At 37.5% G+C, this 72,089-nt stretch overlaps 1 long non-coding RNA gene across 1 annotated transcript; it reads right to left on the bottom strand.

Annotated features, from left to right (window-relative positions):
- Positions 1–33,970: 33,970 nt before the first annotated feature.
- LOC149141643 (uncharacterized) lies at positions 33,971–35,135 on the bottom strand. Its single transcript, XR_016264225.1, has 3 exons — positions 34,677–35,135; positions 34,462–34,577; positions 33,971–34,189 (listed from the first exon to the last, which is right to left on the bottom strand). It is a non-coding gene; the product is annotated as an uncharacterized LOC149141643 (long non-coding RNA).
- Positions 35,136–72,089: the final 36,954 nt, after the last annotated feature.

Here is a 72,089-nt window from a genome sequence, read left to right as displayed (position 1 = left end):
TCAGCCCGACCCCCTTTCACTTCAACCCAGGTTGTTTGCAAGAAGAGGCAGTGGTGGAATTAATACCTTTATCATGGTGTCACCATATCATGTGGTCCCCAACAGATGTTTTGGAAAAAAATCTCTGATTTGTTAAAAAAGAGTTGCAACAATGGCTAAGAATAAATTACCAACCTCCAGGGAAGAGGCGTCAGGGGCTAGTGTAGCAATTAGAAGCACATAAATGCAACACAAAAGAACCTATAGTTGAAAGGGAACACCAACTGAGAAGACAATTTTTTTCCATAAATCAGTAGGTGGAGAGAATTGGTGGTTGAAATATCGTACCTTATGGTTGTAGGTAGGTGATTAGAACATTGCATTCTTCCATAAGCAAGAAAACTCCAGGGAGGCTTGAAACAAAGTAAAATCCATAACTCTAGAAGGTAGGCCAATAATAAACTCATTCGAAGAAATTTAAGCAAAAGCCTATCTTCATTTTAATATGTTATACTAGGAGGATAGGTAGTATGATTCAGTCAAAGCAACGGATTTGGTAAAGAATATGTCATGTGTGATGATTAAGGAGGACAATCAACAATTGATGCGGGAAGTAGAGGAGATGGAAATACAAGAAGCAATATGGGATCTTGAGCCAGAAAAGGCGCCCAAGCTGGATGGCTTTACCATCAACATTTTTAGGATGTTTTGGTTGTAATAAAAAAGGATCTCATTAGAATGTTAAACAACACTCAAATAAAAGCTAAGGTTATAGGTGCTACAAATTCCTATTTCTTGGTGCTCATTCCAAAAGAATCCAATCCTGTGAACTTCTCCATATTTCAGCGAATTTCACTTTATAACTCATCGTACAAAGTGCTCAAAGAAATCATAGCAAGCAGATTGAAGAAGAATTTGTTGAGATTAATTTTCGAAAATCAAGGAGGGCTTATGTAAAAGTGTATGATCATGCACAACATAGTTCTGGTCCAAGAAACAATACACTCAACCAAAGAAGCTAACAAAGCTAGGATGGTTATCAAACGAGACATGGAAAATTCATTTGACCAGGTAAGACATGCATTTTTGTATTTTGTGGTTGGAAAATTAGGATTTTCTAGTGAATTCATAAGCTGAATAAAAACATGCATAGGGTCTCTGTGGATTGCTCCACTGATCAATGGCATACTAGCCTCCTTCTTTGCTACATCATGAGGTCTAAGGTAGGGATTCCCTTTATCACTTCTCTTGTACAGTATCATGGCTAAAAGTCTCAGTAGAAACCTAGAGAAGGCTAAGACTGAAGGAAAGTTGGCAGGTTTAAATATTTCAAGGCATGCAAAGGAAGTAAATCACTCACAATTCGCTAATGATACACTTCTCTTGGGAGGGGCATCTACAATTATGGCAAGAATTTTCAAAAAATATTTAACTCTTATCTTTAATTGTCTAGGAGAATGGTAAATAAGCAGAAGAGTCAAATATATGGTTGGAATTACGAGCCCTCTGTATTAGATTTCCAGTAACATGTGAATGGCAATCATTTAAGTATTTAGGCCTTCCCATCTCAATAGGATCATCCAATATAGAGGATTCAAAATTAACGCTGCAAAAAATTAAAAAATAAATATAAAGTTGGGGCACCCAATGCATAAACGTTGCAGGGAAAGTGGTACTTTTTAAATCTGTATTGTCATCCTTTCCTAGTATATCTTGGATCAAGGCTTCTCATGCCTAAAAGTGTTATTCATCATATCAATAGTCTTCTAGAAAGGTTCATATGGCAAGGAGGTAAAAACAATGAAAATTACTATCATTTGGTAAATTGGACCACAGTCAGATTACCTAGGAAGTTCGGGGGCTTTGCCATAAAATATCTTGAGTTTATGAACTTGGCACTATGAGCTAAACTAGTATGGTGCCTGTTCTTAAAATCTAATGAATGGTGAAAATTGGCCTTATTAAGGAAGTATTTTCATAAAAATAGGTTAATTAGGCCAGAGTGAGAAGTGTGTTTTGAACATGGCTCTAAAATTAGGAAATTGTGCAAATATGTGGCTAATGTAGTCATTGATAACTTAGGATGCGAGATGGGCAATGATGCTAGGACTGAAATATGGGAGGATAAAATCCCATCTGCAACTTTTCTCAATGAACATGATTAAGTTATACAGTTAGCAATTTCGATGGATAGGCATTGAATCTAGCCTTGTTAATATGGGCGGTTGGACTAATAATTTTCTGGTGGTATGTTCTTCGACAAGTAGATAAGCTGGAGAAAGAGGAAAACTTAGCATGGAAAGTCACAATTTTTCATAATTTGAGCTTCAAAGCAAAAGAGATTTCTATGGTTTTGTTACTAAAAAATGAAGAGAATCTAATTGGAAGTGGGGCATCCGACAAGGTTTATCGTGTTGACCTGCCCAACAATGAAACTGTAGTAGTGAAGTACCTATGGACGACTACCAAGATGGATATGGATGATATTGATAACGACATGCATAAAAAGGAGAAGAATAACAATGGTGATAAGGGTCAGTGATTGGCCAAGGCACAAGTTGAAACTTTGGGAATCATTCGCCACAAAACCAAAGTGAAGTTTTATTATTATCTATCCAACAGGCATTCAAATGTGTTCGTCTATGAATACATGCCTAATGGGAACCTATCTAAAGCTTTACGGAGCAATAATGGTTTGGATTAGCTGATGCGACACAGGATTGCATTAGGGGTAGCTCAAGGATTACCATATCTTCATCACGATTTCTCCCCTGCAATCATTCATAGAGATGTCAATTCTACCAATATCTCACTAGATTAATTTTATGAGGCCAATATTGTTGATTTTAGTGTTGCAAAAGTTGTTCAAGTTCGCAACAGAGGAGGGGATAGTGCAACAGATTTTGTAGGTACTCACGGTTACTTTACTCCTAGTAATTTTTTCAACTCTTTTGTCTGGCTTATGTGAGTCCATTTTCTTCCTTGGTGTTTCCTACAAAATGCTTTCTGCTCTTAAGTAATGTGCTTTTGTAACAGGTTTTGCAGTTCTTGATGTTTAACATTATTGAGGTATTCCTTTTATTGATATGTTTTGCAAATGGAAGAAACCTAAATTATAATCTATTTATGTATTTTTATGGAAAAATATTCATACTCCAAAAAGGTCACCAAGAAGAGTGATGTTTACAGTTTTGGTGTGGTTTTACTAGAGATAATAACTAGAAAATGACCTAATGAACTGGAATTTGGAGAGAACAAGGATATTGTTTATTGGATTTCACAGAAAATCTATGAAAAGAAAGATGCATTTGTGTTTCTTGACTTGAGGATTTCCAGCTCATTTAAAGAATAAATGATTTGGGCTCTGAAAATTGAAGTTTTTTGCACAAACAAACTGCCAAATTCGCGGCCTTCTATGAGAGAATTTGTGCAGATGTTGCAGGACGCAGATCCTTGCGACTCCAATACAACCATGCAAGTACAAGACTCAAAGCCTACGAATAAGGACTCAAAGCATGAAGTAAAGGACTCAACGCCTGCAAATGTGGTCTCAAAGCATGAAAATGTTACAGTTGATATAGAAGAAGACTAAATATATTGTAAATTTGTGTAAACATGAGTTGTAATATCCTTTGCAAGTAGTTGCTAATTTTAGGTTCTGAGTGATAATCCAAGGATATTTATTACTTGAAATATCTTTGTTATAGTGAGGCACAATGACACACCATAATAGTGATTTATCAAGTTGGTGTAGTTCATATGGTAAGGAGGTGTTGCAATTATCTAGTCCACCTAGTTCCAGTCCCACTGATATTGAGATGGTTATCTTTTGGGAGTCATTTCTCAATGAAAAATAATAGGCTCCATGGATGTAGTTAGTATCATGGGTTTTCCAAAGTTATAATTAGTTAGTATCATGGGTTTTCCAAAGTTATAATTTAGTTTTTTAAATATTGACAATGTGAAATGTAACATGATGTAAGTGTTTTGATGTTTATGGACATTTACCAGTGCTTTAATTTATATGGTTGTGCTAGTGTTTTTTGTTTTTTACTTCAATAAAATTATCTAGGTTTAGATGATTTTTTTAATGGTTGGTAGTTTACGAATCGGTGGTCTTGGTAAACCATGGTATTCACCTATGATATCTCATGAAAAATAAAACAAATACTAATATTAAAGTAGTGAAATATATTTGCGTGGTCATTAATTGATTTTTTAAAATATTGGTTAGTTACCAACTCATGGTATTTGTATTTGCGAAATCATAATAATATAATAGTGAAAAATATAGATTTTAAGTGAAAAGGAACCCATATGTGTGTGTGGGGTGGGTGCCTATCATTTTTAAAGGAGATATGATGGAAACATGAAATATTGGTCTCAATCATCGAAAATTTAATTAATAACATTTTGGAAAATGAGTACAACCGACATGTACATTTTTAAGAGTTGAATTATCACCATCCTAGTGATCTGAACTTAAACATGAACGAACAAGATCATAGATATAACCATAAACATAGGGATGAAATAGAAATAATACTTCATTTCATTAATATTAAATATTGAAATATTCTTACAAACAAAATGGAAATAAACTAGATCGGGTGACCGTAGCATATCTCTGAGAAGACATGTGGAAACTACATGCCTCTGAATTGTGTTACAATGAGGCTCGAAGACCTATTTATTATTGATAAGCAATGGAAAACCCTAAACATCCAGAAACCTAACCCTAGGAGATGAAGCGTCAAAACTATGGGCCATGTTTGTGTAAATTGGTACATCGACTTCTCGGGGTCGTAACTTGGCATACAATCTCCATTTGATGCACACAATACCTCGTTAGAAAGATTTATATGAGGACTACAACTTTCAAAAGAAAACATCAATCTATGATTTTTGTTTGCCCAGTTTTCCCAAAAAATTTCACTTGGAGCCTTAAAACAGCTCTCGAAGTTCAGGACCTAAAAAGCTACCAAAAATAGTTGTAAGCAGTAAAACGACTCTGGTTAGACTAAGTTGGGTTAGAAAGAATGGCGGAAAAGCCAAAGAAGAAGATTGCATTAATTAAGTAAATGATTATTTATTAATAAATAAATATATGAGATATATGTACTTGGGAATGAGACACCTAGAAGCGAGATTATTGCCAAAATTAAATAAAGATAAAATCTCATTAATAAATGAGATTTAATATTTCTTTCATGATAAGTAATCTACAATACAATTCAAGATAAACTTAATGGATGGGAGAGAAAAATCCATTAAGTTGCTTAGCTGGAGAAAGATGGTAAGCTTAGAAAAGCCTAAAAGCACCACAAGAGAAATAGGCGGGCTTTTATGGAAAAGCCTAGGAAAGTGGTTAAGATGATCCACCAAAAGCGGGATGCCGCTAAAGGAAACCTTATCATGAAAGGTATTAAATATCTATTGAAGGGATCAACAAGGGGTTGTTGATCTCTTGGCAAGACGGAATCTCTGCACAAGGGAGAGCTGACGAAGATGAGTTCTATGGTTGGGAGGAGAACAATGTTCCATTCTCAAGTGTAGTCTAACTGCAATTTTTTGGTTAGATTATGATTTACCTTGCTTTAAATATTTAAGGGGGTGTTGACTATTTGGTTTATTAGTTTTAACTTTGAGAATAACATGCAAGAATTATTATATAATGGGGCCTGGTGCCTGTTTCTTAGTGAAATGGAAGCCAGGAATATTATAATGTTGTATTCATATAGAACAGGAAATAGTGAGTAATTTTTTTCTGCCAATTTCATTGACAGTGTGCTTTTAAAGTGAAAATTGCTATGAAATACCAAGTAGTACAACGTTGATTTTCTATAGACTTTTTCTGTAACATGTGTTATTACATCGACACTATAAAGTAGGAATTATGTACTACATTAACTAAGGAATAATGAGCATGTACATTTATATCACAAATATATTGTTAAACTAAACATCAGAGATGAGTAGTATAGGCAATTAAGCTATATATGGAAAAATGCCATAGGAAGAATATATTAGCTTTAGACCACTATTACTACTCTACATAAATCAAATAAGTACAAATGTATTTCTCAAAAATTCATAGGAATGGTAAAAAAATTCAACCATTAGAGAAAATAATTTGGATATAGTTCCTTTCAAAGGAAAGACTGAGAAAATATGATACGGGAAACACATTCAAATTAATGAATTATAGCCTAAGCACACTAGTTTGTAGTTGAAGTTTTGTATAATATATGTAAAGAATTTTTTATATAACAAAAATATATATATCTTAGGATGCAAGAACTATTACATGACCTCTAGATGTTGACAAGAGAAGTGAGGTATCCCTCCATTCTTGTAGTTGCTCAGTTAAGACACTTGAGAATGCTAATTAATGTATTATTCTCAATTCCTACGACCATAAACACATAGCCATATACATCAGTAGTCAAAAAATAGTGACATACTTAGGATTCCAAGTAAATACTCAAGACATAGTCAGATCTGAATGAAACAATAGAGAAAATATGGCAAACCATTAAGTCCACATATCAGTCCATAGAATAGGAAAAACAAATAAATTTTGGGCATGAGAGATAACAGAAGTACTAGAAACCTAGAGAAATTGAACAAGTAAATCGTATATACGATATTAGTAGAAACAAAGCATAGTAATAGCTGGAAGTGGACAAAATCCAAATAGACACCATGCACTGGTAGTTGAAATAGCGCAGGTAACTAGTAGAATGCATGTAGTACTATAACGTAAATGTAAATTGTGCACTGGAGATCGAAATAGAACATAAAATGAAAAAAATCCATATAAATTACTGTAAACCTCGTCTAAGATGACAGGTGCATATATTACAGAGAAATTAAAGAAAAACAGGTTCAAAAAGTAAGCTTGTCTAGCCTAAAGCCAACACTGGGGTTGCCCTATTAAAAGGGATAAATTAACCAGCTTAATTATTACAAAGTCACCATGAAATATATTGAGGCATATAGTGTCATTTAATAGAAAATAAGCAGTGGACACCACAATGTGGCGAACCAAAAAGAACAAAAAAGACAACATATAATAATAAGGAAATTTATAATGCAAATGCTACAGGTAGCCTCGAACCATAATGGTTGGAACAACTTGAGTGGAATTCAACAAAAATCAACTAGAAAAAGAAGCAAAACCCATGGCGATCATCAACGTCCAAGACCCACTGAAGAAAAGAGTCAACCGACCTAGAAAAGGGCCAGAGCAACAATGCATTAAAGGGAGCAATGAAACCTAGGAACAACAAACCTCAAACTTATGACTATGAAGTTTCTTGGTACCTTTAAGTGAATGACACCAACAACAAGAAGAGAGAAAAGGTAAGAGTCAAACGCAGTAAATGGAAATGATAATAATCACAGGGCGAGAGGCAAATGAAACTGTGCGATAGAGAAATTCTTTATACTTGTAACTCGTTGGAGGAAACCCAAAGTGGTGCCTGAGACCAGCATTCTGCATTCATAGGGTCAAGGAGAAAAGGGTCAGTGCAAGACTCTCAACCCACTCTCACTATAACAAATTTCTTGCATGAAATTAAAAAGAGAAACTGTGTGAGGTTACCTGCGAGTGCCAAGTGCTCACGTTTTGTCTCTATTGACAAACCCAGGTAGAGCACTCTGCCACAAATGCCATAGAACAAAAACCTAGATATTAAAGGTATCATGAGACCTACATCTCTGCAACCAAGTAAAGCGAATAATACACCAAAGGAACCCTGCCTTTAGGTTAAGTATAAAAAAAATAGACAAACCATTGCAAAAATAATACAATACCTGCAAATGCACAACCTATATAAGAGAACACTCTCGTAGGAGAAATATTTCCAAATAAATGTTGCAATACATGGGGTGCCTATTTTCGAAGGGACATTATGAAAATGGTGCAGGGCATTTGAAGCTAAATCCATCTCCTGAGAAGCTATACAAAGAAAGGGAACTAGTGGATGGGTGAAAATGATTTTGAAGGGAGCGTACATGCCAAATGGGAGGTGCAGAACTCCTTAAGGTGATCCTGGCATGAAAAGAGGGGTAGATCGTCATCCTTAGGATTCAACCAAATCTCGGCCAAACCCTTCTCTTGGAGTGCAACTGCAACAAAAACTCATTATGTAAAATGAGATTTAGGTTATGAGATTAGGGTTATGTGGTATAGTTCCACCGTCAATCCGTATTCGATTGGTCATAGCTGTCGATCACCACCTCAGTAGGGTTGGGCGCACACCACAGACATACGCCACCCATCACATGAACTTCACCATGTAGCAGAGGAGTAGTAGGGCACACAACACCAAGTGAATGGGAAGGATATGATACCCCAACCCAACCATACAAATGTGAAGAGTTCATCCAACTGTAATCAAGGTATCATACCACGTTCGTTAAACATTAAATGACTTTAGTGGCCAATGTTAAGAAACCACTTAGAGGAAAATTAATAGAAATGATAAACTGATATAATCTAATGGTTAGGGGCCATCTGTACACATGGGCCTGCAATTGTTCCAAGAATAAACTTCAGATTCAGAAAAGGTAAAATGTTGATACCCAATTTAATGGATCCACTTGATAACCTCACAGAAACCAACGAAGGCTCATATGCCACTGTTCACATGGTTATATCATAGGTCTGATGGATTATAATATTGAAATGATCTAAATATGACCTATATATTAGTTAATTCCATAAGTTAATCATTAATCTTATGAAGTTAATGGATGGCACGTAATAGGAAATATCCAATCATGTTTTAACTCCCAGAAAACACAACATCGAATGCATATTTCTAGATAGAAAAGGACGGCCAAATTTTTAGTGGGGTATATCCTTGAACATACTAAGACTCCATATAACTCTATGGTAACTTGAAGGTATTGTGATGAAGAGAAATTGATAATGATTCTCAACATCATATTTATTGGAGAAATTATTCAAATTAACAAAAGTACTAAATACTATGTAATACACATGAACAAAATAAGAAGTACAATCTTCTCATGACACCCTCTAATTTAGCAATGTTAGAAAAAAAAATAGTGTGAAATAGAGGTACGTTACAAATGGTATCAGAGCTTAGGCTCAACCCTTGGGCCTAATGCGCTTCAATACTAAACTGAGAATGGTAAAGAATCCATACAATTGTTGTAACATTTTTTTTCTCTGAAAATTAATTTTCTAGGTTTAACTTTCGGACCTAATGGACATAGCTATACCATTAATAATTTCAAGCAAAATTACTTAAGTTACTAGATGTGCTTCGGTTTTAGAACAACAATATGGAGGAAATAATTATAATAAGTACATATTGAATAACCACTGAAGGGTAAAGGAAACATAAAACTAATTCAATTTTTTTCTTTCTAATCACTACAAACACACATACAGGAAGGAGTATATAGTAGGTAGGAAAATTTGACCTTCCTAAACAATTCTGAGATAACGCTTGAAACAACAAGAATACCCTTTTGGGTGGAAAAACCAATAAGTGGACAATAGAAAAAAATTAAAAGTAGCAAATGGGTGTTGCTAAAGAAATTGGGAAAGTCCAGTACAAAATTTTAAGGATTATGCCAATTAGAAAGGGCAGACTGGATAGTTTCATTTGGTTATCACTCTTTGATCTTCCATGAACTGTACCAATTCCTAGTAAAGTACCATGAAATATAGGAAAACTAGAAAATTTTCATGTCTTGATCACCAAGATGAGGTAGTAAAATTAACATTATCCATAATAAAGGGAAACATCATACACTACTCAAAATGTGTCTTCCTTTGAGGGATAGAAGTGGGTTCTTACAATTTCTAAAGCTTGATTACAATAGTAGAGCGATATCTAGATGAAAGTCTTATCCGGAAAATAAGTTTTGGGGAACACTGAAAATTTAAATTTTATGTGAGGAAGTTATTAGCTGAACAAGAAGTGATATTGTGATACATAAAGGGGAGTTATAAAATACATAAATTCAAAAATAAGGAAATAATGGACCCAACCACATGTATAAATAGGTCCAGTTCTATATAAACTTGAATAGTTCTTATAGATTTTATCACATTAGTGTTATTGAAATATCTATGTTGATATTATAAACTATATGAAATGAGGTTACAAGTCATTCGTTCATTTTGTGGATGCATCAACTCATTTCTAAACTACAGGTATACATCCTTATTCCTACCACTTTGACTGATAAATAGTGTGTGGCTACTTTGACATTTTCATTATGGTACACATGGAAACATGGATTTAGGTATATAAGAGTAAGAGGCATTCCGTTGTTATAATCCAAGGGAATTAGTAGTCACAGTTGATATAAACATTAACCCATATTATATTCTAGGATAATTGTGTTCACAGAAGAAATAGGATCAAATTTGATCACATTGAAAGGTTGATGGAATATAAAGAGATAAGGACTGAGACTTTTTTGGGTGTTCCTATGGGAGTCCCAAACTTTCGTCACTAAATGTAGGTTGGAAAGGTCTTAGTTGTAGTGTTTATTCATTTGATTTAAGTCTCACTACACCTAGGAAAGGAATCCTTGAGATGTAGATCTATGGAAAAAAATATTAGAGGAGAAATGAAGGTTATATAAAGGCAATATCTATGAGTGTGCCAAATGCCCCTATGTATTTTCCACAAGCTTTCAATTCTCATACATACCCAACACATAAATTGAATCAGGGACTTATTAGTCAAAGGAATTGGGACTACATGGTGCCGCCAGGAAGCAATATTCAACATCTACCTTTTAAATTGCAACCTCAAGGGAATACATGGGAACTTCAACTCTAAGATTTTCAATACTTCGTTGTGAGTGATTTTGAGGCATATTGGGATGAGGGTACACATCTTAGTCAATAAGAGATAATTGAAATTCCTTATGCTCTAATTAATAGCATGACAGGAAGAATGGAGGGGCATTTTCATACTTACATTAAACATGTTTATCATCCTATAATGATTTATTTCTGTAAGGACCTTACTGGAATTCAACAAAGCCAGAGAGTCAGACTCTTCTAAAGTAATTGGTTGTTTTGCCAAAAGCTTTTACCGCAAGCTTAATCTTTTTTGTATCCAATTATATTTATCTTGTTTTCCCCAAGAAGAGGGGCATGAAACTAAAACAAATTGGAGGACACATTGATGTTTAACGAGGAATTATGATGTATGGAAATAGATAGGAGGATCAAATAGACAACACAATATTTACTCGAAGATGTAGATATACTGAGCGCCATAAGTACTATGCAGTACAAGAACCCTTTTTAATACATAAAAATATGTGACCACTCATTTATTATGTAAATTAGTATTAAAAACCATATCCCACTATGTCAAGATCAATTATATTAGTGTAGACCCCCTTTAAGATTGACCTGGAAGAAAGGGACATTACAGCTATCCCCTTTTAATCACAACTTCCTTCATCTCAAGCAGATTGAAATTTGAAGAGCTTGAATTTTGTCAAAACTTACACTTACGTAAAGTACCTAAGGCTTGGAAAAGATGTCTGCAATTTGGTCCTTGGTGCAGCATTACGCCAGATGAATGATCTAATCCTTGATGAATTGTAATGTAATGTTGATGAACCTCGATATGATTGGCCCTCTAATGGTACACTGGGTGGTGGGCAAGCATAATAGCATCTTGATTTATACATTGTACTGAAATTGGTTTCTCCTGATAAATTCCAAGTTCATCCAATAAATTTTGGTCCACACTTCCTTTTGTTTAGTTGTGACAATAATTCTGTATTTGGTCTCCATGGAAGAGATAAACCATAGACTATTCTTACTCAAGCAAGCAATAGGCCCTTGGCCAAGAAAATGTGCATAACTTGAAGCATGCTTCTGTTCATCCCGAGTGGTATCCCAACCTAAGTTTTGGTGTATCTAACTAAGATAGTCTTACCCCATAAGAGTGTCGGGTACCAAATTTCTAGGTAACCAATCTTTCAAATTTGTATGTATTTAAAACAAGGATGATATTCAATCTTCTCTAAGTATAATATATGATACTTCCTAAAAGCCTTACAAAGTGGCATCTATATTAAGACATTTACAAGTAGTAGTATTTAACTCTAGATTGGAAAGGGGGAAAGGTTTGCATTCTTCCATACTTAAACTTTTCACAAGATAAAGAGCTTACTTGGACTAAAATGACAATTCCATCATCAAGTTTTAAATTAGGAATGCTAAGAAAATAGTGCAAAATGCCTAATACATTCACTTCAAATGTACTCATAAGTTTTTTTTATTCATATCAAGGAAATTGATTAAGGTCACTTACAAAAAAAAGGGGTATATGGCATTGTAAAGATGATATATTAGATGTGAATAACATTTTTGGAATGCAAAGGAATAGTGTGACAGATGCAGGTGAACTACAGGAAGCAAGTGTTAGCATTAGTGGAAGCATATTGGGAAAATGAGGCAATTCCTTTCTACCACTAAAAACAATCAAGAATAGACATATATAAGTCACTTTAAGGCTATGTTAATCATCACATAAAAACTATGAAATTAGCTGCAATAGTATAGGAAAAAAAGATACAATGTTATTTAAGAAATACGTTACAAACAACCTTGATAATTGTTATGTTTATGTGGGTCAGGTGAAAAAAAAAAATTATATATATGGAAGTCAATAAGTATACAATATTCAGGATAATGAGTATGGATATTGGGTCTATTGTGGTAACACATTGATGGTGTAGAGTTTATTGGATACATGTGCAAAGTATGTTGAGTTTAGGGGAAATTAAGAAGCATATATTCAATCTGCATGTAAATGTGCTAAACTATGAGAAGGGTATAGATGCAAGAGTATATCTACTACAGAATTGGGTCAACACGCAAAATGAAGTAAAGTGTTGACTGAAAGTGTAAACAACATCAATTATTTTCTTTTCGGTCTTAAGAAAAGACGAAATCTCTCCGGTAACACAAAGAGAACTAACTACATGGGAACCATAGCTTATCATTGAATAATTCTAAGTCATATTACAAATTTTAATGCTTCATGTACTGATACTCAGGAAAATAGGTACATGATAAATTTCACCTAATTGAATGGAAAATGGTACAGGTAGAGCTGAAGGAGACCTTCCAACATAATCACTTATGTCTTAGCTAGAAAACACTATGGCTTCAAAATTGAACTACAACTCAGGATTAAGCGTGAAGAAAGCCTTTACCTCTGCAAAGGATACGTGGGAGCAAGGAAAATGAGCAAAAGAAAAGTTATCGAGCAAGGTTTCCAGGAAAGGAAACTAGACAGTGAACACCGAGGACGGTGTTAATAAAGGGGAGGAGAATGTAATATCCCTCTGTTGCAGTAAAACCACTTTGGTTAGACTGAGTTGGGTTAGAAAGAATGGCGGAAAATCCAAAGAAGAATATTGCATTAATTATGTAAATGATTATTTATTAATAAATAAATATATGAGATATATGTACTTGGGAATGAGACACCTAGAAGCGATATTCTTGCCAAAATAAAATAAAGATAAAATCTCATTAATAAATGATATTTGATATTACTTTCATTATAAGTAATCTAGAATAAAGTTCTAGATAAACTTAATGCATGGGAAAGAAAGATCCATTAAGCTTCTTAGCTGGATAAAGATGCTAAGCTTAGAAAATCCTAAAAGCACCGCAGGAGAAAAAGGCATGCTTTTATGGAAGGCCTAGGCAAGTGGATAAGATGATCCACTGAAAGCGGGATGCCACTAAGGGAAACCTTATCAAGAAAGGTATTAAATATCTATTGAAGGGATCAACAAGGGAGTGTTGATCTCTTGGAAAGAGCGAATCTCTACACGGGGGAGAGCCGAAGGAGATCAGTTCTATGGTTGGAAGGAGAAAATTTCTCCATTCTCAAGTGTATTATGAATTCATTTTTCTGGTTAGGTTATGATTTAACTTGCTTTAAATATTTAAGGTTAGTGTTGATTATTTGGTTTTTTATTTAACTTTGAGAATAACATGCAAGAATAATTATATAATGGGGCTTGGTGTTTGTTTCTTGGTGAAATGGAAGCCATGAATATTATAATGTTGTATTCGTATAGAACAAGAAATAGTGAATAATTTATTTATGTAAATTTCATTGATAGTGTGCTTATAAAGTTAAAATTTCTATGAAACACCAGGTAGAGTAGCACTGATTTTCTATAGACGTTTTTTGTAACATGTGTTATTACATTAACACTATAAATTAGGAATTATGTACTACATTATCTAAGTAATAGTGAGTATGTACATTTATATAACGAATATATTTTTAAAATAAACACAAGAGATGAGTAGTATATTCGATTAAGTTATATATGGAAAAGAGTCATAAGAAGAATATATTAGCTTTAGACCACTATTACTGCTCTACATAAATGAAATAAGTACATATGTATTTCTCAGAAAATCATAAGAACAATAGAACAATTCAACCATGAGATAAAATAATTTGGATACAACTCCTTTCAAAGGAAAGATAGAGAAAATATGATACAAAAAACACATTCAAATGAATGAATTCTGACCTAAGCACACTAGTATGTAGCTTAAGTTTTTTATAATATATGTAAAGGATTCTCTCTCTCTCTCTCTCTCTCTCTCTCTCTCTCTCTCTCTCTCTCTATATATATATATATATATATATATATATATATATATATATATATATATCTTAGGAAGAAAGATCTATTACAAGACCTCGAGATGCTGATGAGAGGAGTGAGGTATCCCTCCATTCTCATAGCTGCTCGGTTAAGAAACCTGAGAATGCTAATTAAGGTATTATGCTCAATTCCTACGGCCAGAAACACATAGCCTTATACATTAGCAGTCAAAAAATTGTGATAGGCTTAGGCTTCAAAGTACAGAGTCAGATCCAAATGAAATAATAGAGCAATTATGGTAAACCATTAAGTCCACATATCAATCCAGAGAACAAGAAAAATAAATAAATTATGGGCATGAAAGATAACAGAAGTATTGGTAGCCTAGATAAATTGAACAAGAAAATCATATATATGATATTAATAGAAACAGAGCATAATAATAACCGGAAGTGGAGAAAACCCAAACAGACACCATGCACTGGTAGTTGAAACAACGTAGGTAACTAGTAGAATACATGTAGTACTATAACACAAATGTAAACTATGCACTAGAGGTCGAAATAGAACATAAAATGAATAAAATTAATATAAATCACTGTAAACCTCATCTAAGATGACACGTGCATATATTACAGAGAACTTAAAGAAAAACAGGTTCAAAAAGTAAATTTGTTGAGCCTAAACCAAGCATTGGGCTTGCCCTTTTAAAAGGGATAAATTAACTGGCTTCATTAATTACAGAGTCACCATGAAATATATTGAGGCATATAGTGCCATTTAATACAAAAGAAGTAGTGAACACCATCGTGTGGTGAACCAGCAAGGACCAACAAAACAACATATAATACTAAGGAAATTTATAATTCAAATGCTACAAGCTGCTTGAAGCCATAATGTCTTCCATGACTTGAGTGGAATTCAACAACAGTTAACTAGAAAAAGAAGTGAAACCATGGCGACCATCAACATGTAGAACCCACTGAAGCAAAGAGTCAACCGACCTAGACATGTGCCAGAGAAGCAATGTGTTAAATGGAGGAATGAAACCTGAGAACAACAAATCTTGAACTTATGACTGTGAAGTTTCTTAGTACCTGTAAGTGAATGACACCAACAACAAGAAGAGAGAAAAGGTAAGAGTCAAACCCAATAAATGGAAACGATAATAACCAAAGGGTGAGAGAAAAATGAAACTGTGCGATAGAAAAATGCATTATGCCTGTAACTCATTGGAGGAAACCCAAAGTGGTGGTTGAGATTAGATTTTGGCATGCATAGGGTCAAGGAGAAAATGGGCAGTGCAAGCCTCTCAACCTAGTCTCACTATAATGAATTTCTTGCAGGAAATAAAAAGAGAAACCATGTGAGGTTACTTGCGAGCATCGAATGCTCACATTTTGTCTCCATTGACAAACCTGGGTAGAGCCCTCTACCGGAAATGCCACAGAACAGAACCCCAGAGATTAAGGGTATCATGAGACCTGCATGTCTGCAACCAAGTAAAGCGAACAATAAGCCAAAGGAACCCTGCCTGTAGGTTAAATATAACTAACAAGAAAGACAAAACATTACAAAAATAATACAATACCTACAAATGTGTGACTTGTATAAACAAACTCCCCCATCAGAGAAATATTTCCAGATAAATGTTGAAATACATGGGGTGCCCGTTGTAACAACCCTGGTGAAAATTCCATATAATAAAAGACAATAACCATGGTTTATGGGACACTTATTCAAACCTAAATGTTGGGCAAGACATCCTAGGGGGTGTTAATTTGATTGTTTATGGCTAAGTAAATTGGCAAAGGCAATGGCTAAGGCTTTGAAAAGGCATGAAGCATTAATTGGCAATTATTTATGAAAATAATGGAAATTAGGAGAAAAAGGAGTTGAAAGGTCAGAGGTTGCATGTGAGGAGGAAAATGAAGGAAACTAATGGAAAATAAAGAAAATAGAGGCCTCATTCATAAAAAGGCTTCTGAGGATCAGTTGGTAACCTTTTGTCAGTTTTGTTTTCGAGCTCTCTCATTATTCTCTCTCTCTCTCACTCTCACTCTTGGGCACTCAGAGTTTTCTTGGAGCATTTTGGCATTGAACCAAGAAGGGAAAAGAAGGCAAAGGGAAGTAAAGATCAAGCATGGAAAGGCAAGATCAAGAAGCTACAATAGGCTTCATTGTAGGTATTAACTTGCATGTGTATTTTCCTTGCTAGATTTGAAATGCATGGTATTCCATGTGGTTCTTTTGCTATTGTGGTATGGGTTTTGCTAGGTGTAACAATGTTTTTAGCCTAGCCTTGCCATTTCTAGATAGCCATGGTGTGGTGGGGTCTCACGTTTTGGTTGAGCTAGATTGCCGAATGGATTCAAAGCTGAGTGATGTGGATCTCCAAAATGATATAACACATAGCCTATTAACCGCTAAGCCAGACTGTGGGTTGTGATAAAGACATATTTTGTGTTTCCTCAGATGGCCTAGGAATCCTTGCCGGTGAATGGCAGGATATACGATCAAGCCAAGAGGTATTTTGCTTTCTGTTAGGTCTAGTAATCTCGGGTTTGGGATATACAATCAATCCTTAAGAGTGGGTCTCGGTTTAGGGCCTAGTGATCCTGGTTTAGATTGTGGTAAAGCATGAGAGACTAGGAGATATGAAAATTCCTCACGGTTTAGGTGGATAAATCCGGTGGCATCCATTCTTGTTTAGGCTAGTGATCAGGTGGACATGATGGTAAATCCTATTATGATATGGTTATTGTGTTGGCCTAGTGATCTGGGATGGATTATGATAAAGCCTGGTTTCTATTGATGAGGGTGAGGTGGTTTAGCCTTGGTATGCCCTTGTTGGTTCTTTTGGTTTGCGTCCCACATTCATGCTTGGAATATGGCACGGGGGGGAATGGCCAGAGAGAGATTTGGCTCAACCATTCTATGGTCAGGTGGAACGTGGTAGTCCCATCTCTAGTTGGCTTATTGCATTCATTAATAAGAAATTAATTCCCTTGATTTTCATGTGTAATGTAATAATGTATATATGGATTTTATGGTTGATATGTTCACGATATTTATATTCCTATTATGTTGGTTATATGTATGTTTAATCATAGAAGCTATGTATGGCTCTCAATATGTTTTACTTGTAAATGAATGGATAATCTATCTATGGCCTAATAGATTATAATTTAGCAAATGACATGATGGGACAATGGTTCATAGCAATTCTCAGATAAGTATGAGATCCCTACACTTAATTATGTTATTTACACTTGTAGGTTACATGTCGATGATATGTTTGAAAAAATGTCAAGCATGGCTAGTAGGGGTCTAATGAAGGTCTTATTCAACTTATTTCTTTTGCATCATTGTTTCCATGTTCCTTTACTATCCCTGAAATATCATTCCATTATGGGAAGTGACTTGGACTCTAGGCCTGAAAAAGTGGCTTAAATCCCGGGGTCGTTGGCATAAAAATGGCAATTTTAGACTTTGGTCACTACTAGGCAAGCCTGTGGGAGCGATTTTTATTTTCTGAATGCTCTCTTTCCCATAGCATGGGAGCGACTGAGGCCTAAGATGTCCAAAACATCAGTGAGACCCAGGGACATGCTGTTTGAGTGGCTGCCTTGTCTCCTAATGATTATGAAGCTAATGTTGGGTGACTATGTGTGACATTTCCGTTGATTCCACTTCCTTAAGGTCACATAGGAGGTCAAATCCAATCATGGTATCCTCTCGTCTCATGTTTACCCCGGTTGGCTAGTTACTTAGGTAGATGTGGGAGGAGGGTGTTATAGAGTGGTATCAGAGCATTTTTCACCCCTCAAAATGGATGGGCAATGTGTGTTGGCCATGCATGCATGTCAGTTGCATGTGTGTCTCTTACAATTGCATTCCATGTGCTTTTTGCATTGTTGGATGATTGATTATGGTTGTAATATGGTTTCCATGTTGAATTGGATGTTGATTTTGTGGAATGAATTTGTCATGAGTGCCTGACCGGTTACATATTGTTATATGTCTCTTACATGTTGATTTTATGTCACCTACTCACATCATTGTATGTTAGGCTACATTCTTGTAGAGTTGATTACATGTATCAGTCTTTTAGGTTGATTACAATTACTGAGCTCTTATGTTCGACTACATGCATTTATGCGTATGTGTAGTTGGTTATGCATTGCTTATAAATTTTGATGGTTGCATGTGGAAGTGTGTATAATGGAGTAATGGTTGTTGTCATGCATGAGGTCATAGCATGCATTATTGATATGGCCTTGCATTAATTAATGTACCCTAACTAAAGTGATGTTTAAGTGTTGATACATTTATTTGTGTATGTCTATATGTTCTTATTTTTATGTTATACATGTATCAAGTTGATTTGGTGATCTTGTAGACAAAGTATCCTCCACGAATTATGCTAAGGTACATTGATGTATTGTTATTTGGTTTATCCGACATATTATCCATTGCAGGAAAAGATCCAATGGCTAGCAAGGTGGTAGACTACATAGAATCTCCCTATGCATAAGATGAGTAGCATGGTGCAGGGCACACTTCTGATTTGGTAGATATATTGAGGAGCTTGAAGGAATAGATAAGGAGTTGTAAGGAAGACAATGAATTGATCATACAAGCACAAGAGAAGCAGGCGGAGGTTAATGCTATACTTCTTTAGAGTTTGTCAGACTTTCAACGACAAGGGTTGCTTCGGATCAGCCATGGACATGAGGATAGAACTAATGGAGAATATGGAAGTAGGTCTCTTGGTAGACACAGGTCAGATAAATCTGATACTGTGAGAGATGGCAGATTGTTAGATAATCTGGATAGGTGAGGAGATGGATACATGTACTATTCTAGTTTTGGTTCTGATAGACATCATGATCATCATCATTATCATCCTTATTGGAGGAATGATAGGGGATACTTACCAGAGGAGTTTAAAAAAGCAAAGCAACCTAATTTTGATGGAAATGTGAAGAATCCGAAAGAAGCAAAGGCTTGGATACTTGGGATGAACAAATTATTTGAGTTACATGATTACATAGATAACATGAAGGCCAACGTAGCGATCTTCAACTTGAAATGTAAAGTAGACATTTGGTGGGAAGATGTTAAACGATTCAGAGACATCAAGACATATGACTTGAGTTGGCGGGAGTTCAAGAGGCTTTTCAGGAATAATTACTTGTCAGAAAGGTACTCAGATACACTATGCATAGGAGGCACAGACTGTTGGGGATGTACGGAAGAGCATTCCTCGTATCTATGCACCAATGGACAATAGACAGGAAGAACACCAAGCATCTATCATTGAGATGGACGGTAAGATTTGTGATCAAGTTATTTCTATTTTAATTGACCTAGGATATAATTATAGCTATGTTAGTCTAGACCTGGTGGATAAGTGTGGTTTGAGTAAGGAATTTCATGCAGAATCTTGGTTAGTGCAGTTGGCTACAGGTACAAATAAGAAGTTTCATCATTGGGTAAGAGCTTGCGCATTTTATTTAAATGGTATACCTGCCGCAACACATTTAAATGTATTACCACTGGGATCATACAGTATGTTGTTGGGCATGGATTGGTTGTATTTTCATAGAACCAAGGTAGACTATTATGAAAAAATTATTGAGTGTGTTGATGACAATGGAGAACCAAGAGTCCTACAAGGTAAGAAGAAAGCCACATCAGTTAGGATGATGATAGCTATGCAAGAAAAGCGTAGTTGCAGGAAAGGGTGTATGTTATTTGTAGTACATATTTCTAGTGATAAGGGTAAGGAGATTGAGGATGCAGATGTGTTGAGAAAGTACCTAGTTTTGCAGCAGTTTTAGGATGTATTTCCTGAGGACATTACAGAGTTTCCACCTCACAGGGAGGTAGAATTTTCGATTGAGTTAGTGCCAGGGGAAGCTCCAACATCAAAATCACCATACAATATGAACACACCTGAGTTGGTTGAGTTGAAGTTACAGTTGAAGGAAATGTTGGACAAGGGATACATTAGGCCAACTGTATCACCTTGGGGCTCACCGGTTTTGTTTGCGAAGAAGAAAGATAGAACCCTCAGATTATGCATTGACTACATGCAGTTGAACAAAGTAACTATCAAGAATAGGTGCCCTTTGCTGAGGATTGTTGACTTGTTCAATCAGTTGAAGGGAGAAGCAATTTTCTCGAAGATCAACTTGAGATCCAGATACCATCAGGTATGCATCAAAGAGGACGATATTTACAATATTGCATTCAAGACCAAGTATGGGAATTATGAGTTTAGTTTTGTTCCATTTGTCTTAACTAATGCTCCAGCTACATTTACATTCTTAATGAATAGTGTCTTGCATCCATATTTGGATAAGTTCGTTATTGTGTTCATTGATGATATATTGGTATATTCTAAGAATAAGGAAGAGCATGTCGAGCATTTAGCACCAATGTTGAGGTTGTTGAGAGAGAATCAATTGTATGCTAATCAGTAAGTGTAGTTTCTTTCAGACTGAGGTACACTACTTGGGGCATGTTGTCTCCAAGGAGGGAATTGCAGGAGATCCAGAAAAGATAAGAGCCATCATGGAGTGGATAGCTCCTAAGAGTGTGTATGAGGTGAGATATTTCATGGGTCCGGTAGGACATTATCCTATCACAAAAAATACAAGAGCCATAATGGAGAGGGTAGCTCCTAAGAGTGTGGATGAGGTGAGATCTTTCATGGGTTTGGAAGCATCATCAGGAACTTCTCACAGATTGCTTATCCTATCAAATCATTGCAAAGGAGAGGTAAGAAGTTTGAATGGACAGAGGAGTGTGAGGCTAGCTTTGAGAAACTTAATTAGTTGTTGACATATGCATTAGTGCTACAGATTTAAGATCTGGAAAAAGAGTTCGTGGTATGCAAAAATGCTTGCAAGAGAGGGTTTGGTGGAGTCCTTATGAAGGATGGATAGGTGGCATGCTATGAATCCTGTAAACTAAACGAGCATGAGCATAACTACGTGACACATCATCTTGAGTTAGCAGTGATCATACATGCATTGCAGATGCGGAAGCTTTATCTTCTTGGTAGGAGGTTCGTACTTATGAGTGATCATATTGGGTTAAGGTATTTGTTTGACCAGTGGAATCTGAATGTCAGGTATGCTAGGTGGTTAGCCACAATTAGTGAGTTTTATTTCGAGATCAGGTACATCAAAGGTAAAGAGAAAAAGGGGGCAGATTCTCTCGGGAGAGGGGTACATGTAAATCACTAGGAAACTATGAGCTCCTATGGGACAGATCTAGAGGATAGGCTCTTGTAGGAATGTTAGCAGGATGTCGGGCATATGGAGGTGGTGCACAAGTTGCAACAATGTGTTGGTATAGGTATAGGTGATAATATAGGTACAGGTGCAAGTGCACAAGGTATGGATCATTGTCGTACAGAAGATGGATTGGTCAAGTTCCGAGACAGGATATATGTGTCGGATAATAGTAAGCTCAAGAACGTGATATTGAGAGAGTTTGATGAGAAACCATATTCAAGTCACCCAAGCTACCAAAAGACATTGAACGCAGTGAAGATATTTTATTATTGACCAAATTTTAGGAGGGATGTAGTAGAGTTTTTGGTTAAATGTTTTCATTTCCAGCGAGTGAAAGAACAATGTAAGCATACACAAGTGGATTGATACAACCGATTGCGATTCCAAAATGGAAATGGGAGGTCATTTCCATGGACTTCATTACAGGGTTACTGAAAACAGTGAGACAGCATGCATCCACCATGGTTGTTCTGGATAGATTGATGAATGTTGCACACTTCATTCTAGTGAATTCTACATTCTTAGCTAACGATGTGGCACAAGTATTCATCAAAGATGTGGTTAGACTGCATGGTGTTCTAAAGAAGATTGTTTCAAACAGTGATGCGAAGTTCACTTCTAAGTTCTAGAAGGAATTATTTGTAGGTTTGGACACAGAGTTGGCCTTTAGTACAACTTATCATCCGCAGACATATGGATAGACAGAGAGGGGCAACATTATATTGGAGGACATGTTGAGGATGTATGTGATGCATTAGCAGCGAAAGTGGGAAGAGTATCTTCCTTTGGTAGAGATCGCATACAACAATGGTTATCAGGATTCATTAAGGATGAGTCCTTTTGAGGCATTGTATGGGAGGAGTTGTAAGACTCTGATCAATTGGAGTGATCCAGTTAGTAGAGTATTGATTGGACCAGATATGTTGGAAGACATGGAATAGGAAATGCAGGTAATTAAGAAGAATCTAAAGGTAACACAAGATAGGTAGAAGATTTATGCAGATAAGAACATGTTGTTCAAGGAGTTCCAGGTCGGGGAACAAGTGTACTTTTTCATCAAATCGAAGAAGAGCTCCTTATATATTGGATCATGTGTCGAGTTGGCACCACGGTTTTGTGTAGGCTTCAATATCATCTAGAGGATTAGGCCAGTAGCCTATCGACTTGCACTACCTTCGATAGTGAAAGTCAAAGATGTTTTACATGTATATCTTCTTAAGAAGTATGTTAAGGAAACTAATAATATGATTGTCTGGTTTGTATTGCAGGTGGAACTAGGTGGAGAATTCCATCCGGAGCCTCAGTGTATATTGTAGAAAAGGGTGCTCATTCTACGGAACTGGGAAATCAAGCAATTTAAAGTGAAATGGAAGCATTTTGGGTCCGATGAAGCTACATGCTATATGGTGATTCAGATGCCAGCTATGTATCCTTCCTTGTTTTCCAGTTGAGGCAAAGCACCTTTTATATGGTGTTTTGGAATATGATTTGATATGGTGTTTTGGTATATACTTTGATATGGTGTTTTGGTAAATGATTTGATATGGTGTTTTGGTATATGATTTGATATGATGTTCTGGTATATGTTTTGGTACATGTTTTTGGTATATATTTTTGTGATATTGTTATATTTACATATGTATATGGATGTAAATACCACCATGAGCTATGTTATAAAGCTCCACTAAGCGGTATGGGTGTCATGTCATTATGATTATGTTGTCATATTACTATGTTATCATGTGTTTATTTTATCATGATGTTATGATGTCATGTGGGTTGGCACTCAGCAAGATTATCATTGTAAATACTGTAATGAGATATGTTATAAAGCTCCAGTATGCAGTATGTTGTCATGATGTTTTTCTTTTGAGCAGGTCCTTCATTGTAAATACTGCATCGAGCTATGTTATAAAGCTCCATGAGCAGTATGTCTTCTTTCAGTGGGTTGCTGAGGTATATGCGTGATTGAACACTGAGGATGGTGTCCCCCAAGTGGGAGGGTTCTGTAACATCCCTAGTGACAATTCCATCTAATAAAAGTTAAAAACAATAATCGTGGTTGATGGGACACTTATTCCAAGATGAATGTTGGGAAATACATCTTAGGGGGCGTTCATTTGATTGTTTATGGCTAAGGAAATTGGCAAAGGCAATGACTAAGGCTTTGGAAAGGCATGAGGCATTAATTGGCAATTATTTATGAAAATAATGGAAATTAGGAGCAAAAGGAGGTGAAATGTCATAGGTTCCATGTGAGGAGGAAAATGAAGGACAATAAAAAAAAATAGAGGCCTCATTCATAAAAAGGATTATGGGGATCAGTTGGTAACTTTTTTTCAGTTCAGTTTTGGAGCTCTCTCATTATTCTCTCTCTCTCTCTCTCACTCTTGGACACTTAGAGTTTTCTTGGAGCATTTTGGAATTGGATCAAGAAGGGAAAAGAAGGCAAGAGGAAGCAAAGATTGAAGTAGGGAAAGGTAGGATCAAGCATTAAAAATAGGCTTCATTTAAGCTATATCGACTTGCATGTGTATTTTCATTGTTAGACTTGGCATGCATGGTATTTCATGTGTTTCTTTTGCTGTTGTGGCATGGGTTTTACCAAGTGTAACAATTTTTTGGGCCTAGCCTTGTTATTTATGGATAGCCATGGTGTGATGGGGTCTCATGTCTTGGTTGAGTTGTATTGTTAGATGGATTTGAAGCTGAGTGAGGTGGATCTCCAAAATGATAGAACACATGGCCTAGTAACCCCTAAGCTAGATTGTGGTTTGCAGTAAAGCTGAATTTTGTGTTGCCTCAGATGGTCTGTGCATGCTAGGATATACAACAAAGCTAAGAGGTGGTTTGTTCTCCATTGGGCCTAGTAATCTCGGGTTTGGGATATGCAATAAATATTGGAGAGTGGGTCTAGGTTTAGGGCCTAGTGATCTAGGCTTGGATTGCGGTAAAGCCTGAGAGACTAGGAGATAGGAAAATTACTCACAGCGTAGGTGAAGAAATCTGGTGGAATCCATGCTTTTTTGGCCTAGTGATCGGGTGGATATCATGGTAAATCTTGTTATGGTATGTTTATTGTGTTTGCCTAGCAATCCAAGATGGATTACAGTAAATCCTGGTTTCTATTGATGAGGGTTAAGTGGTTTAGCCTCGGTATGCCCCACTTGGTTATTTTGGTTTGAGGCCCACATTCATGCTTGGAATATGGCACGGGGGTGAATGGATGAAGATATATTTGGCTCAATCATTCTATGGTTGGGTGGAACATGGTAGTCCCATCTCCGGTTGGTTTATTACATTCATTAATAAGAAATTCATTCCCTTGATTTTCATGTGTAAATGTACTGATGTATATGTGGCTTTTATGGCTTATATGTTCATGATATTTTTGTTCCTATTATGTTGGTTATATGTATGTTTTATGGTAGCAACTATGTATGGCTCTCAGCATGCTTTTACTTATAAATGAATGGATAATGTATCTATGGCCTAATAGATGATAATGCAGCAAATGACATGAGGGGACAATGGTTGATAGCGATTCTCAGATAAGTATGAGATCCCTACACTTAATTCTATTGTTTACACCTGTAGGTTACATGTTGATGATATGTTTGACAAAATGTTGGGCATGGCTAGTAGGGATCTGATGAAGGTCTTGTTCAAATTATTTCTTTTGCATCATTGTTTCCCTGTTCTTTTACTATTCCTAAGTTATCATTCCATTATGGGCAGTGACCTAGACTCTGGGCCTGAACAGGTGGCTTAAATCCCGGGGTCGCTAGCACAAAACTGGTAATTTTAGTCTCTGGTCACTGGGAAAGCCTATGGGAGAGAATTTTGGTTTCTTGACTCTCTTGCCCATAGCATGGGAGTCCTAAGATGTCCAAAACATCAGTGGGAACAAGGACAAGTTGTCTGAGTGGTTAACTTGTCTCCTAAGGATTCTGAAGTTGATGTTGGATGAATGTGTGTGATGTTTCCATTGATTCCACTTCCTTAAGGTCACATAGGAGGTTGAATCCAATCATGTAGCCTCTCGTCTCATGTTTACCCCAGTTGGCTAGTTACTTGGGTAGATGTGGGAAGAAGGTGTTACACCCGTCGTCAGTGGGACATTATGAAAATGGTGCAGGGGTTTTGAAGCTAAAGACATCTCCTGAGAAGATTAGAAAAATATGGAACCAGTGGAAGGGTGAAAAGGATTATGAAGGGAGCGTACATGCCAAATGGGAGGCACATAGCTTATTAAGGTGATCCTGGTGAGAAGAGAGGGATAATTCGACATCCTTAGGGTTCAACCAAAGCTCTGCGAAACCCTTCACTCAGAGTGCGGAGGTAGCAGAAACACATTGTGCAAAATGATATTTAGATTATGAGATTAGGGTTATGTGGTAGATTTCCACCGTCGATCCTTATTCGTGCGGTCGTAGTTGTCGATCACCACTTTAGTAGGTTTGGGCATGCACCAAATACGTAATCCACCCATCACGTGAACCTCACCATGTGGCAAAGGAGTAGTAAGGCGTACAACACCAAGAAAATAGGAAGGATAATATACCCCAACCCAACCATACAAATTTGAAGAGCTCATCCAATTGCAACCAAGGTATCATGCCACGTTTGTTAAACATTAAATGACTTTAGTGGTCCATGTTAAGAAAATACTTAGAGGCGAATTAATAGAAACGATAAACCGACATAATCTAATGGTTAGGGTCCATGTGTACGTATGGGCCTGCACTCGTTCCAAGAATAAAATTCAGATTCAGAAAAGGTAAAATATTAATACCCAAGTTAATGGATCCAATTGATAACCTCATGGAAACCAATGAAGGCTCATATGCCATAGTTCACATGGTTATATCATAGGTCTGATGTATTATAAGATTGAAATGATCTAAATATAAAATTATATATTAGTTCATTTGATAAGTTAATCGTTCATCTTATGATGTTAATGGATAGAACGTAATAGGAAATATCCAACCGTGTTTTAACTCCCAAAAAACACAACATCGAATGCATATTTCTAGATAGCAATGGATGACCAAATTATTAGTGGGGTATATCCTCGAACATAGTAAGACTCCATAGAACTTTATGGTAACTTGAAGGTATTGTGGTGAAGATAAATTGCTAATGATTCCCAAAATAATATTTATAGGAGGAATTATGAAAATTAACAAAAATACTAAATCCTATATAATACGCATGGACAAAATAAGAAGTACAATCTTCTCATGACACCCTCTAATTTAGTAATGTTGGAAAAAAAATAGTGTGAACTAGAGGTATGTTACAAATGGTATCAGAGCTTAGGCTCAACCCTTGGGCCTAATGGACGTTAGCACTAAACTAAGAATGGACTCAGCTGAGAGTGGTAAAGCATCTATACAACTTTTGTAACATTTTCTTTCTAACAATCAATTGTGTAGGTTGAACTTTTGGACCTAGTGGACATAGCTATACCATTAAGAATTTCTTTCAAAATTACTTAAGTTACTAGATGTGCATTGGTTCCGGAACAACAATATGGATGAAATAATTATAATAAGTACATACTGAATAACCACTAAAGGGTAAAGGAAACATAAAACTAATTCAATTTTTTTTCTAATCACTACAGACACACATATAGGAAGGAGTATACAGTAGGTAGGAAAATTTGACCTTCCTAAACAATTCTGAGATAATGCTTGAAACAGCAAGAATACCCTTTTGGGTGGAAAAATTGGTAAGTGGACAATAGAGAAAAATTGGAAGCAACCAATGGGTTCTGCTAAAAAAAATTGGGAAAGTTAAGCCCAAAATTTTAAGGATTGGGACAATTACAAAGGCCAGACTGGATAGTTTCATTTCGTTATCACTCATTGATCTTCCATGAATTGTACCAATGCCTAGTAAAGTACCACGAGATATGGTAAAACTAGAAAATTTTCACGCCTTGGTCACCAAATTTAACACTATCCATAATAAATGGAAACATCGTACACTACTCAAAATGTGTCTACCTTTGAGGGACATAACTGGGTTCTTACAATTGATAAATCTTGATTGCAACGATAGAGTGATATCTAGATGAAAATCTTATCCAAAAAATAAGTATGTTCTGGGGAACACTGAAAATTTAAATTTTATATGAGGAAGTTATTAGTTGAACAAGAAGTGATATTGTGATACATAAAGATTAGTTATACAATATGTAAATTCATAAATGAGGAAATAATGGACCCAACCACATGTATAAGTAGGTCCAGTTCTGTATAAACTCAAATAGTTCTTATATATTTTACCACATTAGTGTTATTGCAATCTCTCTTTTGATATTATAAACTATATGAAATGAGGTTGCAAGGCATTCCTTCATTTGGTGGATGCCTCAAAACATTTCCAAACTACAATTATACAACCTTATTTCCTACCACTCTACTAATAAATAGTGTGTGGATGCTTTGACACTTTCATTATGGTACACATGGAAACATGGATTTAAGTATATAAGAGTAAGAAACATTCTATTTTTATAATCTAGGGGCATTAGTAGTCACAATTGTTATAAATATTTACCCATATTATATTCTAGGATAACTGTGTTCACAAAACAAATAAGATCAAATTTGGTCACACTAAAAGGTTGAGGGAATATAAAGACACACCCAGGTTAAGGACTGAGAATTTTGTGGGTTTTCATATGGGAGTCCCAAATTATCGTCAATAAATGTAGATTGGAAAGGTCTTAGTTGAACATTTCTAATCATCAAAACCGAGTTTGAGCTAAGAACAAGTAGCGAGGTTGTAGTGTTTCTTGATTTGATTGAAGTGTGACTACACCTAGGAAAGGAATCCTTGAGATGTAGATCTATGGAAAAAAATCTTAGAGGAGCAATGAAGGTTATATAAAGAAAATATCTCTATGAGTGTACCAGATTCCCCTGTGTATATTCCACAAGATTTCAGTTCTCATACTTACCCAACACATACATTGAAGCAGGGACTTATTAGTCAAAGGAATTGGGACTACATGGTGCTACCCGGAAGCATTATTTGACATCTACCTTTTAAAATGAAACCTCAAGGGAATACCCAAGAACATTAACTCCAAGATTTTCAGCACTTCGTTGTGAGTGATTTTGAGGCAGCTTGTGACGTGGGTACACGTCTTAGTGCATAGTAGATAATTGAAGCTTCTTTTGTTCTAGTTAATAGCATGACAGGAAGAATGGAGGGGAATTTTCATACTTACATTAAACCTGTTTATCATCCTATAATGACTAATTTCTGTAAGGAGCTTACTGGAATTCACCACATCCAGAGACGAAAACTCTTCTGAAGTAATTTTCTATTTTTCCATAGGCTTTTACCGCAAGCTTAATATGGTTTGTATCCAATTATATTTATCCCTTTCACCCCAAGAAGAGGGGCATGAAACTAACAAAAATTGGAGGACACATTGATGTTTAATGAGGAATTCTGATGTATATAAATTAGACAAGAGGATCAATTAGACAACACCATAGATGGAGATATACTAAGCACCATAAGTACTATGCAGTACAAGAACCCGTTTTAATACAAAAAAAGTTGTGACCACTCATTTATTGTGTTAATTAATATTAAAAACCATATCCCACTATGTCAAGATCAATTATATTTGCGTAGACCCCCTTTAAGATAGACCTATAACTAAGGGACATTACAATTATTCCCTTTTAATCACAGCTTCCTTCATCCCAAGCAGACTGAAATTTGACAATCTTGGCTTTTGTCAAAACTTATACTTACGCAAATATGCAATTATATTTGCGTAAATATAACTCACGAGTACCAAAGGCTTGGTCAAGATGTCTGAAATTTGGTCCTTGGTGCAACATTACGGCATATGAGTGATCTAATTCTGGATGAATTGTAATGTAATGTTGATGAACCTCGATGTGGTTGGTACTCTAATGGTACACTAGGTGGTGGGCAAGAAGAATGGCATCTTGATTATTCTACTGTACTAAAATTGGCTACTCCTACTAAAGTCCAAGTTCATCCAATAATTTCTAATCCACGGTGCCTTATGTTTAATTGTGACAACAACTCTATATTTGGCCTCCATGGAAGAGATAAACCATAGACTATTTCTTACTCAAGCAAGCAACAGGCCCCGGGCCAAGAAAATGTGAATAACTTAAAGAAGACTTATGTTCATGCTGAGTGGTATTCAGACCTGAGTTTTAGTGTATCGAAGCAAGATAGTCTTATCCCCATAAGAGTGTTGGATACCAAATTGATAGGCAACCAGTCTTTCAAATTTGTATGTATTAAAAACAAGGGTGATATTCAATCTACTCTTAGTCTAATATATGAGACTACTTGAAAGCCATAAAAAAGTGGCATCTACCTTAAGAGAGATACAAGTAGTTGTATTTAACTCTAGATTGGAAAGGGATAGGGAAAGGTTTCCATTCTTCCATGCTTAAAATTTTCACAAGATAAAGAACTTACTTGGACTAAAATGGCAATTCCATCATCAAGTTTCAAATTACGAATGCTGAGAAAATATTGAAATTCTCCTAATACATTCACTTAAAATGTACGCATAAGTTTTTTTATTCATATCAAGGAAGTTAATTAAGGTCACTTACAAAAAAGAAAAGAAAAAAAAAGGGTCTGTTGCATTGTCAAGATGATATATTAGATATGAATAACATTTTTGGAATGTAGAGGAATAGTGTGACAGATGCAGATGAACTGCAAAAAGAAAGTGTTAGCATCAATGCAAGCATAATGGGAAAAGGAGGCAATTCCTTTCTGCCACTAAAAACAGTCAATAATTGACATAGATAAGTCACTTGAAGGCTATGTTAATCATCACATAGTAGCTATGAAATTAGCTACAATAATATAGGAACAATTGATACAATGTTATTTAAGTAATATGTTACAAAAAACCCTGATAATTGTTAAGTTTATGTGGGTTAGGTGAAAAAAAATTATGTATATGGAAGTCAATAAGTAGAAAATATTCAGGCCAATGAGTATGGACATTGGGTCTATTGTGGTAACACATTGATGGTGCTGAATTTATTGGATACATGTGGAAAGTATGTTGAGTGTAGGGGAAATTAAGAAGCATATATTCAGTCTTCAGATAAATGTGTTAAACTAGGAGCAGGGTATACATGCAATAGTATATCTGCTACATAATTGGGCCAACACACAAAATGAAGTAAAGTGTTGACTGCAAGCATGAACAATAGGAAGTATTTCCTTTTTTATCTTAAGAAAAGACGAAAAATATCTGGTAACACGAAGAGAACTAACCGCATGGTAACTGTAGTTTATCAATGAATAATTCTTAGTCATATTAAAAATTATAATGTTTCATGTACTAATACTCAGGAAAATATGTACATGATAACTTTCACCTAATTGAGTGGAAAATGCTACAAGGAGAGTCGAAGGAGACCTTCCCACAAAATCCCTCATATCTTAACTGAAAAACAATCCGGCTTCGAAATTGAACTTCTCCTCAAGATTAAGCACAAAGAAAGGCTTTACCTATGCAAAGGATACGTGCGAGCAAGGAAAATGAGTAGAAGAAAACTTATCCAACAAGGTTTCGAGGAAAGCAAACTGGGATGCAATCATCGAGGACGGTGTTAATAAAAGGGGAGGAGAATGTAATATCCCTCTATTGTAGTAAAACCACTCTAGTTAGACTGTGTTGGGTTAGAAAGAATGGAATAAAATCCAAAGAATTTTATTGCATTAATTATCTAAATGATTATTTATTATTAAATAAATATATGAGATATATTTACCTGGGAATGAGACACCTAGAAGTGAGATTCTTGCCAAAATAAAATAAATATAAAATCTCATTAATAAATGAGACTTGATATTTCTTTCATGATAAGTAATCTAGAATAAAATTCTAGATAAACTTAATGGATGGGAGAGAAAGGTCCATTAAGCTTCTTACTTGGAGAAAGATGCTAAGCTTAGAAAAGCCTAAAATAACCATGCTAGAAAATGGTGGGCTTTTATCGAAAAGCCTAGGCAAGCGGATATGATGATCCACCGAAAGCGGGATGCCACTAAAGGAAACATTATCATGAAAGGTATTAAATATCTATTGAAAGGATCAACAAGGGATTGTTGATCTCTTGGAAAGAGTGAATCTTTGCATAGGGGAGAGCTAAAGGAGATTAATTCTATGGTTGGGAGGAGAAAAATGCTCCATTCTCAAGTGTATTCTAACTGCATTTTTCTGGTTAGGTTATGATTTACCATGCTTTAAATATTTAAGGTTAGTGTTTATTGTTTGGTTTGCTATATAACTTTAAGAATCACATGCAAGAATTATTATATAATGGGGTTTGGTGTTTGTTTCTTGGTGAAATGGAAGCCAAGAATGTTATAATGTTGTAATCATACAGAACAAGAAATCGTGAATAATTTATTTCTACAAATTTCATTGACAGAGTGATTTTAAAGTTAAAATTGCTAGGGAATACCAAGTAGAGCAGTGCTAATTTTCTATAGGCTTTTGTTGTAACATGTGTTATTACATCAACATTGTAAAGTAGGAATTATGTACTACATTAACTAAGGAATGGTGAGCATGTACATTTATATCACAAATATATTGTTAAACTAAACACCAGAGATGAGTAGCATATGTGATTAAGTTACATATGGCAAAGAGTCATAGGAAGAATATATCAGCTTTAGAACGCTATTACTACTCTAAATAAATGAAATAAGTACAAATGTATTTCTCATAAATTCGTAGGAACAATAGAATAGTTCAACCATTAGAGAAAATAATTTGGATACAATTCCTTTTAAAGGAAAGACAAAGAAAATCTGATACAGAAAACTCATTCAAATTAATGAATTTTGGCCTAAGCACACTAGTCTATAGCTGAAGTTTTGTATAATATATGTAAAGGATTTTCTATATTATATATCTATATATAATAGGAACAATAGAATAGTTCAACCATTAGAGAAAATAATTTGGATACAATTCCTTTTAAAGGAAAGACAGAGAAAATCTGATACAGAAAACTCATTCAAATTAATGAATTTTGGCCTAAGCACACTAGTCTATAACTGAAGTTTTGTATAATATATGTAAAGGATTTTCTATATTATATATATATATATATATATATATATATATATATATATATGTCTTAGGAAGCAAGATCTATTATAGGACCTCGAGATGTTGACAAGAGGACTGACGTATCCCTCCATTCTCCTATCTACTCGGTTAAGACACCTGAGGATGCTAATTAAGGTATTATGTTCAATTCCCACGACCAGAAAACCAAAGCCTTGTACATCAGTAGTCAAAAATTTGTGACAGGCTTAGGATTCCAAGTAAATACTTGAGACAGAGTTAGATCTGAAAGAAACAATAGAGAAAATATGGTAAACCATTACGTCCACATATCGGTCCATAGAGCAGGAAAAACAAATAAATTCTGGGCATGAGAGATAATAGAAGTATTGGCAGCCTGGAGAAATCGAAAAATTAAATCACATATATGATATTAATAGAAACAAAGCATAGTAATAACCAGAAGTGGAGAAAACACCATTAGACACCATGCACTAGTAGTTGAAACAATGCAATTAACCAATAGAATACATGTAGTACTGTAAAACAAATGTAAATTGTGCACTAGAGGTCAAAATAGAACATAAAATGAATAGAATCCATATAAATTAATGTAAACCTCGTCTAAGATGACAGGTGCATATATAAAGAGAAATTAAAGAAAAACAGTTTCAGAAAGTAAATTTGTCGAGCCTAAACCCAACATTGGGCTTGCCCTCTTAAAAGGGATAAATTAACTAGCTTCATTAATTACAGAGTCACCATGAAGTATACTAAGGCATATAGTGTCATTTAATACAGAGAAGCAGTGGAGACCACCGTGTGGTGAACTAGCAAGAACCAACAAGACAACATATAATACTAAGGAAATTTATAATGCAAATTCTATAGGTAGCCTCGAGAAATAATGTTTTCCATGACTTTACTAGAATTCAATAGCAGTGAACTAGCAAAAGAAGCAAAACCCATGGCAACCATCAACATCTAGAACACCCCTGAAGCAGAGAGTCAACCGACCTAGAAAATGGGCCAGAGCAGCAATGCATTAAATGGAGGAATGAGACCTAAGAATAGTAAACCTTGAACTTATGACTGTGAAGTTTCTTGGTACCTGTAAGTAAATGACACCAACAACAAGAAGAGAGAAAAGGTAAGAGTCAAACCCAGTAAATGGAAACAATAATAACCAAAGGGTAAGAGAGAAATGAAATTGTGCGATAGAGAAATGCATTATACTTGTAACTCGTTGGAGGAAACCCAAAGTGGTGCATGTGACTAGCATTTGGCATGCATAGGGTCAAGGAGAAAAGTTTTAGTGCAAGACTCTCGACCCAATCTCACTATAATGAATTGGAAATAAAAAAGAGAAAACTGTGAGGTTACCTGCAAGCGCGGGATGCTCACATTTTGTCTTTGTTGACAAACTTGGCCAGAGCCCTCTGTTGGAAATTCCATTAAACAGAACCCCATAGATTAAGGGTATCATGAGACTTGCATCTCTGCAACCAGGTAAAGTGAACGGTAAGACAAAGGAACCCTAGTTGTAGGTTTAGTATAATTATCAAGAAAGACAAACCATTCGAAAAATAATACAATACCTGCAAATGCATGCCCTGTACAAGTGAACACCACCATAGGAGAAATAATTCCAGAGAAATTATGCAATACACAGGCTACCCATTGTCGGAGGGACATTATGAAAATGGTGTAGGGGATTTGAAGATAAATCCATCTCCTAAGCAAATAAGCGAAAAGAGGGAACTAGTGGATGGGTGAAAAGGATTCTGAAGGGACTGTACATGCCAAATTGGAGGCACAAAACTCATTAAGGTGACCCTGGCGAGCAGAGAGGGGTGGTTCGACATCCTTAGGGTTTATCCAGAGCATTGCCAAACCCTTCCCTCATAGCGCGGTGACACCAAAAACGCTTTGTGCAAAAGGATATTTAGGTTATGAGATTAGGGTTATGTGGTAGAGTTCCACTGTCAATCCTTATTCAATCAGTCATACCCATCCATCACTACCTTAGTAAGGTTGGGAGTGCACCACAGACGTATGCCACCCATCACATGAACCTCACCATGTAGAAGAGGAGTAGTGGGGCATATGGCACCAAGTGAATGGGAAGGATAAGATACCCCAACCCAACCATAGAAATGTGAAGAGTTCATCTAGCTATAACCAAGGTATCATGCAACATTCATTAAAAATTAAATGAATTTAGTGGCCAATGTTAAGAAACCACTTAGAGGAAAATTAATAGAAATGATAAACCGACATAATATAATGGTTAGGGGCCATTTGTACACATGGGCCTACACTCGTCCCAAGAATAAACTCCAGATTTAGAAAAGGTAAAATGATAATACCCAAGCTAATGGATCCACTTGATAACCTCACAGAAACCAACAAATGCTCATATGCCATAGTTCACATGGTTATATCATAGGTGTGATGTATTATAAGATTGAAATGATATAAATATGAACTTATATATTAGTTCATTCCATAAGTTAATCGTTAATCTTATGAGGTTAATGGATGGCATGTAATAGGAAATATCCAACCATGTTTTAACTCCCAGAAAACACAACATCACATGCATATTTCTAGATAGCAATGGATTACAAAATATTAGTGGGGTATATCTTTGAACATAGTAAGACTCCATAGAACTTTGTGGTAACTTGAAGGTATTCTGATGAAGAGAAATTGCTAAATATTCCCAACATCATATTTATAGGAGAAATTATGCAAATTAACAAAAATACTAAATCATATATAATACACATGGACAAAATAAGAAGTAAAATCTTCTCATGACACCCTCTAATTTAGTAATGTTGGAAAAAAATAGTGTGAACTAGACGTACGTTCGCTACGAAAAAGCAGAGAATTTGCACCAGATTTAGCACTAGATTTTAGTGCATTTTTTTCTCAATTGGGATGAGTAGCCTCGCGCTAAATATGGCTCTATTGTACAATTTTTAAAGCATCCTTTTTTGCGCCAAAATTTTCATATTTTTTACACCAAATTTTGCATCATATTTTGCACCAAGATTTGCATTTCGTATTACAACAGTTTTTGCTTCTAGTTTTGTGCCATTTTTTGCATCTATTGTTGCATCATTTTTTTCTTCTTCTTTTGTGCCATTCTTTGCTTCTAGTTTTGTGCCATAATTTGAATCGAGTTTTACACCATCTTTTGCATCTAATTTAGTGCCTTTTTTGCATCCATTTTGTGCCAGTTTTTGCATCTAGTCTTATGCCATTTATTGCTTCTAATTTTGTACTTAGTTTTACATCTATTTTTGTGCCAGTTTTTTTGGCTTTTTTTTCACTAATTTTTACATACAATTTTGCACCATATGTTGACTCTAATTTAGTGCCAAAATTTGCATCCATTTTTGCACCATTTATTGCATCTTATTTTGCACCATATTTTGCATTTAATTTTGAATCATTTGTTGCATCCAATTTAGCATCATTTTTAACACCATTTTTGCATCCAATTTTTCATCATTTTGAGAGTTTAAATTTACATCCTATGTTGAACCATGTTTTGTGTCTACCTTTGCATCCCATTTCGTGTCTAATGTTATGTTCAATTTTGAGCCATTTTTTCGTCTACTTTTGCATTTATTTTTGCACCATGTTTTGAATCATTTTTTGCACCTCATTTTGCATCCAATGTTGCATCTCAATTTGCATCCGAATTTGAGCCATTTTTGCACCATTTTTTTTTTTATGTCCAATTTTGCATCATTTTTGGTGTCTAATTTTGCGTCTTTTTTGGCATCCAAATTTACATCCTTTTTTCTGTTTAATTTTTTGTCCACATTTTCATCTCATTTTGCACCTAGATTTGAGTTTTAATTTTCATCTAGTTATGTATCATTTTTCGCATCCTGGTATCCTTTTGTATGCCCTATTTTGTTCCCTTCTTTGTGTCTAGTGTTGCAACCTTTTTTAATTCTACTTTAGAACCCTTTTTGTGTCATTGTTTGAATCTTGTTTTGATGGCTAGTTTAACATCCAATTCTACTCCCAATTTTGCATCCATGGTTGCATCATTTTTTGAATCTTGTTTTGATGGCTAGTTTAACATCCAATTCTACTCCCAATTTTGCATCCATGGTTACATCCACTTCTGGCTTCTTGTTTATAGTTTTACTTTTATTTCCATTTATGACCCCCTTTATGGGTTCATTTTACTAATTTCAATTACATAGTGAAATATATTACACTTTATAAATATCATTTTTTCTGTAGGATTTAATTCATGGTTAGATGAACATAAAACCCTCTTAGTTTATCCTGGAAACCTATGACAAATAGATTAAGAGAAAGGTTGTTCTAAGACTCAATATTCTTAGTGGATCAAGATCTAGAGTATAGATTAAGAAAAAGAGAAGGAATTCCTGTGAGTCCTCGCATGCAGGTCTTGTTGGAGTTTTTAGTGTAGCTACGGAGCACTCCTAGCTAGCTCCAAAGCTTGGTCCTACACATAAGAGAGAGAAAAATGCAACCTTCACATAATAATATCTTGATAATTGAAACTATCAGAAACTTATAAATATTATTGAATAAATACATATAAACCAAAATCCCATACATTCATTAGTTAAATAGAATAAGTAAAGAATGAAATGAAACATATGGAAGGAAGAAAACCCGATCTATATTAATAAAGGAGTTGGAGGAATGTTACAACCATCAGATGCAATTGCACCAACACCTCCCCTAACTCTTACCTCCAAAACTATCCCTCACAAGATAGACCTCAGCAGCATGACAATACAAGAATTCCCATCCTTTTCTCAATGGCCAAGCCTCCAATATATAGGAAAGTTAAGACTATGAAGATTTCCCAAATTCCTCATTAGTTCAATTTGGGCAAAATCTTTTGGGTGAATAATTTTTCCTCATATAAAAATGGCCTTTTCCACTTTTTAGATGCTTTTGTGATGAGGAAAAAGCTTCCCTGTGATTTATTGATCTTTCCCATTTTTGTATGCTTTTCTTGTATAGGAAAAAGCTAAAGATGAGGATAAAGATATCACATTCCACATTATGAGTTTTTGAAAGTGAACAACAATGTCAAATTCTAGTTAACTCGAGCTTTTTCCCTCATGTTTGAGTGAGAATTTTGGTAACAAAATTTAGATGAAGGGGACAACTTGTTATAGACTAGGATAACGTGGCCCTCATGGTGCATAACTTGTATTATAGTCTTATATAGTCTAGAAGAAATTGGTATTTCAACCAACAACATAGTATTCTCCTCCAAGATGATGAGGAGGTATTTTCATGTATAACACATTTAAGAAGATATCACAATTCAAATTGATAACTTAATATTTGTAAACAAATTTAAGGGTAATTGACAACATTCATAAAAAAATAACAGTATCCTTATATATAACAATTCTCCATCGAAAAATCATTGACAATTTTCAATATACATATATGACTACTAAATCAACACTTATCGCAGATATCATTATTCCAAGGTAAATTCACAACATTACATCCAAAAATAGTAATATCATCATACATAATTATTCTCCATAAAAAAGCATTGACAATTTTAAAAACATATATAAAGTAACAAGATAATACTAATAATATCCTCATCATTTTTAATCAAATCAACTAACATTCAAATGTGTTATTATCATCTCAAAATTTTTCGTGAACACCATTATTCTAAGGTAAATTCACAACATCCATCAAAAGATAGTAATATCATCATACATAATAATTCTCCATCAAAATAATGTTGATAATTTTCAATATATACATAAAATAACAAGATAAAAATGATAATATCACCATCATATTTAATCAAATTAGCTAAAAATCAATGTGTGATTACCAAATAAAAATGTTTCATAGATATCATTATTCTAAGGTAAATTCACAACATCCATAAAAAAATAGGAATCTCATCATACACAATAATTCTTCATAATAAAAAAATGTAAATAATTTTCAACATATTCGTAAGGTAACAAGATAGTATTGATAGTATCATCGTCATTATTCGAATCAACTAAAATTCAAATGTATGATTACCATATTAAGACATCCCAACTAAATATAAAAAATAACACATGGCTAGCTAGCACCATGAAAATCATAGTCAAGATCATCATCATGATCATTTCCATGATCATCATCCTGATCTCCATCTTCGTGATCATCGTCTCCGATATATGATGTAATCTAAACATAGTCTGTATCATCATCTTAATGTTCATTGCCTATAGCGTTCTGGAAAAGAATCAATATTACATGTTAGTACTAATTCTATAGCACAATGCATATTTTTATTACAATGCTAACCATAAAATGAGGTAGGATATAATAGCATTTAATAGTACTAAAAAATAAAATGAAAATATGGTTTAAGATATATTGGAGATCCAACTAAGATTACACTTGTAATTCACATTTAACTAGTAGAAGCATTTTTTAATGCATATGAAGTAGGTACCCATTTGTTATTCATATTATATTGTGAATGTTTCTTATGATGTCCATGCACGATTGGGAAATTAAGACTTGATGGAAGCTTTATTTCAAATTACAATTGTAATTCAGATTAGATATAGAAGAAATTTTAACCAAAAAAGAATGTCACATGAAAAAGTAAATTGTTTTTAATGAAAAATAAGTCACATACAATATGAATGTCAAATTAAATATTGAGTTGTTTTTAATGCATGTACTTTTCTCTATGATAAAATGGATCCTAATGTTTGTTCAAGAACAAATTCTCACAATCTCTCATAAATAATTACTTCATTTTATCCATTATCATACTTAATCCATTATACCTAGTGACAACAATGATTCCATTCAAATTGCTTTGAACTCCCTAAATATAATGTAAAAGAGAAAACTCCATGATCACGACCACGATTGCAACCCCATCCCTTTCCTTGTCCACCATTAGAGACAATGAACTTGGATTTATGACCATGACAACAACCCCTCCCTTGCTTCGTGTCCACCATCATAGGCATTGAACTTAGAATTAATAGTACTCATGTTTTCTTTGCTCTAATTAATCTCCAAGGAATCAAAACTTGATCAGTATATCAAGGACTCCATCAAGGAATAGATATATCACAGGCAAAGCTCAATAGGCTTTGCCAAAAGAGTGTGAAATAACACTTATCTCTATTTTATGAAATAACTCGAGTGAGTGGAATGAATGGTGGCAAACACTTACCAGGGAAAGGAAGATTTTTTGTTTGTCCTTATTTCTATTATTATTTTTTCTTCTTAGAATGGAGGGGAGCTTTTAAAAAAATTCTAAAAATTTTAAATTTATATATATATATATATATATATATATATATATATATATATGCTTATGTTTTAGTTTTTTTTAATATATATTTAGTTTTAGTATTTTTTTATTTTCTAAAAAACTATATTTAGTTTTTGGTATTCTTTTTATAACAAAAATTATATTTTGTTTTTATAAAAATGGATTTTAAATATTCCATTCATGCTAAATTTTTGATTTTATAGTAGAATTTTAAAATATATATAAAAAAGTAACTTAATTCTATGTGTTGTGTTGCTGAGATGGGTATTATATATCTCTTCCTTGTTAAGTTATAGAATGTGTTTGAGTTTTATTAATGTAATGAAATTAATTCTACTCCTCATTATATCTTGAGATGTTCAACTTGCACCTAATAAAACAATAAAGTTGAAAAAGGTTTTCCTTTGTCCTTTGTAGATCTTTGTCCCCATTAATCTCGGTCTTAATAGATTAATTGTGTAATGGTGGCCTTGAGTGGTCACTCCCTTTAGTTGCATTCTTTTTAGTTTTCTATTAGTGACATTTCTTAGGCTTGATAACAGGTTATTTAATTTATGAAATTGTATAATTGTCCATATTATTGTTAAATATTAATATTAAATATGTTTGTTTTGAGCATGGTTTAGCAAAAAGTTCCCAAAAGGTTTATAGATTATATGTTATAATGTAATGATTCATTGCTTGATGAAATTGTTTTGGATATTTTTTTTAATGATTCACTGATTGATGAAATTGTTATGGATATTTTTAGTATATTAACTTGTATGTGATAAAGTCAAAAGTCACCTCTTTTTGAGATTTTTATTGGTCTGTTGCCATTATGACACAGGTTTGACACTATAGCACAGACGTTGTCCTTGATGGCAACTCACTTAGATGGCATATCATAATACAAGCTCTCAGAATGGAAGAAAAAATACATATACGCAGGTTCCTCTTAACCATGTCGCGTATACATGCGGGATTGCTGATCAAAAGTCGCGTATGCGAATGCACACACTTTCATGCACGGAAAAGCGCATACATGTGGGAAAGCTTATTTTTGGGTCCATGGTATTTGGACCTATGGTTTTGGACCTTGGTATTGCGTCCGAAGTATTGAACCCAAGTATTGGGTCCCTAGTATTAGTTCTCTATGGTTTTAGACCATGGTTTGAATAAGTCCTAAGTCTATAAAAAGGAGGAGATCATTTGGCAAAGGTATTGACTAAAGTATTGAATATCTGTTGAAGAGAAAAATCAGGAATACTGGTGATTGGTTTATGGTGCATAGCTGAATCTGAATCAAGGAGGAGGAACCTGAGCGCAAGAAGATGGATAAGTACTATTGATGGGTCAAGATCTTAAGGCTTGAATAGTAGTATCTTTGTGTGATTTTGATCTGTTATTTTGGCGCATGACTTGATCTATAAATCAGATAATCTGGGTATAACGAATGTCTGAATAAGTGAAAAGGATGAATTATCTTTTATAGATCTGTATGCAGGTTAAGCGAAGCAAAGGCGCGTATACACGCTAGTTTTGTGAATGAAAATAGCGTATACGCAGGTTGGATTTGATTCAGAAGCATATGCACGTAGGTGGTACACATTGAAGTAGCGTACGTCTCTTGAATATATGTTTTAGCTACTTCTGTTTATTGCTGCAGTGTTCTGGGTTCAGAATTGGTGTCTGGTTACTGTTACTGTTTTCTGGGTACAACATTCAGAGAAGTGATTATTTGATTCACTTTGTTTGGTGCAAAGGAGATTGGTTAATGCAGATATACTTGACATTTGATTGATATTATTCATGGATCCAGTCTGAAAATTTATGAAACGTGGTCCCTAGAAGAAAAGAGAAGGTTGTAGGCTTCTATAGGTCAACACCTACGTACTAGTACCTCAGCTAGTACAAGAGCTAAAGGGGTTGTAGCTCCCTTCTAGGAGAAGCTGGAGAATGAGAGAAGGTTGTAGCCTTCTGCAGGTAGCAGCCTGCGTACTGGTATAAGACTGCACTAGTACAGAAATATTGTAAAAAGAAGTTTCTAATTAAAAGAAGATAGAGATGAATTGCAACAGGTGGTTTTCACCCACATTGGGTTTCCACCTTATATCTTGTATTCTTATGTGTGACTTCCTGTTCTGTTTCACTGTTCCTAGTTATTGTTTATATGGTTTGATGCACAGATTAATGATCAAAAGAATAATTTAAATTCTGCTGATATACGCTTGTCTCCTTAACTGAAGTTGCGTACATATGCGGTATTTACTAACTGAAGTAGCGTATACAAATCTGATTGTGAAATGAAAAATAATTGACCTGATAATACTGATTCACCCCCCTCCCCTTCTCAGTATTATTTCCAACAATTGGTATCAGAGCAGGTCCTTCAGAAGAATACTGATAGCTTGAAGGAAGATCCATCATCATGAGAAATTACGAGAAATAAGCATCGATCAGGCCACCAATTTTTGATGGGAGCAATTTCGTCTATTGGAAGGTAAGAATCACAACATATCTTCAATCTCTTGGTACAGAAGTCTGGGATATCATGGAAACAGGATACACATTTCCATCAGCAACCCCTACAGATACAACTGGTAAGAAGCAGTATGAAACAAATGCAAAAGCTGTCAATACTCTATTAGAGAGTCTATCTTAATTAGAATTTGTCAAGGCTATGCAGCTCAAAACTGCAAAAGAAATATGGGACAAGATCGTTCTGAGCTATGAAGGAGATGATCAGGTGAAACGAGCAAAACTACAAACTCTCATAATTGAATATGAAAATCTCATAATGTACAATGATGAAAGTGTGGCTAACTATTTCCTACGTATAGATGAGATTGTTAATTGTACGAAAAATTTGGGTGAAGAAATAAAAGAAGTTGTTTTGGTTGAAAAGGTTCTAAGATCTTTGTCTTCTAAGATTGAATCAAAAGTTTTTGCCATAGAAGAAAAATAGAATCTACAGAGCCTTACCATGTCACAACTTCATGGAATCCTAACCGCTTACAAGATGAGAAAAGGGGGACCATCAGACAAGAGAGAAGCTGCATTCAAAGCCTCAGGAAAAGGAGATTACAATGACTCAGGACATATGTCAGAAGAAGAGGAGGAATCAAATTTTGTCAAGAACCTTCAACGAGGTTCTAGAAGATTCAAAGGTAAGCTACCTTTCAAATGTTTTGCTTGTGGAAGAGTCGATCACTATGCTGCCAAGTGTCCTCATAAAGATAAGCTTAACAAAGGTAAGGAACTAGTTAGATGGAACAGAAAATAGAATGTAAGTAAGAAGAGCTATTACACACATGAAGACAGTGATGGAATTTCAAATAGTGATGAAGATGAACAAGGTAATGATTATAGACTTTTAATGGCTTTTGAATATGATGATTTCTTGGATGCTATAGATGAAGAAGGTATTTATGAAGAAATTTCTAAACTCAAAATTTTCTTAGAAGAAAAGAATATGATTATAGATACTCTGACATTCCAACTTGCTGAAATGGAGAAACACAATGAAAAGCTAGAATGTGAAATTGCGGGACTTAGAAAGGACATTGAGAAAACAAAAGCTCTTAATCTTAGATTTGCTAAAGGATTTGAAACTTTAGATGAGATTATCAAAGAGCAGCGTTCTCCTCTAATCAAAACAGGTCTTGGGTATACTGAAGAAACATATCAAGCAAAGGAGCCATCTACCTCCAAAATTTATCTTGAAGCTGCAAGGAGAAGTGAACAGGTTGACAATCGACAGCAAAGGCATAATGAAGATCACCAGGTAAATCAGGGACAATTTACTTCAAGAATGAACAAAAATCACCAAGTAAATCGAGGGCAATCTACTTCAAGGATGAACAAAAGCTACAACCAACCATAGGTAAATCATTCTCAATTTACCTCAAGAACGAATGGCTATTACAATGGAAGGTTTGATGATCGCAAGAATTTCTTCAATGGCCAATGTTTCTCTTGTCATAACTTTGGACATAAAGCTGCTCAATGTGTTGCCTACAAGACCATCATGACCAGAGAAGCATGAAATCAAGGAGTGTGACTGGAATCATGAAAAGATCCTAAAATAAATTCTGCTCTTGAAAATGAAATAGAATGTTCTATCTGTAACAGCTTTGGTCATGAAGATTCTGAATGCAGGAGTAGGTTTGGGCAAACAACTCAGAAGGAGCAAGCTTCATTGAGCCCCAAAACATGGAGGAAGAAAGAACCATAATCAGAAAGATGTGGCATAGCCTTATATGCAGAAGGGCAGGAAAATCAGTGGTACATTGACAGTGGATGCTGGAAATATATGACAGGTGATAAAGAAAAACTTCAATCATATAATGCCTTAGAAAAGGAAAAGAGGGTCTCATTTGGAAATGACACCCCTGCATACATAAAAGGTAAAGGTTCTGTTCTTTTGAAAGAAAAGGTCAAAGTTGGGAATGTTATGTATGTTGATGGCTTAAAGCATAATCTATTAAGTGTCAGTCAGATGTGTGATCAAGGAAATGAGGTAATATTTCGATCAAATGGATGTATTGTTCATGAGCTTGATACAGGAGAAACAGTGATTAAAGGCATAAGAACTCCAAATAATTTATACATACTCAAGGGAGGACAACAATAATGCTATATTAGCAAGAATGATGAACACTAGCTATGGCATAGAAGAATAGGGCATCTAAGCTTATCTTAGATAAGGAAAGCATGTAAATATCAGGCAATTCGTGATCTCCCTGACATCAGAATTCGAGACAACACAATATGCAAATCATGTCAGTTTGGGAAGCAAACCAGAACTAATTTCACTGAGAAGGAAGGATCAGCTAGTAGGCCACTTGAACTTGTCCATACTGATGTATGTGGTCCATCTAGGAAAAGGTCACCTCAAGGAGAAGAATACTTTATACTGTTCATTGACGACTTTTACAGGATGTGTTGGATAGGACTTATGAAGCTTTCGAAATGTTCAAAGAATTCAAAGCCTTGGTTGAAAACGAATCAGATCGCAGAATCAAATGCCTCAGGTCTGATAGCGGTGGGGAATTTACCTCGAATGAATTTTTCGATTTTTGTGAAGAACATGGAATAAGAATGGAATTCTCTACTGCTAGGACTCCTCAGAAAAATGGAGTAGTAGAAAGGATGAACAGAACAGTTCAACAAATGGCTTGAGCAACGCTTGATGAGTCTGGGACTCCTACAACCTTCTGGGGTGAAGCTGCATTTACTGCCGTCACTATTCTCAACAAGACAAACGTCTGGGTGAACAACACTCAAACTCCTCATGAACTTTGGTATGGTAAGACTCCCACAGTAAAATACTTCAAAATTTTTGGAAGCAAATGTTACATCAAAAAGACTGATGAAAACCTTGGTAAGTTTGAACCTAGAGCAGATGAAGGCATTCTTCTTGGTTACTCTCCCCACAACAAAGCATATAAATGTTACAATAAAAGACTTGGAAAATTTGTTGAAAGTATTGATGTAGTGGTTGATGAAGAAGGAAACATTCCAAGGCAAGTAAAATCTGAAGATTTCGAAGATGATGAGGACTATCCTTCAACAACAAATCAGATTCATGATGAAGAAGAAACCCATGAGGCACCAGAAGAACATATAAGGATAGAAGAAAAGACTCCATCTAGGTACGTTCAGAAGAATCATCCAGAAACTCAAATTTTGGGGCAGAAAGAGGCAGGTGTACAAACAAGAAGAACTATTTCAGAAGCTTCAAGCTACCTAGCATTGCTCTCCTCCATTGAACCACAAAATGTAAGAGAGGCATGCAAAGATGAATGCTGGGTCAAGGCCATGGAGGAAGAACTTGAGAAGATTGAAAAGAATAACACTTGGGAGTTGGTTCCTAGACCAAAAGATAAGAATGTCATAGGAACAAAATGGATATTCAAAAACAAGCTGAATGAAAATGGAGATGTTATTAGAAACAAGGCTAGACTTGTTTGTAAAGGGTATGCTCAACAAGAAGGCATATATTTTGAAGAAAATTTTGCTCTAGTTTCTAGACTTGAGGCCATAAGAATGTTCCTTTCTCTTTCTAGCTTTCAGAAGTTCAAAGTATTTCAAACGGACGTGAAATCTGCCTTTCTGAATGGAGACTTAGATGAAGAAGTGTATATTGAGCAACCAGATGGGTTTATTCTTGGAAATGATCCAAAACTTGTATGCAGACTCAAAAAGGCTCTCTATGGCCTTAAAAAAGCTCCAAGGGCTTGGTATTAGCAGTTGGATAAGTACCTCCATCAACAAGGTTTTACAAAAGGATCAACAGACATCAATCTATATATAAAATTGACAATGATAAGTTGCTAATACTTGTTGTATATGTTGATGATATCATCTTTGGTAGCAATGAAGAAGACATGAGTCAAAACTTTTCCTTGGTGATGCAAAAAGAATTTGAAATGTCCCTGCTTGGTGAGCTCACATATTTTCTTGGTTTACAAGTCCAACAAAACAAAGATGGTATCTTTCTATCACAAACCAAGTATCTCAAGCAGTTCTTGAAGAAATATGGGATGGAGGATTCAAAACCAGTATGTACCCCTATGGTAACAGGATGCAGCCTCAGCGCAAATGATAAATCAGCAGCAGTGCATCAACCAACCTATAGATCCATGATTCATAGTCTTCTCTATCTAACAGGTACCCGACCAGACATTATGCATGCAATGGGAATAGTTGGAAGTGATCTGGATTTAAGCAGGAACGCAATAGATTACAGAGATAACCATAAATACAGAGATGCGATAACCATAAAAAACAAAGATGCAGCGGAAATAATACTTCATTTCATTAATGGAGAATACTGAAATATGCTTACAAATAGAAATAACCCAGCTAGGGCAATGGTAGCTTATCTCTGAGAAGAGATGTGTCGGCTACATGCCTCTGAACTGTTTCGAAGTGTGTTACAATGAGGCTCGAAGGCCTATTTATTGTTGAGAAACAATGGAAAACCCTTCACATCCCGAAACCTAACCCTAGAAGATGAAACACCAAATTGTGGGTCCCGTTTGGGTAAATTGGTACATCAATTTCCCGAGGTCGTAACTTTGGCATACGATCTCCGTTTGACGCGTACGATAGCTCGTTAGAAAGATCTATCCGAGTACTACTACTTTGGGAGGAAACATTGGGACCCATGTTGCCCCAGATTCCCAAAAAAACGTCGTTTAGGGCCTCAAAACAGCTCCGGAAGTTCAGGACCCGAAAAACTGCTAAAAATAGTAAACTGTGCTACAATTTAGGAAATTGAAAAAGCTGAAAGAGACAGTTGTGGGGGTCCAAATGGGATAGGTGGGTGGCCACCAACATCCACCTGGATCATTCCTCCCCCCTTGGGAAGCAATGGTCCCCATTGCGTTGAGTTCCTCCTTGAGATGAGGAAGCTTCTGTTGAGCTGTGTCTCTGGTGAGCTATTCTACAATCTCTGTTGTGACCAGAAATGGTGGGAAGCATGGTCGGCGATGGTCCACATTGAACACTCGGTGCAAGCGAAGGAATGGAGGAATGTTGTGCTTCAAAGCATTGTTTCCCGTAGCCTTGGTACTGGTGTAAGGACCATGTCGGAGTGGTCGGGGCTTCTGATGGGCTCTTGTAAGGCATTCTTTCTGCAGAAGTAACCAAACTTTGTTGCCCACCTGAAACTTGTGTGGTACCCCTGTGGGTGAGAAGTTGTTCCTGTGTTCTGTCATGACCGTATTCCTTTGCTGCTGCTGCTGCGTAGAGGAACCCTTTGCAAGGGTCATGGATGTAGCAACGATCTTCCCCTTACTTTGGGAGCGAACCAGATAGAAAATAAATTTCCTAGTCTGTGAGATGAGCTTGCTGCCTTTCTTAGCAGTGATCAAAGAGGTGGCGGTAGGTGGGGCCACCTCCGATATCCTGTATAATGAATTATCCAATGAAATGATGACAGCACGAGGCCTTGACTCATACACAGCATGTCACCTCCACAAGTATGGCTGGCCTAATAATACATCACAAACATCCAGAGGTGTAACATCACACAATACCTCGTCTGTGAAGGATTTGATGCTGTAGGGAAGGCGGCACTGCTGGCGAACTTTTAGATCTCGTCCTTCGTGAAGCCACCCGATACTGTACGGCTGCAGGTGCGGTGTAGCCGGTAGGCCCAACCGCTTCACGACCTCTACTGAAACCAAGTTCTTTTGGCTACCACTGTCGACAATGAATCGCAACGGTGAACCCTTCACCCACATCTGTGAGTGGAAAGACGCTCCCCCTCCTCTGGATCTTCGGGCTCATTTTTCTTGATCTTGGCGGTGGCAACAGTGGCACTAGGATCCGCATCAATGATCTGCTTCCCTTTGCCATTCCCCTTGTCGGGTTCTGGCTCAGGATCGAAACATGCATCTGATTCGGAAGCCTTCAACTCAGCCACCAGTGACTGCTTGGTCCGACACTCACTTGTGTTATGAGTGGGACTCCTATGGAACTCACACCACTTCCCTGTGTCCTTCTTCGGCTTCATGGTGTTGTTCTTTTCTTGCGGCTTCGACGGGTTGTCTTGGGTCACCCCGCCTTGGCTTTGTCCTTTGGGCTTTGGATTTGCAGATCCAAAGTCTCGCTTCTTCTGTTTGAACTTTTTCTCGATTTTGAAAGCGTATCGGTATGTTGTGCCGAGTGAGGGGATGTTCAAGAACCCCATCTCTTCCTGGATGTATCTGTGTAGGCAGCCGCGGTATTTGAGTACCAGATGCAGCTCAGAATCTTTGATACCCAATTGTGTGCGAAGGGTATGAAAAATGTTTGTGAACTCTGGCACATCTTGGTCTCGTCCCTGCCGCAGTGTGGTCCATTTGATGTATTTGTCCTCATAGCTTCCGGCAGGGTAGTACTGCTCCTTGATGGCATCCCGGAAGTCATTCCAAGTGGGTGCGGCTGAAAATAGTGAGCCTGTACTTTCATCCTTCTGCTCGCAGTAGGTTTCCCACCAGTCCTTGACGTGGGGGACTGCTTTGAGAAGAGCGAAAACAATCTTTTCCCGACTTGAAAATTCGTGAACAGAAAAATACCCATCTAGCAGATTTAACCATTTATCTACGGCATCTGCGTCTATTTGACCCTCGAAGATGGGGATTTCAAAATTAACTTGTACCTTAAACGGTGTGGCATTTCCAGAGTCGCTGTTGGAAGCCGATGCGTCGCCTCTGGGTAGCCGCTGAAGGATCTGCGCAAAGCTATCCATCATCGCGTTCCTTTGTCGCTCGAGGGCTTCTTCGAGCAAGATTTTGATAGGATCTCCTGCTCCCTCGTCTTTCTTCTCATTCACCATGGGAGGCCGTCGGGATTTGTAAGGCTGGTCTTGCAAAGGTTCGACCAGTTCAAGCCCTAACTCCTTATATCCCGACCTCGTTGGGGACATGCAAAGAAAAACAGAGAAAAAGCAGACCGCTCTGATACCACTGATCCGGATTTAAGCAGGAACGCAATAGATTACAGAGATAACCATAAATACAGAGATGCGATAACCATAAAAAACAAAGATGCAGCGGAAATAATACTTCATTTCATTAATGGAGAATACTGAAATATGCTTACAAATAGAAATAACCCAGCTAGGGCAATGGTAGCTTATCTCTGAGAAGAGATGTGTCGGCTACATGCCTCTGAGCTGTTTCGAAGTGTGTTACAATGAGGCTTGAAGGCCTATTTATTGTTGAGAAACAATGGAAAACCCTTCACATCCCGAAACCTAACCCTAGAAGATGAAACGTCAAATTGTGGGCCCCGTTTGGGTAAATTAGTACATCAATTTCCCGGGGTCGTAACTTTGGCATACGATCTCTGTTTGACACGTACGATAGCTCGTTAGAAAGATCTATCCGAGTACTACTACTTTGGGAGGCAACATGGGTCCATGGACCCATGTTGCCCCAGATTCCCAAAAAAACGTCGTTTAGGGCCTCAAAACAGCTCCGGAAGTTCAGGACCCGAAAAACTGCTAAAAATAGTAAACTGTGCTACAATTTAGGAAATTGAAAAAGCTGAAAGAGACAGTTGTGGGGGTCCAAATGGGATAGGTGGGTGGCCACCAACATCCACCTAGATCAGGAAGGTTTCAAGAAAATCCAAAGGAAACTCATCTTCACGCAGTTAAGAGAATTTTCAAGTATCTTCAAGGAACTCAAAACTATGGCTTATGGTATCCTAGAGGTACAGATCTCACACTTCATGCATATACAGATGCAGATTGGGCAGGAAGCGTGGATGATAGAAAAAGCACTAGTGGTGGTGCATTCTTCATGGGTCCTAGATCAGTGTCTTGGTTCAGCAAGAAACAGAGTTCAATTGCATTATCTACAGCTGAAGCTGAATATGTAGCTGTTGCATCTTGCTGCACACAACTCCTTTGGATGATGCAAACAATGCACGACATGAAAATCACTTGTACTCCACCTATCTCCATTTTTTGTGATAATACAAGTGCAATCAGTATTTCAAGAATCTCGTCATGCATTCAAAGACCAAGCACATACCTATCAAATATCATTTTCTCCGGGAACAAGTGCTTGAACAAAAGGTCAAATTGGAGTATGTTCCCTCTAAGGAACAAGTTGTTGATATACTCACCAAACCACTACCCAGCGAGACATTTGAATACCTCAGACAGAAGCTGGGGGTAGTTGATGCATCATCTTGCTGTTGAATCTTATCTGTTTCAGAGAAAAGTGGTTGTACACAAGTTTCATTAGCAGGATCTGCGTACATACACCGGTTTATGAAGATTTAGTCGTGTATATGTTGGTTTGAAGACAAACAGTGGGCCAGGCTCAGGATGTAAAGAGTCTGATATGGGTCTGATAGAGACCATCTGGCACAGGTTCAGGGGGAGCATATATTCTTCTAATAATGCATTGTTGGCATTATTTTAGAAGATCTTGGTTCAATTTCACAGTTGTTTTGATTTCAAGTGGAACAAGTGCAGAGGAAGAAGATGGTTGTTGGTCTGAATGATGATTGACAAATGGTATTGATGATAGTTGTTGATAACTATCATAGTCTTGCTGTAGATATTTCATCTCTATGTCATGAATTTATTTTCTTATCAAGGTCATGTAACGACCTATCTTGGTTTCCCCACTATGCCTGGGATGGATGATGTAATGTTCTTGTTTTATCTTGTGTAAACTTTTGGTGTATCCCCACTTGGTTGGGTGGATGAGTCAATATTGGTATATCCCCACTTGGTTGGGAGATGAATGTATGTATAAGTCTTTGGTAATAGGAAGGTCACTTATGATGTATAGAGTCATGGTCTTTCTTATAGATCATTTTTCTGTAGACCTTGTTTGCAGTCAAGGGGAGCATGGACAGCGCAGCAGAGCAAAGAATTCAACATGTACTCAGGGGGAGCATAACCCTTTGCCCTTGATGCCAAAGGGGGAGAATGACTTTGAATGATTTGGTTGCCATCAAGTCCAAAGGGGGAGATTGTTGGCATTATGACACAGGTTTGGCACTATGGCACAGATGTTGTCCTTGATGGCAATTCACTCAATTGGCAGATCACAGTGCAAGCTCTCAGAATGGAAGAAAAAATACATATACGCAGGTTCCTCTTAACCATGTCGCGTATACACACGGGATTGCTGATCAAAAGTCGTGTATGCATATGCATGCACTTTCATGCACGGAAAAGCACATACATGTGGGAAAGCTTATTTTTGGGTCCATGGTATTTGGACCTATGGTTTTGGACCTTGGTATTGCATCTGAACTATTGAACCCAGGTATTGGGTCCCTAGTATTGGTTCTCTATGGTTTTGGACCATGGTTTGAATAAGTCCTAAGTCTATAAAAAGGAGGAGATCATTTGGCAAAGGTATTGACTAAAGTATTGAATAACTGATCAAGAGAAAAATCTGGAATACTGGTGATTGGTTTATGGTGCATAGCTGAATCTGAATCAAGGAGGAGGAACCTGAGCGCAAGAAGATGGATAAGTACTATTGATGGGTCAAGATCTTAAGGCTTGAATAGTAGTATCTTTGTGTGATTTTGATTTGTTATTTTGGCGCATGACTTGATCTATAAATCTGATAATCTGGGTATAACGAGTGTCTGAATAAGTGAAAAGGATGAATTATCTTTTATAGATCTGTACGTAGGTTAAGCGAAGCAAAGGAGGGTATACACGCTAGTTTTGTGAAAGAAAACAACATATACACAGGTTTGCTTTGATTCAGAAGCGTATGCACGCAGGTGGTACACATTGAAGTAGCATACATCTCTTGAATATATGTTTTAGCTACTTCTGTTTATTGCTGCAGTGTTCTAGGTTCAGAATTGGTGTCTGGTTACTGTTACTATTTTCTGGGTACAACATTCATAGAAGTGATTATTTTATTCAGTTTGTTTGTTGCAAAGGAGATTGGTTGATGCAGATATACTTGACGTTTGATTGATATTATTCATGGATCCAGTCTGAAAATTTATGAAACGTGGTCCCTGGAAGAAAAGAGAAGGTTGTAGCCTTCTGTAGGTTAGCACCTATGTACTAGTACCTCAGCTAGTACAAGAGCTAAGGGGGTTGTATCTCCCTTCCAGGAGAAGCTGGAGAACGAGAGATGGTTGTAGCCTTCTATAGGCAGCAACCTGCATACTGGTGTAAGACTGCACCAATACAGAAACATTGTAAAAAGAAGTTTCTAATTAAAAGAAGATAGAGACGAATTGCAACAGGTGGTTTTCACCCACATTGGGTTTCCACCTTATATCTTGTGTTCTTATGTGTGATTTCCTGTTCTGTTTCATTGTTCTTAGTTACTATTTATATGGTTTGATGCACAGATTAATGATCAAAAGAATAATTTAAATTCTGTTGATATACACTTGTCTCCTTAACTGAAGTTGCGTACATACGCGGTATTTACTAACTAAAGTAGCATATACAAATCAAATTGTGAAATGAAAAATAATTGACCTGATAATACTGATTCACCCCCCCCCCCCCCCCCTCTCAGTATTATTTCCAACAATTTCCCTTAAGGCCATCAAGTTCACCATTCGGTCATTAAGGAAATATAGGAGTCATGAAGTGGCATTGTTTAAGAACTTAAATCTTGAAACATGCTTTTTTTAGTCACACTATACTTCCTTTTTGTGTAAATTCTCCTTGAAAATAGTCTCATGGAACATGAGGGTCCTCAATAGTAAAGGAAAAAAGGACTCCTAAAAGAAAAATGGTATGAAAAACACCCATCAGTAATGTTGATATAAGAAACAAAATTATTAAGTGAGGTTCTCCCTAATATAATTAGCAAATGGGGGAGGAATTACCAAGTAGTAGTGATTGATGCTTAGAGATAATTGGGTGGAATGGATATTATCTGGAATGATCAAAAAATCAATGTTAACAATATGTTTACCTCTTTTTGCATTATGACAATATAATTTTAGTTAATTGACATTGAGGACTACTACCACGTCTCAAATGTCTATGATTTCAATATTGCAAATGGAAAACCTATATTTCTCAATTCTATTTCCAGCACAAGTAATTTATACTCCCCATCTCCATGGATTATTGTCAGTGACTTCATTATCAAGTGTCTCGAGGAAAAGAAAGGATGAATCACAATGTTTACCAAGAGATTTTGTAAGCTATACCATCAAAGCCCTAAATTAGTCTCCATTAAATTTCTCAAGCAATGAGTCTAGAACCCACACATGTGGATCAATGAGATGTAATACAAGCGTGTGTGGTGACTAATTTAATACACTGTTCTAATAACTCCACAAAATTAAGTATTTCACTCCATGACATAAATTGACCGTAGTGTGACATAAGTAAACAAAGAGTAGACATGAAACCCTTAGGCAACAAACATTCCCTAGATCCTAAATTAGGTGCTTAAATGATGAAGTGAAAATGCAAGGGGAGAAGAGGAATTCATGATTCAACCATCACAAACATGTGATCAAGTGTGACTAGGAGTGTATATATTCATATGTTTTCCAAAGAGGGAGTGAATGCATGAGTTACCATTCATTGGGCCTTATTTTTCTTTCTTTTTATTTTTCTGATATATAGGACTTAGGGAATAAGGTTTTCATAAGTTTGGCACAACTCGTAGATATAACATTTACATGAATTTTCACTTCAACCTTAGATTTTAGACCTAGATAAATCATTATAGTGTATCTTTAATGATCTTTGCTTTCAATTTTTTATTTTCTTTCATCACAAATGAAAAAAGGGGAAATATTTTACCACAAATATATGAATTATTAATCCTAAAGGCATCATGTGATGAAAACAAATTATTTGTTGTGTGTGGAGCATGATTGTTCAAAGGTCTTTGTTTCAGCCGGTTGTACACCCCAGGAAGTTTTGTACACCCCTCCAAGTGGGGGGGACTTGTCCCCCCCACGGGGGTCCGGGGCGGCCGATCCCCCCCGGCTGGGGGGTCCGGGGGCCAGCGGTCCCCCAGCGGGGGGGAGGGGGCAGCGCCCCCGAAGCCAAAAATAAATGTAAAATTTCCTTGTAAAAGTATAGTAATTTCTAGTCAATCTGGGTCGTTCATTAGGCGGATGATCTGACGGTAGAACTTATGTTTAGTTTAGGGTTTTTTGCCCTAGAAGGCAACCCCTTTCTTTGTATGAGGGTATTGTATTTGAGGCTGTGAAATAGATGTGTATTCTGTGTGAGCGAGAAACAGAGAGATGAGACTATGAGAGAAAACAGAGGATATTACAACGGATTTGTTGTAGGTTGTGTCTCTTCATTTTGCTGGATAATAGAAAGGAAGGACTGACTATTCGGGGTGGACGTAGCCCAAACTGGGTGAACCACGTATATTTGTGTCTCTCTTATTTTGTGCGTTTTCTGTGTTTATATTTCTGCAATATTTTATGTGTTCCATTGCTCCGTAATATATAATTTTCTAACATTATTGATGTTATTCTCTATGAAAATGATGGCTATTCTTGAGAAGAAAGTATGCTTGTGGATGTCTCCTCCCTGGTTGAAAGGGAGTGAGGGTGGACACCATATTATCCATGTGTCATGTACTATGGCCAAGACTAATAGTCGTAAGCCTAGTAAAGACACCAATAGGGAGAATGGTGGATTGGATAAACATTTGGGACCAATATTCTTTAAGAATTTGTAGTTTGACTAGGACTAACTGCCATAAGTCAAGTACATTAATCCAAGATAAGAATAGTCTTGAGGATCGACATTTGCTGGTGTCAAATGTTATGACAGTGAATTACGAAATGATCATGTGAGGACATACTTGGTGAACATCCTGATGGGGTAAGTGCCTAGAGAGGTAGTGGATCCAAATTTATGCCTCCCAACATTATGCTATGATCTAATGGAGAGATAGAACTTGTTAGTCAAGGCCTTGCTATTTTGAAAATGTTGGCTATGATGATGTAAATCATCGTTGATTCTTATCAATCCAGATTCCTTCTTATATGAATATTTCAACTTGAGAGTACTTTTTTGTCTCATCTTCATTATGGTCATCATCACCACCATCATCGTCACCATAATTGTCATCATTTCATTATCATCATAATCACCATTCATGTCGTCGTCATCATCATCATCATCATTATGGACATTTTCATCAATTTTTCATAATTATAGGTGTTGTAAGAAATATCAACCCAAAAAATGTTATAACTGCTCGAAAAGGGTTGTTAGGACACATGATATATGCAAGAGAAATAACAACTTTATTTTTTAGATATGATTGATGATCGTCATCATCACTACCATTATCATCGTCATTATAGTTTTCATCATCCCCATAATCATAATTAATGTAATTTGTACCATCATTTTTTTCATCTTCGCCATGAACATCATAATCATCATTCATGTTGTTATGCTCTTGACCTGCGAGAAGATGCCAGAATACCAAATATATGAAGAAACACAACCCAGAACATAGAACAAAATGAGAAATAATAGCATGTATTTTATTATTCAGAGATGAAAGCAATGTTCACTTGCCTCTTCGAGGGGGCAACCTCTAATAGAGCAGGGCTCGATTACAAAATAAGACATGATGCTCCTCAATGGGAGTCTCTATCCTTTATATAGGATTCATACATGCAATACCATGGGTCAGAACCATGGTTCTCTTAATACCATCTATCTAATACCATGGCCCGTTTGCAACTAACTATGGTCCCTTTATTTAAATGTGGGTCAACCACTTACAATTATTAATATGGGCTTTATTGACTCTCTACTAACTATAACTATGACTCGACCCTATTACATAAATAAGGGGGTTAGGGTTGGACCCTAACATGTCGTCCCCCATAAAAATAGCCTTGTCCTCAAGGATGAAGTTGCGGAAACTATTGAAGAATAGTGGCTGGTTCCCAGGTTGCATCTTCTAGAGAGGTGTCATTCCACTTGACGAGGACTTCCTTGATTGTGTGACTGTGTAGATGTCATTCTCGTGTGTCAAGGAATTGTTCAGGTTGGAGCCATATTGAGCCTTCTTCATCCAATTCAGGTAGACTGGTTTGAATTCTACAATTGTTCCCCACCATTTTCTTGAGGCATGATGCATGGAAGATGGGATGGATTTTTGCATTGGGTGGAAAGGCTAGCTTATAGGCTACTTCCCCAATACGCTGAAGTATTTGATAAGGTCCGTAGAATTTTGGAGATAATTTCTTATGACCCTTGTCCTTGAGTGATGTTTTCTTGTATGGTTGCAGCCTCAAGAATACTTGATCCCGTTCTTGAAATGTGCACTCTGAATGATGTTGGTCTGCCTATTGCTTCATGTGATTCTGAGCTTGATGGAGATTATCTTTGAGACAGGCTAGCATGGTTGCATGGCTCTGTAGGAGTTGATCCACTTCTTGCACCTTAAAGCATCCAGGGATATAAGAAGTAGGTGAAGAGGGGAGTTGACCAAAAACTGCTTCATATGGAGTCATCTTGGTGGCGGCATGATAGTTAGTATTATACCACCATTCACCTAGAGGTAACCACTATACACATTGATGTTTTTTTTCTGAAGTGAAGCACCTGAGGTAGGTCTCTAGACATTTTTTGACTGCTTCAGTTTGTCCATTAGTTTGGGGACGATAGGAACTACTTAGTTGGAGCTGGGTGCCTTGTATCTTGAAAATTTCCTACCAAAAGTTACTGGTTAAGAGTGGGTCACGATCAGAGACAATGGAAGTGGGCATGCCATGCAGTTTGTAGATCTGGTCCATGAAAGATTGAGCCACCAAAGTAGGGGTAATTGGGTGGGGTAGGGTGAAAAAATGAGCATACTTAGAAAGTATGACCACAACCACCATGATGACTGACTTGTTGCCTAACTTCAGAAGACCAGTAATGAATCCACAGAAACATCCATCCAGATTGAGGCACGGATGGGCAATGGTTGTAAAGTGCCTGGGGACTTGACTGTTTCTCCTTTGTGGCACTGACACATGTCACATTTAGCTACAAACGTAAGAATGTCAGTTTTCATGCTTGTCCAAAAGAAGGAACGACGAGTGTGAGCATAAGTCTTCTGAAAGCCTACATGGCCTGCAGTGGGAGATGAGTGCAAATTTGCCAAAATGCACATTTTAAGGGTGGATGTCAGTGATATCACTACTATATCTTTGTAGCGAAGAATCTCATCCTTCCAAGAGTAGCCCACTGTGAAATTAGGATCTTCTCACAAGTTATTAATGAGTTGGGAGAGCGAAGGATGTGAAAATCGTTCCTTGTAGGCTTCTTCAATCCAATCTAGAATGGGAAGAGAGATTGCTAGTAGGGTGTTTTCCTCCTCAAATTGGCATGATAAATCATCTGCTCCGACATTTTCGTGCCCTTTCTTGTAAATTATCTCATAATCATATCCCAGCATTTTGGATAGCCATTTATTTTGTTGTGGCGAGGATAGTCGTTGTGCCAGAAAATATTTGAGGCTTTGATGGTCTGTGTGGATTTGGAAATGCCTCCCCAATAAGTATGGTCACCAGGTATCCACTGCATGTAAGATGGCCATCATCTCCTTCTCATAGATAGATTGTCCCATATGTTTCCCACTTAATTGTTGGTTGGCGAAGGCCAAGGGTTGACCTTCTTGCATTAAGATAGACCCAATACCCATACCTAAAGCATCACATTCAACCATAAAAGATTTGGTGAAGTCAGGTAGTGCCAATACTGGAGTGGAACACATGGCCCATTTGAGAGCCATAAACACCTATTGTGATTCATCCATCCAGAGGAATGAATTTTTCTTGAGAAGGTGAGTGAGGGATCTAGCAATGTGACCATAATTGCAGACAAATTTGTGATAGTAGCCAGTGAGACCCAAGAATCCTCTCAAACTCTTCAAGGTCTTTGGTTAGGGCCAATCCTGCATTGCCTGGATCCTTTTGGGATCCACCCTAACACCATCACACCCCACAATGTGGCCCAAATACTCGACTTCTTCCATGCCAAAAGAGCACTTGGACAATTTGACAAATAATTTATGCTTCCGGAGCAATTGCAATAAGGGATCTACATGCTAAAGATGTTTTTCCCAAGTGAGGTTGTATATGAGAATGTCATCAAAGAAAACGAGGACAAATATTCTGAGATATGGTTTAAGCAAGTGATTCATGAGGCTCTGAAAAGTGGATGGGGCATTACAGAGACCAAATGGCATGACCAAGAATTCATAATGACCTTCATGAGTTTGGAAAGTTGTCTTGGGAATGTCTACTTCTTTCATGCGTATTTGGTGATAGCCAGAGCGAAGATCTAGCTTAGTAAAGAATTGAGCACCATTTAGTTCATCCAGGAAATCATCAACAACTGGGATAGGGAATTTATATTTGACCGTAAGCTTGTTGAGGGCCCTGAATTCTGGACACATGCACCATTCCCCATCTTTCTTGAGCACCATGACCACAGGTGATGAATAAGGACTGATGTTAGGACGAATGACACCGAGTTCCTTGATGATTTTTTTAATTTAATTCTTTTGGGCAAAAGGGTATCTATATGGGCACACATTTGGTGGCTGTGCCCCTGGGACCAAAGTGATGCTATGATGAAGAGTAGTGGTTTGTCAAATACCTGCAGGTGGTTGTTTAATACCTGTTGCATCTTAGGATGAATATGAAGAGTAGTGGGCTCGATGGCCTGGATGGCATTAAATTGGGTGATAACTCCATGATGGCCCTTTTTAACAACTTTTCCATTCGATGCAAGCTGATGATAAAAGGAGTACCTGCCTGGAGTCCGTGAAGGTTATGTGTGTGGTTATTCTTCTTAAAGCTCATATATAACTCCTAGAAATCCATTGTGATGGGGCCTAGTGTGCAGAGCCATTCAGCACCCAAGACAATGTCACAACCACCCATGTTGATGGACAACATGTGGGTATTTAGGTGGTAATCTCCCATCTGGAGTTTGATATTTTCACAGCGGCCTTCACATTTCATTGTCCCCCCATCATCAATCTGGACCTAGAAATTAGAGACTTCTTTGACAAAAAAATAAACAGCTTCTGCGACTCTATGATGGATAAAGTTATGCATGCTGCCACTATCAATCAATACTAATACTGGGCGATGTTTAATAAAACCTCTGATTTTGAGAGTTTGGGGAGAAGAAATACCTGCGAAAGCATGGAGCGAGATAACTAGTTCTTCTGGTGTAGTTGGGAGCTCATTGTCCTACTGCTTGTCCTCACCTTACTCCTCTGGTCCCTCATAGGGTGGGGCTCCCTCAGATGAACTATGATCAGTAGCATCAATTTGAAAGAATTTGTGTTCCTTGCATTTATGCCTTAGGGAGTATTTGTCATCACAGTAGTAACACAATACTTGCTTCCTTAATTAAACCATTTCTGCGGGGGACACCTTTTGAACCTTAAGTGTTTGGGTAGTTCCCTGAGTCTGGGTGGGGCGTCCCTTGGCTATGAAATTTGGACGAGGCAATTGGGCTGCTAAAGTACGTTCCACTTTGATAGCCTTTGTGCAAGCTTCCATCCATGTGGCTGGGTGGTGCATCCAGACGTGGGCTTGGATGGCTTCTTTGAGACCACCTATAAAACATTCCAAGTAGAATTCATCTCCCAAACTTGCTGTGCGGAAGGCCAATTTCTCAAAGGCTATAATTTAGTCGTTTACTATTCCTATCTGTCTGAGCTTAGTAAGATGACCCAAAAAATTAGATTCACGGTCAAAGCGATCACAAATGGATTTTCCGAACACCTACCAAGTAATTGTCCTTAGATAGCATTTATGATGCCACTACCACCACTGCCATCTTTCTTGTTCCAAGTAAAGGCATCCCACACGTAGTTTAGTTTCATCATCTACGATGTGATTCAGAGTGAAATATTGTTCCATTTTTGCTACCCATATTGCCAGGTTAGAGCCATCAAATTTGTACATGTCCAACTTGGGAGGTCGAGGGTGGGAATGTTGGTGATTTCCATGGAAGTGAAGATGATGGCTAGATTCTCCTTCAAGGTCTTCATTAAAATCATCTACCTACGATTGTAACGCCGACTTTCCCTTTATGACTGTGGCTGTTAATGTCTTTAGTTGATCCATTATCCAATCCAATTTTTTTCAATGGTCTCGATCTTTTCATTGGTCATGGCTTGAGCTCTGGTTTCTACCATACATAGATCTGGGTCACTTGTCTTCACTTTGAAAAAATTTGGGACCACCCGAAAATTGAAGATGACACGTGAATGGTACCACCTCACTCAGCTCGTCGTCCTAATGCTTATGGGCTAAGTCTCTTATAAGCGTCCTGGGTGGGACTCGAACTTTTTTTTTTTTTACTCCGAACGGAGTTTTACTCCTCGCTTATCAATACTGCAGTAGCCAATTTCTAGAAAAGTTAATCCTGCCAAATGTCCTGCAAGAATCACCCCAACGTATAGGAGCCACAAGCCACCCTGCAAAAATGGTCAGATCTGTCTACGAAACCCTCAACTGTTGAATGTGAGTTGGACTGTGGCATCGATCGAACCCCAGATACTAGATCTGAATGGTATTGTGGTGATAGACCCTGAACTGGTGGATTTGATTGTAGCGGTGCCAACAAAACCCCAACCGCTAGATTTGATCTAGCAAAGAAGATGATGGACGATCTTAAGAGAGACGAGGGAACTATGGTCTCAAGGAGTGTCAGGTGCTATAGATTGCAATATACATAAGGGTCCAACAGTAGTACTCAGCCCAATCTTTCAACTGTACCCTTAACCGTACTACCCAACTACCCTATTGTACATGTGAGTAATCTCTCTGAGTGTTGTTCTCGGCGTACTTTAGTAGCAAGACGGCTGACGGTTTATCTATGGCGAGGTTTTAGGTGAGCCTAGGGGGCTTCCAATATACCAAGAGGGTATGTGGAAGACAGTCCATACGTAGTTCTATCTAATGCACTACTACTCAAAGGGGAACCCACAGGGGTTATAAGGGAGTCCAACAAGCATGACCACCTCTTGTATTTCTCGCATGCATGCCTCCCCAAATCCGCAGGTTTATGTGCTCAACAACAGATCCCGTGGTTTAAAGACATCAGAACATGTCTCTAGCCAAAAACAATTCTGCTAAAAATGGAGATACCACTGGACCTGGAAAGCACTCTGATACCACTTCTTATGCTCTTGACCTATGAGAAGATGCCAGAATACCAAATATACGAAGAAACACAACCCAAAACATAAAACAAAATGAGAAATAATAGCATGTATTTTATTATTCAGAAATGAAAGCAATGTTCACTTGCCTCTTCAAGGGGGCAACCTCCAATAGAGCAGGGCTCAATTACAAAATAAGACACGACGCTCCTCAATGGGAGTCTCTATCCTTTATATAGGATTCATACATGCAATACCATGGGTCAGTACCATGGTTCTCTTAATACCATCTATCTAATACCATGGCCCGTTTGCAACTAACTATGGTCCCTTTCTTTAAATGTGGGTCAACCGCTTAAAATTATTAATATGGGCTTTATTGACTCTTTACTAACTATAACTATGACTCGACCCTATTACATAAATAAGGGGGTTAGGGTTGGACCCTAACACATGCCATTATTGTTGTTGATGATGACCACGATGAAAATAATGATGATGATGATCAAATGATGATGACTTGGAAGATGATGCCAAAGATAATTATTATGATTATGACCATGAAAATATTTAAAAATTGGGAAGATTGGAAAAGGTTATTAGCATCGTCATCATCATTTTCATCATCATCATTCTCATTGTAACCCCCATCGTCTTGATCATCATTTTCATTATCATAATGTTACACTAAAAAATGTCACCATGACCACTTACAGTTAGTATGGCTCAAATCAACAGTCATACTACCCTCTTAGGCAAGTCTTATGCCTCTGCTATCCATCTCAAACTCAAAGAAGAGAGAAAGTCTTGTCAAAAATATGTTTATCTCTAGGGTCGCAGGTTCTCTCTAGCCTTACCTGCGGGGACGCTCACAATGTTCACAAAAGGTGCGTCCTTGGACGCTCTGTATGTTAAGGGACAGGTGCGTCCTTCTGTAAAAGGCAAAATGCGCGAGTTTCATCTTAAAAAAGTTACTTGTGGTTACTTCTAGAACTTTCTAGAGGTCGGTTTGATGAATTGGATGCGCCTCCAGTTGGTTCATGTATCTCTATTAAGGAGGAACTTATCCCATCAATAAGGGAGCTATCCCACCCAAAGAGGGGGATTATCCCATTGATGGTGGACCTGAATAACCTCTTTACAGCACTATAAATAAAGACATTGAGCCAGAGGGAGGGGAGGTTGGAGCTATACATTTTCTTTGGGTAAATGCTGCAGGAATTAGGACTCCCATTTAGAACCTTGTGAGGAGAGATTGTCTTTGCTTGATTCTACTTGGAAGTGGGTGAGCTTTGTCAAAGTAGAGGAAAACCCTTGATGGACCCTGGGAGGAACTTGCACAACACCAAGGCCAGGTTGTAAGAGTTTCTTTGTTTCGTTATTAATACAAACTGGTTTATTTTTCTCAATAGCTTGTGTTAATGAGTTATTTCATGTGTTCCTTGGTCTGCATGTTGAATATATGTTTTATTATATGAAATGCAAGTGCTTGGTAATTGTTTGATTGTTTGTGGTTGCAGGAATTGACTTGAAGGAGGAGCTCATCCGGATCGGCAAGGACGGACTACAACAACCGCGTTTTGGAATAAGGTAAGCCTAAACACTTGTAGTTTTCATGTTTTAAAAGGTATATTTAGAGAAAGATCACTCCATTTTGTCTTGTTTGTCGCTAGAGAGTTTAGACTCCTAGGGAGGTCAGTTGTGTCCGCACAAACGACTTTTTCCGCCACGACAAATTGGCGACTCCACTGGGGAATCCATTAATGAGAGAGTCTTTTCCTTTGTGTGAACTTTGCTCTGTGAAAATCACTTTTATTTTCTGGTTTTTGACTGTGAGAATTAGTATTTGGGTGGCTTAGCTTTAGATTTAGTTAGATTTGGTTTTTCTCAACTTTTCCAGAAGGACGCACCCTCTGAGTACTGCACAGTGCGTCTTTGGACGCGCTGTTGCCGTTTGCACAGAGCGGGCCCGCACCTGTTATAACGGGTTGCCTGCGTCTTCCTGTAAAATTTAGGAAAATTCCATTTTTTGCTTTAATTGCTTTTAGATTTTGATTTTTCTTAGTGTTTTCTACCCAGATCCTTTAGTACCCTGTCAAGAATTTTCACCTGAACTTGTTTTGTGAGCTTTGAGTGTTTTAGTGGATTTCAACGAAGTTTAGGCCTAGGGTTTGATTTTTCAATAGGTCCTGTAGTGACTTTGACGGTAGAAAGTTGTCCAGCCTTAGATCTCTCTGGTTAGTCAGCCTTCTTAGAAGTCGGGCCTGTCGTAAAGTCTCCTTGTGTGAACAGCTTGCCATTTAAGTTGTTTTGGGTCAAATTTCGAATTACTTGTTTATAAAGTGTTGATTTCCATTTTACAAAAGAACAAAAAGATTGGAGTTTTGTTTTGACTAGTTTTTGGTTCTGCAATAAGCTAGTCCTTGATTTGATTGTGATCAAGTAAAACACCTTAGAATAATCATTGTTGGTTTTGGCCTCGTTAAGATTGCTTAGAGTAAATTTACCTTTTAGTTTGCTTATAAGTGCATTTTCATAGATTTTAATAGTTGTTAAGATTGATTTTTGGTTATACTAGATTTATTTGCTTTATTAAAAGAAAAATACAAAAACATCTTCTTTAAAAGTCTTGTTTCAAGTAGCTTTTTGTTTTTGAAAGAGAAAAAGAGTTTTTTCATGCATGTAAAGAGCGGTCATGTTTTTTATGCTTGGAAAAGACAAACGAATTGTTTCTTTGATTGTCTTTAATTAAGAAGTTGCTTTTATAAAGATTGCATTCTCTCAACTTTTTAGTTAAGCAATTCATCGAAAAAGTAAAGTAGTGGGTAAATCATCCTAGGTGCATTTTGTAGTGGTTTCGAGTCGAGTCAACACACCACTGGTTTCACTTCCATCACCTTTTGACTTAAGAAACAACCTTAAAAGTAACGCTTAAATTAAAATCAATCTAGTAATTTTTATTTTTCTAGGGCTCTGAAACACCAACATAGCTTAGGCTAGGGTCTTGGAGTAGGTGAGTACTTAACTCTCCAAGACTACAAAACCAAACAGATAGTTTATCTTGAGTAGATTAAATCCAATTGTTTCAGTTATACTCTGGGAAAGCTCCTCTTAAAGGAGAAGCACGAGCTCGTGTCCGAACCAGTGAGGGGATCATTCCTCCCTCGTTGGGAACGACGCCAGACAGTACGTATTACAAACGGTAAACCTCGGATTAACCATTGTCGAGGAGCCAGGGGTCACTTATCGGTAAACCTTGGATTATTGTCAAGGAGCCGGTAAGGGGATTGAGCTTGTTACTCTGCCCTTGCGTGCTGTCGGAGTTTAGACTGTTCCCCCAGGTGTAATTGTTGTGATTGGTAACTTTAGTGACCATAATCTTTAGGGTTCTACCGAGGTGACGGTGGAGGGAAGGTCCCACTGTACCTGGAGCAGACGTCGGTTATACTCACTTGGATTTTCCGGGGGGTTCACTTCACTTCGAGACGGTTAAAGTGGAGGAACTTGTGCCGGTCTATTCATTAAGCAAGTTGCCGGGGTAACTGTTCCACCAGCCATTTCTGTACTGAATCCTGCGAGGTTGGGCCTAATCACCAACTAGCGCTTTTGGTCCGGAAGACTACTGTTTGTGTGTGGTTTGACGCTCTAGATTATTTAGGCGTGTGCTTCAAATTTGTTTGCTTCTTTAGAAGACTTTAGGTGGTTTGATTTGAAATTTTTACTTTGTTTTCGTGTGTTGTAGTTAAAAATCTTTAATTGTGGCGGAATTACCGAGACAGTCCCGTAGACTTCGGGGCCAGTCTCCTGAAGTTGTTTCTGTGGCCGAATTGTTGAGAAGATCCCGTAGACTTAGGGGATCCCCTCCTCGAGACGACCCGGGTAATTTAGAAGGGTTAAAGGTCCTTGTAACTCCTCCTAGTGACAGTAGAGTAGGTTCACCTGAAGAAGGAGAATCTTCCTTGGTAGTCCATCCAGATTACCAAAGTTTAGAAACAGGTTACAATCCCGAAACTGTTACAGTTTCCGAGCTTGCTGGTAGTTTTTCATCTGCCAGTGAAACAGGCGAAGAACCTGAAATTTCCGAACCTGTTACTCCAACTTCTAGTGTCCCTGATTCACCGAGAATAGAAAGAATTATCACTGAAAATCTACCTTCTGGTTTGATTTCTATAGAAGAACTTGCTCCAGAAGAAGATATAGGTGTCTCTCACCTTGAAGGTCAACTTACTATTGATCTAAGGGAGCGTGAATCCATCTTTTACAGTCCTCCTAGAAGTACATCTTGGTACCTTGCGTTAACCAATTTTTTAGACAACTCAGTCGGTTTTTCCACACCTCGTACTCCTTTTCCACCTGGAGGTATTCATACTCCTGTAAATATGTCTGGTCAGTCGTCCGTGTTTACACAAAGTCCTGAATCTTTTTTACACGACGGTCCTTCTGTTCCCACTGGGTATCAGTCACTTTCTGGTACCTTTGCGGGGGCATCTCCTCAACCCATTGATCATGGGTTATTTGCTGGAAACAGTGGTAATATACCATTGGGTGTAGGAGACATTTACATGATGTCAGGTTCAGTTCCCGTTTCCCAACCTCAAGGTGGCCAATTACCGCCTGGGGGGCAACCGCAGTTAACGCCTGGGGGGCAACCTCAAGGTACACAAATCGTGTCTGGGGGGCAACCTCAAAGTCAGTATGTACCTATGGTGCAATACTTGCCTCAAGGTCAACCTCAGCCTCAATATGTACCCCAAGGTCAACCTCAGTATCAATATCAACCTCAAGGATGGCAACCTCAAGGATGGCAACCTCAAGGGTATCAACCCCAAAGTTATCAACCTCAAGGGTACCAACCTCAAGGTCAAGGTCAACCCCAGTATCAGTATTTACCTCAAGGTTATCAACCTCAAGGTCAATACTCAAGTCAAGGTTATCAACCGCCTCAAGGTCAGTCATATGTTCCAAGTATGGGAACTGCACCTTACAATTATCAATCCTACCCTCAATCTGGTTATGGATCTCAGTACCCTCAACCTGTTACGGGTCAGTACCCTGGAATGTTAGTGTGGGATCCCTCACAGGGTCAACAGGTGTTGCAGCCAAGTGTACAGATGCTTCCTCAAGCTGGACAACCCGTAGTTTCTGGTCCAACCCAGCAACCGCAACCTGTCCAGCCAAATGTTCAAACTTCTGTAGCTTCGGTAGTTACTCAGCCGTCAATTGCACCTAGTACTCCATCTCAAACGGTTGCTGCAACTATCGCTACATCTACCATACTTACTTCTGGAGTATCGACGGCTCCAGTTTCTACTATCCCTGTTACCACACCTCAGATATCTTTACCGTTGTCTGGATCTACGATTCAAACCACGGTCCAGATGCCTGTAGGTCAGCCTGGTATAAGTACGGTTGTGACTACTCAACCTCAATTTGTTCAACCTCCGTACCAGGGACAGTACCAACCTGGGCAAGCTGTCCAACAACCGGTTTACCAGTATCAACCGTATCCTGGGTACACTTATCAACAACCTCAACAACCCCAGTACGGTCCGGTTAATCCTGGTTTTCCAGGAGGATATAATATCCCAAATGCGACTCCTGTTCCTAGTTATCCTGGATATCCTCCTCCTGGGGCTGGTATTGTGACCCAGAGTTTTAGAGATCCTAACCGGCAGTTACCGTTTATTGCAACTTTGGATTTACCCGACTTGACGCGCCTAACGAACGATCCAATTCAATATCTTCAGTTCTGGCCGCCAATGCCAAATAAGTTGCCCAGTGATATACCCAAGTTCGAAGGTAAGTCTGGAGAGGATCCGTCCAATCATGTGATGACTTACCACCTCTGGTGTGCTTCGAATTCTATCTCAGATGATTCCATCCGCTTACGTCTTTTCCAGCGTACACTCATTGGTCTCGCGGCCAAGTGGTACATTGAGTTACCACGGGCCTCTTTTTACAACTTTAGCCAGTTAGCTACCTCGTTCTTAACTCACTTTCAGTTGTCGGTCAGATACGATAACGGCACGGAGTTATTAACTTCACTAAAACAATCGACGTCCACGTATATTTCTGATCACATTCATGAGTGGAGACGTCGAAGGCGATTAGTGAAAGTTTTTATCCCGGACCAAATCTTAGCTGAATGGTTTGTCAAATCATTATTACCGAAGATTACTGAAGATGTCGCTAAGGCCGGAGTAGTTACTGAGGAGCAAGTCATTGCTCAGGCACAATACCTTGACTTAGTTTACACTCAGTCGGGTACGTTACACGAGAAGATTCCGGATCTTCCAAAGTCGAATCAAATCGCTGCTGCTCCTTCGGGATCTCATGCCGCTGATGGTATGATTGGTATCGTGACTACGAAGAGTAAGAAGAAGTCTTCCAAGGCCTCCAATACTCCAATAATCACTTTGCCAGATTCTCCGACAGGAGAGTCTTCTCCTCCTGAACTTACCGCCGACATTCACGCTGTAGAGTCATCTACGGCCAAATCAAAAAACGGTGGAAAGAAGAAAGGAAAGAAGAAGGCTAAAGCAGACAAGGCTCCAAAGGAGAAAACTGAAAAGTCGAAAACCAATGACGAAAAACGCAAACCTCGATATCCTTGTCTTATTTGTGAAGAGGATCATTTTACGAGAGATTGCCCTCATCGGGCCGAGGTTGTAAAAATAGTCAAAGGTTCTCCCACTCCTGCTGTGTTAAAAAATCCATTTCCAGAGCAGGAGAATAAGATGATAGGTTCTTCTTCGAATGCCAGTGAAGAACCCATTTTGATGATGTCTCATGTGAGGATTGCGACTCGATCGCAAGATTATGGTAGTAAGGCTCCTGTTGATGGCAAGGAAGCAGAATCTTCTCACTCTAACCCATCAACCTCAGCTCCTGGTTCCGATCCACTACAGATCGAAAAACCTAACCCAGACTTAGTGATTAAGCCGCCCGCCAAGGGTGTACTTCGAAGGTCTGCTTTCAATCCACATGCGAGAGCAGCCCAGAATTACAACATTGTTGAGGACTTAGCTGTTTCACCTTCAGCAATGTCGGCACTCGAAGTGCTGCAATCATGCCCAGCACAACGGAAATTGCTTTTGTCGGCTATCGGAGCTGTCGATGTTCAGGACCCGAACCTAATGATCTTTGATCTAGAAAATAGTACGCCACGTCTCCCCCATCAAATGGCTTTCCAAATTCCAGTGATAGTCAAAAACAGGCCTATTCATCGGACTGTGATTGATGAGGGAGCTTCTACGTGTATTATGTCGATTCAATGTTGGAGATCGCTTGGTTCTCCTTCGTTGAACCAATCCCCCACCATCCTTAAGGCCTTTGATGGCCGTGGGTTCCGTCCGTTTGGTATTCTACAAGAATTGCCTATAGGGGTTGAAGGTAAAACCGTTAGTCTGGATGTGGAAGTGGTTGATGCCCCTCTAGACTACAACCTTCTTTTGGGTCGAAGTTGGTCATATGCTATGACAGCGGTCGTTTCATCGGTCTTCAGAGTAATTAAGTTTCCACATAACGGTAAGATCGTGACTATTGATCAGCTGACATACTTTTCATCCGACCCAGCCTCTTCAGAGAGTATCCAGCATGTTGGTAAAACGACAATCCCTTATAGGGACGTTGGTGTAGGTTTAGTTAAGGATTCCGGTTTACTGGGAACTTTTCCTCTCCCTCCACTCAGCGCAGATCCTTCGTTTGCAACCATTCATATGATTACATCAGAAAACATTATTTATGATGATCCTTGGTTTGTCCCATCTGACTCTGAGATAGACTCACTCGGTGATGTTATGCCTTTGAGTCCATATGAAATTGCTTATGAAGCTCTCATGTCTTTTACTGACTTTCATTCAACCGAAGTCGACCAAATGAATGTGGTCAGTGAAGAGTCACTTTTTACCTCACCCTTAGAACGGATAACGTTTCCCGAAGTCGTGTCATCTGACGAACAACTTCGCGAAATCCTAAGTGTAGACGATCTACCATGGGAAGATCTCCATCACAGATCTTCGTTTTTACCTAAGGATGATGCATTTGAAAATGATTTTTCATCTATCTTTACCGCTGAATATGTCAAAGACGCTCAGGATCCAACGAAACATTCTGATTCAGAGTTGAATTTAGGGAATATTTCTCGTACTATTCCCATTGATATTTCAGTGAAGCCCGGAATCGAGGAAAACATTCATATAGGTGCCGCATGTACTGAAGAAGAAATCCAAACTTACAAGGCCCTATTCCAAGAATTCCGCGACGTGTTTGCCTGGTCTTACGAGGAAATGCCGGGAATTGATCCTGCCATTGTTATTCATGAAATAAAGACCTACCCGGATGCTAAACCCGTCCGGCAACGGTTGCGTCAGATTCACCCTCGAAAAGCGGCTGCGATTAAAGCAGAAGTCGAAAAGCTGTTGAAAGCAGGTTTCATTTATCCGATCCCGTTAACGGATTGGGTATCGAATATTGTTCCGGTCAACAAGAAACAAGGAACAATAAGAATCTGTATCGACTATAGGGATATAAATCGAGCTTGTCCAAAAGACAACTATCCTACGCCTTATATCGATCAAATTATTGATGATTGTGCCGGAAGTGAAATGTTTTCCTTCATGGATGGTTTTTCGGGCTATAATCAAATCAATATTCTACCTGCCGACCAACCAAAAACGGCATTCATTTGTCCATGGGGGACATTTGCTTATTGCAAGTTACCTTTTGGGCTTAAGAATGCCGGGGCCACTTTTCAACGGGCGATGTCTTATGCATTTCATGATATCAAGCACATTGTGCAACCCTATCTCGATGATTTGCCTGCTCATTCTTTACATCGAGCTGATCACCTTGTCCACCTACGAGCAATCTTTATGAGGTGTAGGCATTATCGAATTCGGTTGAATCCCCACAAGTGTGTTTTCTGTATAGAAACAGGTCGATTGCTGGGATTTGTTGTTTCAAAAGCCGGCATTCGCGTCGATCCCTCGAAAGTCGAGGCTATCATCAAATTGCCTCCTCCTTCGAGTTTGCGCCAACTCCAAAGTTTGCAAGGGAAAGCGAACTTTTTACGCCGATTCATCCCAAACTACGCCGAGGTCACTAAAGGTTTTACACGGTTGTTGAAACAGAATGCACAATTCTTTTGGGACGAGATTGCCCAACAATCTTTTGATGCACTTAAACACGCGTTGACCCATGCACCGTTATTGCATCCTCCCAACTACAACCAAGACTACTTCTTATACCTCGCAGCTTCGCATTCCACCATTGGAATGGTGTTAGTTCAAGAAGATGAATTCGGAGCGGAGCATGTGATATATTATCTTAGTAGGACCTTGAATCCAACTGAGCTAAAATATTCGCATGTGGAGAAATTGGCCCTGGCAGCCGTTCAAGCTGTCCAGCGTTTCCGTCACTACATTCTTCTCCGCAAAACTACAGTTATTTCGGATTGCAACCCTATGATTTATATTTTGACAAAACAACTGCTAGGGGGCAAGTACTCTAAATGGATTGTTATCCTGCAAGAGTTCGACTTGGAGTTCGAGAAGTCCAAGTCTAAGAAATCCTTAGTTTTTGCGGAATTGATGTGTGATTTCCCGAGTGCTGACACAGAGACTGTGGCAGAGGAGTCCATTGCGGACGAATCTTTGTTTCTTATCAGTACTATAGATCCGTGGTACGGGGATATAATCATTTATCTCCAAACCCAAACCTTTCGGCCTGAAGCTTCCAAAGCAGAACGTCGAAAAATTCGGTTTCAATCCCAGCCATACAAAATTATTGGAGATACACTTTATCGCCGGGGGGCAGACTTAGTTTTTCGACGTTGTTTAACTCACGAAGAGGCTGAGAGGGTTTTGAATGATTGTCACTCTGGAGCATGTGGCGGTCATATGTCTGGGTATGCCACAGCTCAGAAGGTGTTGCGCGCTGGTTATTTCTGGCCGTCTATGTTTAAAGATTGTATCATTGCAGTCAGGAAGTGCCACAACTGTCAAGTGTTTGATCGCAAGATGCGCGCTCCACCTGCTCCTCTCCACCCTATAATT

The sequence above is a fragment of the Pinus tabuliformis genome, chromosome X (genome assembly GCF_031772625.1).
Source record: "Pinus tabuliformis cultivar Carrire ecotype Pingquan chromosome X, CPIR1, whole genome shotgun sequence".
Classification (NCBI taxonomy): Eukaryota; Viridiplantae; Streptophyta; class Pinopsida; order Pinales; family Pinaceae; genus Pinus; species Pinus tabuliformis.
Note: the sequence above shows the minus strand (reverse complement) of the source record. Positions and strands in the feature narration are given on the sequence as shown.